The following is a 62,306-nucleotide window of genomic DNA, read 5'->3' as shown; positions in this document are numbered from 1 at the left end:
TAGGTGTGAATGTGAGTGTGCTTGGTTGTCTGTCTCTAAATGTAGCCCTGTGATAGACTGGTGACCTGTCCAGGGTGTCTATTGCCTTCGCCCTAAGTCAGCTAGGATAGGCTCCAGCCCCCGGCGACCCTAGTGAGGATTAAGCGATGTATAGAAAATGGATGGATGGATAGATAATAGATGGATGGATGGATGGATAAAATAACCTAAAATGGAATTACAGTATATGTCCAAATAGTACTGAATTATAGCTTTAATACCACACATTTAATGTGTTCAAAAATATCTGTTAACTTACAAATTCAAAGACCTGAAACACAGTTAAACAAAACAAAACAAAACCAAATGCATGATTTCCACTATTTCTCAAAAACCAAAATGAGGCTGAGGTGCCAAAGAGACACAGCTGAATCTGTTTGACGGAGATCAGTCCTAATCCTCTGCAGTAGAGATGGTTCGGCTTTGCAAGTGTCAATATTGTAAGTTCTTTGGATGTGAGAGGATGGTGAAGATGACCTGAGTTATGTGCTGGAATCAAAGAAGAGGCGAATGAATATACAATAAAGCGAGAGCTGCGATTGGAACACAACACAGTGTATGACAGTGAGGAAATGTGTGGGCGTCGTCTGTGACCTCAGCCTATTTCTGACAGCTGCTAGGTCGCAGTGTTTGTTCAAACAACACACTGTTCATGCTATTCACATGTAAAAACACTGAATACTGCTAACAATTGGATATTGATTATGTGTCTTTGGTTATACAAGGCTGTGCGCATTCAGTCCCACTCATTGACAATATCTGCAATATGCAGCAATTTCTTGTTTATTCAGAGTGTACAAATAAAAAATGTTTACTCTTCGATTATGTGTGTGATGACACATTGTAGCAAGAGCCTCATTTATTTTACTCCCGTTAAGTCACCCACCTGGATGCTCTAAAAACTGTAGCTCACATAAGTAGCCCAGGGATCTATTTCAAAGCCCCTTTTTGGCAGGTAAAATGGTCCATCTGCCGTGTGAACCAGTTTGCAGAGTTTCCAAAATATGAGCTCATTTGGAACTGTCTCCTCTCAAAGTAATGGTTTATTAAGCAGCAATATAAAGACTCACAGTGGGCTCAAAAGGCTTAAAAGCAGCCAGATCACACTGAGTGCAGCTGAAGTGGTTGATAAAGAGGTTGATGGCAGAAGTACTACCATTCATCTGATTGAAGAGCACAGTTTAAAATTAGCTTGATCAGTAGTAAAGCTGTGTCATACCAACAGATAAGTAGTGTTAAAAAAAATGGCACGCCTCCTTCCACTCACACACAGCATCAGCAGTAAAGATACAGCAGAAATTGAATCACTGAATTTAAAATCAAAGCATCATATTGAGTTATTCGTTGAACTTATCAATATTTTGACAGACTTCCTTTAATTTTGTTGCACTGTATTACACTGATTACACTGTAAAAAAGTGAGCATTTTATTTAACAGTCTTTAACTGTCATTTTGTTTGTACAATTTACTGTTATTTCACAGATTTTCTCTTTTTTGTTAAGTTACAAAAAATAACTAGTAAAATTACAGTAAAAGTCTTCATTTACAGGTTAACCCTAAAAAACGAAGCAAAATGACAGTTATCTAATGCAAACACAAAAAAGGAATTCATTTGCATGTTAATTGTAAAAACAAACGAACAAACAAACAAAAAAAACGTCCACATCAAAAATATGTATGTAAATCAATTTTAAAACTCAAATTTTGCAATTATTTCTTGTTATTTTCAGTCTATTTACAGTTTCTTGTAATATTACAGTATTTTTTTCTGGCACCACCATTTTAGAGTCCAGATCAGAGAACAATTTTCCAATCTTTAAGAAAAGTGAGATTAAATACCTTCCAAAGTGGACACAAGCGGCAAGGTTCATTCTTGAGTTCGTGTTTTGTTACATTACCGAACATCCTCTCATTTCTGTCTCCTAAACATTACCTTCTTATCAAGCTAAACTGAATTCTCAGTGTGGAAATGTAATTTCTGTCAGATAAGTTTTCATTGTGAAATGTCACAAACGCATTTCGAGTCAGCGTATCTTTGTCATCATTTAACTCTACTACGTTACTGTTACTGATTTTCAGCCATCCAGTCACATATTAGATGGGTTGTTTCTTTCGACACCAGGATGATGATGCACGTTAGCTGTATAAGAACATAATTTTTAAAGGACCAGATGGGTGTACTATGAACCAAGTTTGAGATAACGAGGCTGTTTTTTTGTGTAACTTGGCCTAACAAAAACTAAAAACCCAAATCTGAGCCTGCTTTATCCACTCTCTTTGTTAACCAGGGTTTCTAGTTCAGATTCTGTGTGTTCACATAAAAGGCATCATTTGACTCTTCTTCCACATCAAACGGACCGATTGAGTACTGTCTAGTTCAGTCAAGAGGAACAGGCTGTTATAATGAAGAACCCTAAAGAATAAAAACATTCATTCTGGGAAAAAGTGCTGCTAGAGAGGAATGCTGGTAGAAAACTGGTAATAGTGTGTTAATATATTCATGTCACCACTCTGCGACTCTCAGTGCAGCTGCTTATTTCCAGCATGACGGCAGCACCTTCGATGTCGGAAACTTTCATTTAACTCATTCAACATGGTTATGAAGAAGCACATTTATGCTGTTTTTGACCAAATCGAAGTAAAATTAATGGTATTGATTGAACATTCTCTTTAATAAATATCAATACATCAATCAATTTTCTAATCTGTGCTCTATTAGTTGCAGTACCAACAGTGTAAAATGGACTTGGCAGCAAATATGACCGAGTCTAAAAACATTTTCTGCATCAGTAACTGAATACGTGTAGGTTTCCATGGCAACACAATGCATAAAGTGAGCTATACTGTAGCTGCACTGATTCATTCCTCGCAGGCGCGATTACTAATGTACAGCTCAACAGGTTTCCCCTCAGCTGTGAATCTATATGGATCATAGACACTCATCAGGAAACAAACTGGTGAAAGGAAGGCACTCCTTACAGACGATTTAAATCCCAAATGCTGAACAGCACCTCCTTCGTGATCATCTAGGTTATAAAAGCCTTTATGACATTGAAAATTCTGACTTTAGGCTCAACATAGCTCATTGTCCCATTAATCTTGCTTTGTATTACATCTCTATGGTTACTGTGTAGGGCTGCAAGGTGGCACAGTTGGTAGCACTGTTGCCTCGCAGCAAGAAGGTCACTGGTTCGCGTTCTTTCTGCGTGGAGTTTGCATATTCTCCCTGTGCAGCGTAGGTTCTCTCCGGGTTCTCCGGCTTCCTCCCACACAGTCCAAAAACATGCTGAGGTTAATTGGTGATTCAAAATTGTCCGCAGGTGTGAATGTGAGTGTGCTTGGTTGTTTGTCTCTAAGTTGAGCCCTGTGATAGACTGGCAATCTGTTCAGGGTGTCCCCTACCGTCACCCTAAGTCAGCTGGGATAGGCTCCAGCCCCCCACGACCCTAGTGAGGATCAAGTGGTGTATAGATAATGGATGGATGGATGGATGGATGGTTACTGTATAACAAACTGCTTTGATCATTTTTATGCAGATGACACAGTTCTGTATTGCTTTGTTGATACTGCGCACTCAGCCACTGAAATCCCACAACAAGCCTTCAGCAAATTGCAAGAAACAAACTTAAAGTTATTCCTGAATGTGAACAAGGCCAAAGATATTGAGACAATAGTGATAAAAATCACACAGACATTACTAGAACATGACATGTTTGTAGCACTTTATTATTATCAGTTTAACATGCAAAAACACACTGGATCATAGAGGTTTGGAAGCTCAAGAGGCCTGTTTCATTACACGCTGACCGTTAAAGGAGACAGATTTTTGCAAAGAATTAAGAGGAATGCTTTCAGAGTACAGGAAACGCCCACAGATAGAAGCACCACCCCTGCTTTTTAGATTCTTTGTATGACTAAGAACGCCTTTGTCTCCTCTCACCAACGCGTTTGTTCACCAGGTAAACAGACCTCTGAAGGTGAGAAGGGGAAGTTTGCCAGTTTCCTCTTTTCCTGAGACTCTCTGATTGCATCTTCAGAAGGAAATCAATGAAGGGATCAGGGCATCTTGGTCACAATGAAGACTCCAGGCAGCAAATGGATGTAAGCTCAAAAATCCACAGTAGAGGGACGTTGCATTCACAATGAGATTGGAAAAACACTCCCTCAGAACTGCCTTCAGTGGGCACCCTGATTTTTAAATGCAAGTCACACACTGCTTCACAACGGGCAAGAAAATGAATGAAAATCAAAAGAGAAATGACTTCCACTTGACAGAAAAATGCCTCGATACACTGATTAATAGAATCCATCCACCTCTCCCATTCTGCAGCAGTAAAAGTTGTGTGCCAATTTCACGTCAGATTGAACCTGACAAGCTGTTAGGAGTGAATCAGAGCACAGGCCTTGATGAGACCCTTAGATGAGAGTTTTCTGTCATTCGGCCGCGGTGCCTGAGAACAACCTGCTCATGCTGCAGGTGACAGCTTGATTGTGTTCGAGCCCACCTGCCACCTCAGGCAGCCACTGCTTGTGTCATATACGTACAGTGCATCTTATATTAAAGAGTCTGTGCAGCATATTACAGGTTTGTAAGTACAATAAATTACAGGTTATGAATTGGAGAACCTGAGTGTTAAAAGGAGATTGTCAAAAATAAAATATACTATGAGGAAAGTTTTCTTTCTCTACTCGTACTAATGTCCGCGCTACTTTTTTATTTTGGCCTTTTTTTTTTAAATTTACTTGCCACTTAAACATTATTGTTATGATAGCTCAATTCACTGTTGTTGTTTTTTTTTTGTTGTTTTTTTACATAAACACTCCATTGCACAATCTCAGATTTTGTTTAGCTTTTGAGTTTAACTTGTATTTTATTTGGGCAACAAATTAAAAATATTATAGGTTTTCAGACTTGGTAAATTTTTGTATTTTCACCCTCAACGACAATCAAAATTCCCACATTTGAAAACATAAAATTCTGTCAGAAATATTTGACATAACTCATTTTTGATTCCCCAACAACAAATGCGTAAACTCTTAAAATCTGAGACTGTGGAGCAACATTTTCATTCAATCTGTATAAACTGATATAAACTGACCAACTCTTTTTGTTTTTGTTTTATTTGTAATTGCACCTATAAACCTGAAGAGAAAATCTGAAGATTGTGACAGATCAGAAAACACCTGTGTGCCTCAAAAAATCTGGAAACTAGCAGTACTGGTCCCAGTCTGCACAGGTGTACATTTTGGAGGGGAAAGCAGAGGGTATGTCCCCTTTATTACTTGGAATGCATGCAATTGCTTCACCCAATAAAAATGTAAAAGAAGCAAAGGCCTTATTATACAGATGCATGATGAAGCAATGATTCTGTTGTTTCTTTCCAGCGATGGGTTGCATTTTACTTGCAAAATATGAACATGAATTGTGAGCTCATGCAACCATTGACTCTTTTGTGACAAACATAATTATACCCAACTCCTACAAGCATCCCTTCTGGCAAGGTACACATGCAAAATCCCTAAACACTGATGTGTTTTGAATGTGGAGAAGGTTTTTAACATGAGCTATTATTATTTATTCTAAGAATTTCATTTATCATTGACACACAAAGGTGCCACATGCACATTTACCAAGATTACTTCCCCAAACGAAAGAAGACAAAAAAAGTATACCTTGTCTATGTGTGTGCGCGTATGTTGACTCAGCAGGGAAAACATTAAATGAGAAAGGCTGATCTGAAGGAGGACAAATATTTGAAAGCAAGAATGCCTGCGAGCTTCACTGCATTTTATTCCTTTGTACTTTGAACTGTCACCTGGTGCCTGCATTTTGTGTTTTTCTTGACATGAAGGCATTTCTGTCTGCCGACTCCCTCCTTGAGGAGCTCAAGTGAAACCTATGCCCATTCCACTGTGGATTATAAACTCACATTTCAGTCGGAAACATTATTTGAATATATTTACTTTGAATCCAGTGTCAGAATGTGGAAATGATCACTACAAAAATTACACATTAACTGACTTTCAATCATTGCAGTTCATTCCTTCTGTAGTCATGCAGAAGTAAAATCAGGGTGTAAAGATTGGTATTAAGTTACTATAAAAACACTTTTTGAAAACACACAGTTTTGCTGTCATCAGCAGGTGAGAATATTCAAACATTGCAGCAGAAAGCTGCAAATTGACAGAATCAAGGAGGGGGAAACACAAGCACTTAAAATTCAGCAAAAACAAAAGAACAAAAGAACAAAATCACGTGTTAGGAAATAATTAGTGCTTCATAGTTTAAAGAACTGAGCGTGTCATTATAATATGACCTCTTTCTGTGTGTTTTGTGCTCCTTCATGAATAATGTACGGTTCAAATTTATTCAAAAGTCTTTGACTGATGTGACACTGAAAGAATCTGTATGAATGCACCATTAGAGAGAGACAGCTGTTGATGACAGAAAGCAATTTTACCACTGCCTCACATTAAACAAAGCAGTCAGCATGATAATATCAGTATCTGTAGCTTCACGTGTTCACATGTCAGGAGTTCACATGACTTGATACCAAAAATAGCAAGAGGTCTTAGCTGTGCAAACAGGGGTTTCAGGATGATGACTGCTGCTGCAACAGAACAATTATTTCTGATTTTATCACTGTGTTGTTAGATAGTTATATCCATGGAAAAAAGTGTTTCCTGTCCTCTTTGTTTCATCTCTAGAAACTGTATGTTTAGTTTGACCTGCATGACTTCACTCTTCATTCCCATTGCAGGCTAATCTTAGTACTTACTGTAGAGGGCTTCAGAAGCATGCAGTACCATTAGCAGACATTTTACCAATACTATTTTCTAACAATTGTATCATGTGGAAATGTTGACACCCTGAATTACAGAGTTGTTAAAGATAATAATGGTAATCAGCAGCTACAGTGCCTATTAAAAAAAAAAAAAAAAAAGTATTCATGCCCTTGGAAGTTTTTGCCTTTTATTGGTTTTCAATATTGAATCATTGTCAATTTAGTCTGGCTTTGGCTTTTGGTTTTCTGGCAATTACTCTGCACAGCCCTTTTCAAGTCAAGCCAGGAATTCTGAATTGGATTGAGGTCTGACTCGGCCGCTCCACAACATTCACCTTGTGGCTCTGAAAACATTTCTGTGTAGCTTTGGCTGTGTGCTTCAGGTCATTGTCTCGCCGGAAAACAAAATCTTCTGCCAAGTCACAATTCTCCTGCAGACTGCATTAGGCTGTCCTCAAGGATTTCCCTATATTTTGCTGTGTTAATTTTGTCCTCTTCCTTAACAAGCCTTCCAGGACCTGCTGTTGAGAAATATGTCCACATCATGGTGCTGCCACCACTGTGCTTCACCAGGGGGATGGTGTTTTTGTCATAATGTGGAGTTTTTGGTGTCCGCCAAACACAGCATCTCGTCTGATGTCTCATCAGACCAAAGAACTTTCTTCAAGTTGATTTCAGGTGTCTCTGGTGAACTCTAGCCAAAATTTAAGGTAAGATTTATTTCAACAGTGGTTTTCTCTTTACCACTTGCCACGAAATCTTAGATTGGTGAAGAATCGCCAATAGCTGTTGTCATGCAAAATCTCTCTCAGCCACTGAAGCTTGTAACTCCTTCATAGGTGTCTTGGTGGCCTCCCTCACTTATCTCTTTCTTGCACAGTCACTCAGTTTTTAAGGATGGCCTGCTCTAGACACATTTACACTTTACCATTGTGCCATATTCCTTCCGTTTCTTAATGACAGACTTAACTGTACTCCAAGGAATATTAAGCAACCTGGACATTTTCTTGTTTCCATTCCTAATTTATGCCTTTCAATAATCTTTTCACAGAGTTGCTTGGAGTGTTCTTCTGTCTTCATGGTGTAGTCATAGCCAGAAGTAATGATTCACCGGTGACTGGACCTTCCAGATACAAATCTCTCTATATGACAATCCTTTGTAATCGCTGTACTCAGATATTGTGTGATGTCTAGCACCAATTGCCAGCACCTATGTTGAATTAGGTGAGTCACATTAAAGGGGCTGAATCACTTATTTGGTCATGAATCAGTGATTGTATTGCTGGATCTGTACAATCACTTATTTTATTTTTTAGAGTTTTAATTAACTGACATTACTTTGCAAAAATCTGTGAAATGAAATAGTCGTTTTTTTGTAAATTCTTGTCGGAAAAGCCAAATTCAATTGACAATGATTCAACATTGAAAGGCTATAGAAAGGGAAAATTTTAAATACTTTTTCTTAAAGGGACTGTATTGGACAACTGGAAAAACTATACAAAACTATGGGGAAATTACAAATTGTTTCATCTATGATTAGGAAATTTAAACTAAAAAATGAAGTGGTATGAAGGTTTTGAATATGGAGTGAGATTCAGTTTTATAAGACGCTTTAAATCTCTTATTCTCTGCTTGAGCACAGGATGCCAGCTCTGTAGACGTTTTCAAATAGACATTTTGACTTGTCACAGTATGAATATCCCAACTGGAAGTAATTGAACCATGTGGCCACACAATCGCGTAGCCTGTCAGAAGTAACGGGATTTAAATGTTGTCATCTGCATCTGGGCTTTTCCTGCTGTGCCATGTCATAAAAAGGTCTATTAGTGTGTTAGCATCAACAAAGGGCAGTGAGCTTTTATGCTTTCAGCTTCACTTCATTCAAACCTTGAAGTGGTCTGCTTCATTATCATGTATGTACTCCCATTCTTTTAACTTTATCTCATCATTTCTTTGTTCCACGGTGTCCATATGGGTGCGTTTATATAACACGTACAAACTGGAACTGCTCACAGACCCACCTTGCACTTTTCATATACACAATTTAAGCTGAAATGTTGCTCCGAGCTTTCTGTCTGTGAGACCGTTTCATCTGCAGGAGCTACTCTTTTAAAGCTTTAGCCCTTTATTGATTGGCTGCTCCTGAAAAGCAAAATCATACTCAAATCACACAGTAAAATTTAATGCTGTGCACAGACTCTATATCATCACGTGTTGCTAATTCTGCAGCCACCAAGGCTCTAAGTCACAAAGTGTTGCCAATAAATAATAAGACTAATACTGATTCCAACTTTCAGGGGTTGTTTACGTTTGACAACTGCTGTACTACGTAGTTTGCACTGGCACACTGTGGTTCAACTCACATAAGCCCAGTTTCATTAGTTAAAGCTGGGGTAGGCAACTTTTTGGGGGCATTGTCAAGCAAAAATTCCATGATAACCTTTGAGTATATTGTAATTTAAAACATTTGAGAGGAAACTAGACATCTGCACCTCCCCTTGGCTTCTGTTTTCAGGTTTTAGAAAATCCAGGTCATAACCAGAGATTTCAGCCAATCACAGGACTTTTCATGGAGATCAGGTGAGATCACAAAAACAGCAACAAAGACAAAGACGTGGTGGCACAATGGCATAAACGGAGAACTCTAAATCATGAGAGAGAGATCAGAATCTCATCAGAAGCCACAAAGGAAAGTTGATTCATTTTCATGGTTTGTAAGAATCAAAAAAAATAAAAATAAAAACACTTCTTGTATCTTTTCCTAAACACTTCTCCTTGACCTTGATGGAAAATACTACGAGGTCAAGTCAAGATGTGAAGGAGAATTCATATGAATGTAGGTAAAAACAACTGCAGCACTAAGAGAATCGTACTGTACTTTAAGCCAGTTCGTGCATTTTTAGACTCTCCCTCAAAAACCTAAAAGTCAGGTTAAAAATCTAGGGGTAATAATGGACTCGGACCTGAACTTTAAAAGCCACATTAAGTCAATAACATCAGCAGCTTTTTGCCATCTAAAAAACATTGCCAAAATCAAAGGTATACTGTCTAAGTCAGACTTAGAGAGAATAATCCATGCGTTTGTTTCCAGCAGGTTAGACTGCTGTAACGGCCTGCTCACTGGCCTCTCTAAACGAGCTGTAAGACGGATGCAGTTTATCCAGAACGCCGCTGCTTGAGTCCTGACTAGAAGCAGGAAGTACGACCAGATTAGTCCAGTGCTCAAGTCTCTGCACTGGCTTATGGATTAATTTTATTTGCCTCTTTGTTTTTGATCTAATTTATTCAGAATTGTCTTTGTGTTTTGTGAATTGATTTTATCTGTCTTCTTATAGTTTACTGTGAAGCACTTTGAATTACCTCGGGTACGAATTGTGTTATACAAATAAACCTGTCTTGCCTTGCCTTGCCTTAACATAGGAGTGTACACAAGGGTATGTGTGACATCAATTTCGTCATTCGCCTATGTCTGTCAGGGTCCAAGAGGATTCCTCTATGGACGCTTGCATGCAGCTCAAAATGTGACACTGTCCAGACTATGTGCACTGGAATCACGCTGACTGCACATGCGCCTGGAAAACAAATGGCAAATTAGAGATTCTTTGTCTTCCACATCTTTAGAATTCATCATTTAAAGATGCACAATTAAAGAAATGGCTTTAGAGGCTCTTCCTGTTGAAGATTCTCTCCATCAATGGGGACAGTTGGAAGTTTTACATTCTCCAGACATCCTGTGCTTTGTCTGCACAAGGTGCCCGTCAGACCTGTGGAAAAATCACACTGACACGGTGCTGCAGCCCAATCTGTAACCAGCTGCGATATCCTGTAAAAAGTGCAAAGCAATAGCCTTGACAGAAACATCCATAGGACTCTATGTGTTCAATATCAGGGGCAACACAACCAGAAACGCGTGTGTCCACTGTCCGCCTTCAAAACCAACACTGGTCTGCACACATGGAAGCGGAAAGTATAAATTGATCCCGACAGTAATCATACACTGTTGGGTCTGCAGCAGCACGTCACTTTGAATGTTGCTGTTGCAACTCAGAGTAGAGGGGTATTGTCTCCTTTCCTTTTATGAAGGATGAACCAGTTCATTCTATGCTACAGGTGACAATAAAGGAAGCAATGAAGGCATACAGAGAATTCGACCAGCACTCATGTCGGCTGCCACTAAGATATACTTCTGGGGCGTTTAACTCGGTTGGAAACATTCCTAATCAAAAAAGACAATTAAAGTGGAACTCTGCTTTCACAATGCTATTCAGCTCAGACTGGTGTACAACATTTGGCTAATTCAAGCCACATCAAGTGTGTGTCAGTGGTTTGTTTTGTTCTGTCACAGTAAGCAGGTTGCTCTTGTGATTGCCTTTTAAGACTAACACTGACCAAGACTTTTGGGTCATCTAAGTTTTAACTACATCAAAAAGCTTTTTTGTTTTGTTTCGTAAATGCTGTTGTATTTCTAAGTAATGTCCACAAATGAAGTCATACATTACCACAGAAGTTGAGGTCAAGCAAATTTAAAAACAAAAAACAGAACAGAAGAACAGAACAATGGGCAGAAAAGTGAACAACATTTTTGCAGGCATCATTATAATGAATCAGCATAACATTTTGAGACTGCTGAGGACAGCAGCAGTATAATTATGGTTTCTGAATCTAGGGATGCATTCCCTCAACTATTTTTGTGCAAGTTCACGTATCGGTAACCATCATCTCTGGTTTTCATTGTTCCACTGGAAGTGGAACTGTTACTTCAATTCTGCTTTTCTCTTCATGATGCCTTCTGCTCTCAGACTGAAGGTACAACAGTAATTCTGTAACAGTAACAGCATTAATTTAATCTGTTAAAAATCACATTATTGTATAAAATATAGGTAAAATAATGTCCACTATAATAAACACAATCCATGTAATCCTGTCAGGCAAGAAGTGGCAATTAGTTTGCAAATATTTATCAATGCTTCCGTTTTATCATGCAAGAAGTGAGTTAATAATGGCATTTGACAGAGGAATCCTTTATTGCTAAGATATCAGAGATGCATCAGGTCTGATTTCATGCATTACTCCTCAGCAAAAATTACTTTGGTGTTGAGACATCACTTTGGTGGGATAGTGAGAATTCCAACTGTGCATTTGGTTTTTATGGCTCTCACCCTGTTGGCGGTGAGCAGCTGATGACCTTTGGCTTTGTGGACAGCAGCAAGACTGTCATCCGATCACTGGGGGAGTTGAGAAAATGAGAAACACGAACTGTACATCCTCTTGAAAATGGCGTGATAGGTCACTCTGGTGAGGGAGACTCAGTGTATTTAGAAATATACCTGGAAAGCTTCTTTTAAACCAGCTATTTGAAGACACATTCGGTAAAATGCAGCACCAAGTGCACTTCTCCACCTCTATCAGCTGTGAGAGGCATATTGAGGTGTAATGTGTCAGAATTTAGGTATTTTTAGAAAAACACATACAGATACTGAATTAGCAGACCTTGTTTTGATGCAGTTATGAAAATATTGGTTATTTGCAACATCAGTGGAGAGCCTCCCCAATCTGATACTGATTAGAACAGCAGTAGGACTTGGAGCCCTGCTGACCTTCATTCTAACCATCGAATAAAAGAGCATATAATTATCAAAGCAGCTGCATAAAAAACAGCTGCCTCCTGAATCCTGATGATCGGAGTTGAAGACGACAGGGTTGCAGGAACCTCATTTATTCAGGCTTCAGGGATTAATATGGCCGACTGCAAGTCTAGTGAAGAATGCACTCCCAGTCAAGCTACTTATTTATTTATCATTCTTCAGAAATAAAATAGATTTTTCAGCTTCCTTGTCCGGATCATGTTCTTAACATGTTTAAAGGGATGTAAATTTTAACCTTTGCAATTTGCTGTGACCCTAGTGAGGATTAAGTGGTGTATAGATAATGGATGGATGGATGGATGGTGTCACAGAAGCTCAAAGGGTTCAACTGACCCGATCTGGAGTTTTAATATGACGGTTGAATAATTCAAAAAGAACATCTGAGAGCACGAGACAGAACCTCAAAAAGTCCAAAGACAAAGAATTAGCTTGACAAAATTAACTGTTGCTATTCAGAGAATTCTGGTCGCCAAAGAGGCGATATAAATATCCCTCATTTTAAGTTTAATTCAGTTGCTATGGATACCACATTGTTGCTATGTGACAGAAAGGAAACATGGGCTGGAGAGTGTATGTGATATGCAAAGACATGTACGCACACAATATATATGTATGTGTATGTGTGTCTGTGTGTGTGTATATACATACACAGACACACATCTATTTAGCCTGGAGGGAACAATATAAACACTTTAAAAATGTTAATTTTTTTCCAGAATTTTGTCAAAGTAGTCATCTGGATGCTCCTTTACATTCATTTACCTGTTCGTCACTTCAGTGATATATTATTGCTTAAATACAACTGTATGTGCTTTTTACAACACATATTCTACACATTAGAAATGACTTCCAATTAGACTAAAGTCAATGTTGAGGATCAACCATTCCCTCCAGGCTGAACACTGAATATGACGAAGGGCTTAGATGAACTGAATACCTAATTAGCCAGGGTTCATTAATTCAGTGAGGCTGGTTCCTCTTGTTTTCAGCGTTGTGTGAAGCTTATTTGTTTTTGTGATTAGGTTTCACAGAATCAGAAAGTGATTTTTAAAAAAACAACTCGAATTTCAGGGTAGAAAATGCAAATATGCCAAAAGTATTTTCTCACTCATGCGCTCTCCATTTCTTTCCTTCTGTTCTGCCTCTCTGCTAGTCTACTTCAAGTGTGAGAAGTCAACGTCTGCTGTCAGTGTTAAGGGGATGTCAGCTTATAACTCAGCAGGTCTGTTGATCGCTAAGGCTTTGATTATAGCTGTGCAAAATAACAGCTCCCCTCTCAGAGCAATCTGTGCAGCCAATCTATCTGATCTGCTGTGTGCCATTTAATGGGGTCCTGCGTTTCTCTTATTATGGTTATTATTAGGAAAGTCTTACTGTTTTAATCATGTCCCTGATTGCTGTCTGCTTTATTTGTAGAAAAATCTTCTTAAAAGTATTTAAGTTTCAGATCCTTCAGAATCTTCTAGCACTGGATAAATGATACTAACAAATTGCTTCTTATCACCTTATTACCATCCTCGTCACTCTTGAATGCCTACAAACCTGTCAAAATAACCCTGGAAAAGGATAAAATGCACGGCTGACTTTGTTTAATCACTGACTTACTTTAAATTTGAACTTTTCCTAAGCTTCTAAGCTGTACAACGACATCTCTCGTGAGGAGTTAGAATGCACATTTCAAACTCAAGAGGTTCTGGCCTTCATTAAACTGAACTATTTCTTCATGTACGATGTTTCTCACACCAATTTGACTCACTCATTCATGCTATCAGACACTGTCTCTGATGCATGCAAATTGGGTCTTGGACTCAGTGTATCAGTCAGATGGATTAACAGGATGTATTTGGTGTCAGTTAGAAAGTATTTTTTTTACCCCTCTCTGCAAGTTTTTTTTCTCCCCACTTCAAAGACCTTAATATTCATGTAAGACAATTTCATGATTAGACAAAAGATCAAAATATGACAGATTCATGGTTGAAACAAAATGCGCAAATAAATACTCAGTTTATTTTGTTAAATAATCAGTACATTCTAATTTTTAGAGAAGTCTTAGTGATTAAATGCTATGAAAACTACTATTTCTGTCTTGTGAAGGGATTTCAATGGAAGCACAGCGAACAACAAACATGAGCCTTAATTTAGCTTCTAGATTGTATTGTTCAAGGTTAGGCCAAACACCGTTATGTTCAAATATAGTCAGTTAGTTTTTATTCAGTCAGACTTGTATTTCCTTGGTGAAAAAGGCAAACACAATAACAAATCTTTCCAAACCGTGGCACTGCTTACATTAAAATCATGTCCTATAGTTAGACAATTAAAAAGATGCTTATGTGTAGCAACTTGTGGTTTCTTCAGGGCATCGTGTAATGAGCTGAGGAAGGTTAATCAATCAGGCAGGCGCACAGGTTCTATTGTCAGTCAGACAACACTAGACTCTTGTATATAAAGAATATATATAGTATTCACTGACCTATCCATTAGTTTAACATTGCATCTCTGCTTGGCATCAAGGCTAAACATACGTTTGTAAAGGCCATGTGCAGGAGGTAGATGTATAAACCGCTTTCGCTACTTCATTTGAGCATCCAGCTTATGGTTAAAGATGTCCAGACTCTGCCTACTTAGCGCGCCACAAGTCTCTACTGCTGTTGTAATGATGCAGATCTGCTATCACACCCTAGTAGAAGATGGGATCTAGTGTTGTTGATGCAGCTGTGGCTTGACTGATAATAGGCATCCTTTCTCCAGTCTGATTGATTAAAAGGTACCATATGGTGACTTTCTGAAGCTGCTTCTGCTAACGCTAAAATGTCTCAGTCATGAATAAAGCGCAGCAAATGTTCTGATGTTGGCTGCAAGAGTGAACACAACATTCTTCATGCACTACCAGCATGTGAAGAACTGAAAACCCCAGCGAATTATTATTGAAGACAGCTTCCACAAAAATAGGAAAATCTTTCGTGCAACTATTGTGGCTAACATTACTGTTGCTTTGATTGTTACTCAGAGGTCACAGCTCTGTGGACACTGCAATGCTGAGTGACATTCGGAGACAGTGGAAACTTCTATTTGAAACCAATAAACAAGAACTGATTGTGGGTTACTGTATGTTCATGTTGTGCTTCAGTGCAACCCGTTTACATTTGTTTGTTTCTCTCCTGCTCTCCGTGCTCATAGATAATGTTTTTTAATACAGTCAAATTCCCAAATAAGCTGTTTCGACAACCGCAATATTGTCTGACAAACAAGTTAAAAAGAGCTGTAAATTTGCCAATATTTTCATGTAAATAGAGATAAAGTTAGAAGTGTTCAAGTGTTCTGGTGTCTCACAGTCAACTTTTTTGCTGTCAACCAGACGCAGAGAGAGTCTTGTTCCTGAAGAAGGCGTGCAAAACAGCAGCTCACCTGCATTTAAAGTTACAGACACTAAAACAGTCCATTTATAACAAGGCTAAAGCCAGAGGGTACACAGTGATGGTGAAATTAACATTTCTTTTGCAGGACGTTTACTTGAGCACATAGAATATACCTTCCTCAGGTCATTTGCAGAATCCGCCAAAGAATGCATTTGTCCAGCTTGGAAATGTCAATAAAATCCTATATTTTTCTCTTCTTCTCTGCTGAGTTTTTCCTTTGACACTAAAGAATATCCCACCTAAACAAAATTTAGAATTACAACTTTTTAATGCAGCGAACGCCTACAATTATCATCCTGTTTGCCAAGTTTGTTTGCTGCAGATTTTCTACTTTCTAAGTACAGCTGAGGCTGAAGCAATGACAGCTTTGGTCTAACTATTCAAGCCACACTTATTTTTGCTATCAATTTATCTGCCAAGCATTTTCTCAACTGATTATTTGTTTTTTATTTTAAAAAAAACTAAAAAATGCCCATCACGCTATCACAGCAATCTAAGTTGACATCAGTCGAACTCTTCTATATACTTGGTTACAATGACACAACAAAGAAAAGCAGCAAAATCTCATAAATAAGAAGCTAGAAAAGAGAATGTTTTGGCACTTTTGGCTGAATTAACTGATTGTTAAAAAAAATCCCAGATTGATTTCAAACTGACAAATCAATTCACTGACTTAACAGGAATACCCAAAATGTTAGACAGGCTTAAATTAAAGCGAGTTGATCAGTGAAACAGAGAAGTAATTACAGTTCAAGTGGACGGAGAATTACAGAACATGATGGAGAAAGCAAAACACTTTCAACCATTTACACTGAGTCCTCTTGAAATACGCTTGTATATGTTGTATAATAATGTGTGGCGACTGTTTAAGAGGCTGAGAGAGATTTCAGAGACCACTGTTGGTGTGCTAAGAGCAGAAAGTGGCTGGTAAATGGTTGGATTTCTACGATGAAACTATTATTGCCACTTTCATTTTCCACTGAGACGTGTCTGCCACTGAATGGATGTGAAATGCGAGAGGCCGGCAGGACTGAGGTCCATGTAATTTGACTTACTGGCAGCACTTCATGCTGTACCACTAAAAACACTTTGTCACAATTGGACAGTAATCCAAGATGCATAAAAGCCCACCAAGGCCTTAACACCATCAACCTGGTACAGCTTCTATGATAGCAGGAACAAACTGCCGAGTTGTAAACAAACAAATGATACGGCGACTGCAGATACGATATAATACTGAGCATATGACTGCATTATGTCATATGATGCTTCTGTGTAGAATGGTGTAACTATTTTTAACATAGTAGTGCATTTAAAAAAGAAAAGAAAAGAAAAAAAGGAATCGAGGAAGGGAAATTGAATTAGTTATTCTGTGCTCCAGATGTCACCCTTTCCCATCCCACAACAATTACTGTTGAAGTATGTTTATGCATGTCGTTTAACCTCCAGCTGACCCTGGAAAGCTCTGACGCACACTGTGCTTGGCAGATTTAATCAGCATATTCAGTAACAACAAGATAAAGACACAGCATCATTAGGGAAATTCCACTACGTACTTTTATATCATCGGTGTAATGTGTGCATCAAGTATTTATTGAACTGTCTTGCCAATCTATTTATCAGTGCATCTATAAAAAATTGAAAAAGGTGAAAAAGTTGAATATATTTCATCAGTTACTTAAGAAAGAAAGAAAGAAAGAAAGAAAGAAAGAAAGAAAGAAAGAAAGGATTATGTTCTAGACACTACTCGTAAAGTGAAATATTGAATGACTTTTTTTCGTTTTTGATGATTACAGCTTATAGCTCATGAAAAACGGAAACCCAGTGTGAAGGAAAAATTACTTTGCTCTCTTTATAGTTAAGCCTCTGTTAGAATGATACTGACCTTTTGGCGCTTTGAATTTCCCTTGACCTCCTCCCCAAAAGTGTGTGTGACACGTAGGACATCAGTCTATGAAACCTACTGTATATCTGATATATACACCTGTCTCTAAATTCGCTGCTATAGGACCTTGACCCCATGTAAATGTATGGTAGGAGGACAAGGCTGGATTCCGCTAGGCGCCAAGCTATCTTCTTGTTTTCCTTTTGTCTTCAGTCTAGATACAGTCTCCCACCAAAGGACAGTATAAAGTTTAGGGTGCACGAGAATCCTTAGAATTGATACTGGCATTGTTTGCATGAACTGCTACTCTGTTGGTGTCAGTTCTCCTGATATCCTTATTTCAACCTAAGTCATCTGAGTCTCTGTGTCGGCCTCATCATCCTCTCTCAACGTCATTGACTTTCCACAACACCCAGTATCTCAAATTATTAAAGTACTTCATTTCAGTTTGAGGGCTGCAAGGTGGCTTGGTGGTTAGCACTGTTGCCTCGCAGAAAGAAAGTGTGTGGTAGGAAAAGGTGCACAAGCATCAGGGATGGTGCAGCCTTGAGAGGATTGTCAAGAAAAGTGGGTTCAAGAACTTGGGAGAGCTTCAGAAGGACTGAGGCTGGTGTCAGTCCATCAGGAGTAAAGGAGCTACAACTTTCTAATATCAAGATACTCCTGAACCAGAGACACATCAGAAGGTCTTACCTGGACAGAGGAGAAAAACAACTTCACTGTTGCTATTTTCAGATGAAAGTACATTTTGCATTTTACTTGGAAATCAAGTCCCAGAGTCTGGAGGAAGAATAGAGAGGCACACAATCCAAGGTGTTTAAAGTCCAGTGTGAAGTTTCTGCAGTCTGTGATGCTTTCAGGTGTCATGTCATCTGCTGGTATTCGTCTCCAGTGTTTTATCAAGTCCATCTACCATCTACCACTTCTTGCTTACAACGACTGACAAGTTTTATGGAGATGTTGATTTCCTCAATATCTCAGGAACTATTGGAGATGAAAAACCTGAAATTTGAACTGTTATTTCTTGTAATGCCATTGATTCCGAATCTGTAGTATTTTACAAGTAGACAAAATAATTTCTGATTATGAATGAATTGAAATATGAAAAAAAATCCCAACTTTGATCACACATTGTAAAAAAAAAAGGTGCTACTGTAGAAGTAAACCAGTGATATTTGCTGAACCATACAGTATGTAGCTGCCTATCACAATAATACAAACCAAAACATACAGAATACTTTTTAGTATAAAACAACTGGTCACAAAATTTTAACAAGTGTTATTTTCGGTAAACTTTCATAACTGGTTGGGCAGGGAAGACATTTTTTTGGCATCATATTTTTCAATTTTGATCCCACTTTGTAGGCTGCAGAAACAGAGTAAACTGTTGCCTTACTTATCACATTTATTGTAATAATAGGTAACTATCGTAATCATTCCTGAGATATTGTCATTCAAACACATATTTCAGCCAGAACCAGAGTAGCTGACTAAATGACTCACTGTCAGACTTTGCCAACACTCGTGCCAAGTTATTACCATGGCAAAAAAAAAAAGAAGCATCCTCTGATTAACTTCAAACTTTAACAATGAAATACAGAAACCCATCATATAACAAGTTGAGGAGCGGATTTCTGCACCAGTGATGCAATGCAAACCATAGGTTACTGTGTGTTTTAGGAAATGGGTCCGAGCTGTCATCATAAATACGACACTGTCCACACACTAGATGAGTACTTCTCCTGCACCCACACATGTATCCACCTTTGACTGAAAGCAACAAATTCACACCTACTAGCAGGGGAAACACAAGAAAATACACTGTAAAGTGAAGAAGCAATATAAAGCATGTTTAGGAGAACTAGTTTGTACATCAAAAGAAAGAAACAACTTCTAGAATAACTCTTGGAAGGTGGATTTATGATAGCTGAATCCAAACACCACACTGTTGGATCAATTGCTGAAAACGTTGCCAATGCAGCAGTTTAACAAATTCCTTTGAAGTGGTGCCTTTTTACATAAATCCACAGATTTTTCTATGAATATCCTTCCAATTACTCCCCTGTCAGGAGTGGACTGCAGAGAGAAGAAGGCATTATGTAAACGCAGGACCCTTGACACTGGTGCCGGTGGAGGGAACTATAGAAATGAACTACGGAGCAGTTTGTTGCTTGTGTTGTTGGTGGTGGGCGGCAGCTGTATTTACCAGTGGAGCCTGTTTCCTCTGATTTAATGAGCATCAGGGGCACTTCAGGGCTGATGTCACTGTTCACCTCTGAGCAAGAGTGGGATTTCACCACCTGGTGATAAAAGATAATAAACCATTACAACAGTTTGGACGGCTTATTTTGCTCTCTACACTTTCTGCTTTTGTTTTGTCCTCGTAAAATCGTAAAATAAAGTGTGCTCTGCATGAGTTATGTTCTGCATTCCACACTGAATCCCTATTTGGGGATGTAGTTTGACATGTAGCTGATTGTCAAATTAACAATTTATGTAACTATGTGGAATTAATGGTTAAATTGAGATTCAGGGACTTTTATAAGTTAGTGTGTGGTAACTGGCACATATAAGAGGCAGCCTGTATTTATTTATTTTTTTACTTTATTTGTAGAACAGTTTGAACATCCATCCATCCATCCATCCATTATCTATACACCGCGTAATCCTCATTAGAGTTCGGGGGGGGGGCTGGAGCCTATCCCAGTTGACCTTGGGTGAAGGCAGGGGACACCCTATCACAGGGCTATCCTTAGAGACAGACAACCTAGCACTTTAAAAAAATAATTATTATTTTGTAGAAAATCAAGGTGCTTCTGCAGCTTGGTAAAAAGAGTGGTCTTTAGCTCAGAGCTTGTTTAGCCAGGTTTGCCACCCGTTTAAGGTTCTGTCTCACATGGGCCAAGACAATCTTACAACAAATAAGAGGAAACCTCAAAGCATTTTCAGCACCAACACCGATCAACAAACATCACAGAGAGACACAGCCTTTCATGTATGTTGGGTATTGCCTCACTTCCCTTGCTCTACAATTACACATGCAAACAATAATGTGGTTTTGATTTAAAGTGAACAGAAAATGAAGTTTAGTTTGTAGAGGTTTTTACTCTGAGCCTATTGTAAATCTGAGGCATCCAACAGTAGCAGACTCCATGTGGGAGTCTCCAACGCGAGGGAGCTGTACGCATTTACTCACGTGGAACAACAGTTGTAGCTTCCTTAATTATTTCTAAATTACAAATTATCCCAAACATGTAAACAGGATCATTCAGGACCTATCAGTAAATGACACTGTGCATTTCTCTTCCCATCAGAGTGACTATTCGTGCGCTACAGTTCAATTATTGGTAAATTGAGAGCTGTCAGGATATTATTTTACTGTAAAACTTAGATCAGTTTAATAAGTTCAAAATATTTTTCTATTATGTCTTTGTACAGAAATTTCTTGGTTCACAGTCTCACAGCAGGATATTTGCAGTTGCAGCTTATTCCTGTTCACATGGACACTTCCCAAAACAAACCAGGAAACTGCTATTCATACCAAGCTATGGCAACAGGTAACTGGAATCATATTTATGCTACCATTAGTGGCTGCAGTTAGAACAGTCATTAGAGGAACACCACTTTTAGTGTTTGGAAAACCTGAGGCCTAAATAAACTATGGAAGTCATGCCTGTATGTGGGTGAACTTTCTACCCTCAAATACTCTGCAGCACTTTGTCTTCCTAGGCTATTTTTAATGCATCTTCTCCTCAGCTGGTAACTGAAAGTTGGCAACTCTGCAACAGAACTAATCACATCTGCGAGTTATTCCATTTTTGCAAATGTACAGTTATTTACATGTCAACCCGTCCGAGGCCCTGAACAATGCAAAGACCAGGCCTGATAGGCAGAAGGGCTGCTTTGGCCAGTCCACAAGATGCAAGACTGACCCCAGGAACACAGTTAAAGGCCAAGATGAAACAGCCAAAGCTGTGAACAACAAACCATAGGGTGAGTGTGCTCAGACCCAGGATGTGACGGGTTCACCTGGGAAACACACATTTCCTGAATGGTGTCCCCAATCCAGCAAGACAGCCAAGACTTCAACATGGGACAACCCAATTTGCTGAAGTCAAAGCAGACAAAGAGCTGGTCAGTTTTCATGACAGACTGTCTGCACAGGATATGCTCTGCCAAAGCCCAGACAAGACACGGCTCAAACTGGTGCTGGTCCTTCCGGTCTACTCCAGAAGAGGCAAGTGACTACAGCTCAACTTACTGAGACAGGTGGAATGCAGAACAAGCCTGCAGCAGGAGCGCCAGGTTGGGATGAAGGACCACACCTGACCCCTCTGACTTCCACTGCCGTGTTCAGAGTTTTCAGCACAAGTGTGACTGAGTAAGCAGACGAGAGGGTGAACCCTCTACCACAGTGTGGGAGCCAGCCTGCCTATTAATAGGTGCTGCACTCATTGTGCTGTCTTTCCTGGCAATGATGTGGTGACCTTACAACCTTGGCAGGAACTGCCTGAGAACAAGGAGGTCTACGCTGCAGATGTTACACATGGGGTCACCTAACAACAAATCCAGAGCCTGCTGACCCCAGAGACAGTACAGACCATGCTTTGGCCCACTGTGGAGGCATCTGTGAAGACCAGTCAGCAGTGGACCACAGGTCCTAGAACCCGTTGCTCTGTGTTGGCTGGATCCCTCCACCAGCAGAAGAGTAGGAAATCCCCCAAAACCCACTCCTGTGGTCTAGAGAGACACCTGTAGACAAAGCCCTAAGTTCAGCAGAAATCATTGGACAGGCTGCATGCACAGGAGGGGGAGAAAGCTGTTCTGCATCATGGCCGACATTACACCCTTGTGCAAAGCCAGAAACCCAAGTTGGCTACGGATGTAGCCAGAAGAAAATAAGGCAGGATTAGGAGGTCTGCCCCCTTTTTGGAGCCAGGAAACCAACTGCCCCCAGAAAGTCCTGAACCAAGCTCAGAAATTTTGACACCTGGTGTTGCCACAGACCAAACTATATCATCTCAAGCTGCTGCCCCGACCCTTGCACATGTTCCAAGAGGATAGCCACATGACAGGCCGTAAGATGACTGGAAGGTCTGCATTCAGTAAGGGTGCCACAAAATGTGTTAGCTCCATGAGCAATACACTAGAATAGGAAAACAGAGCTGCAACAGCTGGCTTTTTCAGAGATGCCAACATGACCAGAAGAAAGTGTCCTCAACTGCTATGTCGCCGACAGGGAAGTCTGCACTTAGCAGGGATCCCACCAAACATACTAGCTTGTCACACCGTGAGCAATGCACTGAAAGGTGTCACCGTAATAGTGAATGCCTTTCTCCAAATCTGCATTTAAAACTGACTACTACTGAGCGCGGTAGCGGACTACCACAGCAATATGCGTCAAAAGCATTCAGGTGTCAGCACAGATTTCAGCATGGCTGGAGGAAAGTTTCCTCCCCTGCTGTTCAGCTGACCGAGAAGTCTGCATTCGGCAAAGACCCCACCTAGCGCGTTTAGCTTACAAACTCGCAAGCAATATGCCAGTAAAGAATCACAGTCAAATGAATGCCTTTCTTCTTGAAGGTATGTCGGCTCTACCCAGCTGGAACAGGGATATTATTCTTTTCCTGCATAAAGTCTGCGTCAAGCATGAGCTCCACTGAGCATGTTAGCTCACAAACCTGTAAGCAATATGCTGGAATAAGAAACCACAGTCACAGGAGCTGGAGAGTCTGCCAGTCACGTTCTGGGGATTGTCGGGCAAGAGGAGGCCGCTTTGAGGACCCCTGGGCCTTCGTAGCTGCTCTACCTCCTCTAACTCATTGGCGATCATCACACCTCTAAAAAGGCTCCAGGCAAGGCCTCTAGCGAGCCACCAGATACCTCTGATGCACGGAAACAACGTTTCTGGCTGGAATAGCCAAAGGTGGCGTCTAGCAACCCAAAAACATGCTAATGCTCTGTCTGCACTTTAATAATGGGGGAGAGACGTATAGAAACATGCAAAGTTCATCCACCATGCTCAAACTCCCAGAGCCTTCCAGCACCTGACGATACAGGTGATGAAGGCGGAGGGACACAATGGCCTCCAGTGATAGTCAATTGGCCTGCATAGCCATAGCTCTGTTTCGCTCTGGAAGCAGGCCATCCATAACCCTACAATTCCTGTTTGATCAAGTGGCTGTGCCCAGAATGGAGCTGCTGGTGCATTAAATTGTTTACAATCCAAGTCTCAGGAGAAACACCTGCACTGGTGTAGAGTTTTTTTTGCTTTTCGTGGCCTACATCTCTTTTCAGGTTTTTGCTCTGTGAAGTACAGAAAAATGGTGGAACCTGTGCATTTTACTCCAAAAACTGCGCTTCTCTGGCATGTATAGGCATCATAAAGCAGTCCATACAAGACTGTGGGCAGTCTCTGGATAAAGTGTAAGTTGGTGACCCAAACACACCTGTCATGGTCGTCTTTCAAATCACGGAAACTCCACAACCCACACAAGAATGTCTCTGGTGGCTTGCCTTAGTTGAAAAACCACACTATCACACAGGCTGTGTCCGAAACCACTCACTATACCCTATATAGTGCACTATAGCGATATATGGTGTTCACCATTTTGTAGTACTGTCTGAATGTTTAGTTACAAATGCTACACCCTATATAGTGCACTCAAACTATCTCACAATGCACCATGAAAAGTATTGATGGTTACTAACCAAGCAGTATGGACCATCATGCATTGCGTGGATGGGACAAACAAGAGCACAAAAATTGTCATTAAAATGTAAGTAATTTACCGTTTAGGTTGTACAGTTGAAATTGAATTGACCCACTTCTTAGCTATGTAATAAACTGCGAATTTGATGTGTTTGCACTACGCTGCTACAGCACTAATCATGGCCAGTGAGCGCCCCAACTAATAGCCCAAGTAGTGTCCGAAATATTACTTTGCCGAGGTGTTCCCTACATAATTCATTATATTGTGGCCTCTAGATAAGGAGTAGGGAGTGAGTGGATGAATTTGGACACAGCCAAAGTTACACCATGTCAGGGGGCGGGGCCTGGCAACAATACGGAAGTGTACACTTCCTTGTTTACAACCAACCATGTGGAATTCAGTTAGCTTCATGCTAAGCTAACTTTGTGGCGTGAGAGGCCAAAGTCAAGGAAGTGAAATGTGACTCTGAGAGCCGAGATCGTATGGACCTGTTACATGGAGAGACAGCAAGAGAGGAGACAGTGAAAGTCTGCGCTCAACACCGGCTACAGCTGAGCGCGTCACCGCAGCGATGCGCTTCAGCGGCGCCCAGCGTCGGCGGAGAGACACGACCGGAGGACAGTTCTCTCACCTGCTGTTTAGCCGGTCGAAAAGTTGGCGCTCAGCAGGGACTCCACGGAGCGCAGCAGCTGCACCACAGCAGTACATCGGCACAGTCGCCGGCTCCACGGGGCTGGAACTGAGGTTCTTCCTGCTGTTCGGGACCCACCGAGCGCGTTAGCGGCACCGCAGCAATGCACTGGTGTCGGGTTTATAGCCACAGGAGCCGGAGAGACAAAGGGATAAATCCAACCTGAACAGGGAAATTAGCAATCCAGGGGGTCAGGCAGAAACCACAACCGGTAAACGGATATATGCTGTAACTTACACACACATACAGAATATTTGTAATGTTGTACAGATTGTCACATTGCACCTGGCTGAGAGGAAATCACACAATCAGTGAATTCACGGAGTACAGGTGTTTTATAGGTAACCTGTGGGGCGTGACCAAGCAAACCAGTGTGTCTTTAACCTCTTAAGACCCGAGCTCTTGTTTGATATGCTTTTTAAAAATTCTCTTTGCTATTTTATCAGATCAAATAGCAAAGAGAAAAACAACAATATCTAAAATAAAAATATATTGTAAAAAAATTCTCAAAAATGTTCATAATAAAGAAATACATTATATATATATTTGTTGTTGTTGTTGTTGTTGTTGTTGTTGTAGTAGTTGTTGTTGTTGTTGTTGTTGTTGTTTTTCCCCTCAGAAAAACTGCTGTGGTAATATAACCCAAAATGCCATCACGCATGTGGAGGTTAGATAAGTATCCAACTACTCTGACTAGAAGCGGGTCATTCCCCTACATATGAAATATGTAACTGGGTGGAGAGACAATCTGGAGACAATAGGGAACTGCATATCCAACCATTTCTCCTGCTTTACAAAACCATCAAACTCAGTTTCACATTGATGCAATAACTGGCCAACTGTGAAGCAACACTGTGAATATGGAACTTCTTATGGACAGATTTGCAGCAAGACATCTTCAACTAAATACATCTTAATTTTTAGATGTATCAGTGACTTTAGCTTGCCAGGTTGTGTAGTTTGTGCATAACTGACCACCCCCACTTTCCTATTCTCCATCTCCAAACTAGAATATCTGGTCAATGTTTAAATAGCTTCCCTGCTATGTATCAAGCAACTTTATTTTTCTAGCACCTTATCGTACACAGAGGTTATTCACAGGACTTTGCAGAAATTTTTTTAAAAATACAACACAGAGTAGGTTACAGCAGAAAAAAATGAACTGAATTAGATAAAGACGGAACAATAGACAAGTTGAATAAAGTGCACAGGTTTTGTAGAATAATTAAAAGTGATTAAATCTGAAACAGCTGAAAACAAACGGAAGATAGGAAAACAAAAGCACAGAAAAGATAAAGTATGCAATAAAATAGTTTTTTTTTTTTTTTTTTTTTTAAAAGAAAGAATTAAAATCAAGTGAAGAAAAGTGCAGAAAAACATGGAGGCGGTTAAGACCAGGCTTTACAGTAAAGCTGATTAATTAATACTCTGGACACCACAGACTCACCAGTCACTGCAGGTGTGAGAGATCTTACAGGTCAGTATTCAGCAAACATATCTCTGATATACTGTGGGCCCACACAGTTCAGACACGTTGCAACAATTAGTAAGGCCCATGGTGAATTTCTAACCTATCACAATCATTGAATTACTCGGACAATAAATAATTGTCACACATTTGAAAAAAGGGAAAAGCAGCAGAATCGATCATCTTCAGTCCACCTGCAGATTAATTGCACATCATGGTCTGCAATAAACCAAGCTGTTCTCAAGGTCAGGGCAGCATTTTAACCTAAATACAGTTCTTTACCCTGTTTACTGTGAATATCCTCTGATTGTATGTCATGAGCCATGTGAGCAGCTATGGAGGCCCCATTTTCAGAATATAGTGCAGAAACCAACATCAGGGATTCTATTAACATCCTATGAATATGACTTTTTTCCTTCACCAGCTTTATCATAAAACTCCACAAGCTTGCCTACAGTCTTATTTGCCAGCAGCTACTTCCATAAAGCTCGCTGACATCAAATCAATGCTCTGTGTGAGTGTTATCTTGTGTGGTTATTGATGTTTTGTATCAGAGTAATCTGTCCTGATTGTACAACACATTAGCTTTGTGATGCGTACAAAGCTTAGGGAAGACTTTATGCTGTTAATATGGCATGTTCTAGTGTTTCACTTTCAGTACAACACAAACTGCTTCTGACAGCGAAAAAAGTCATTTTTGGAAAGCATCACTCGAGCTATTCGTGACCAGTGACCTTTTTGTTTTAATTAAAATATTTAGTTACTTTCCTGAGAGCTTTAATTTGAAGCAACTTTTTGGCTCTTGAAAACGTTTCACCTCTTAGCCAAGAGGCTTCTTTAGTTCAAAGAGAAGCCCAGCTGCTTTTTACTGATGCTCTTAGATTACCCTTACCTGGGTGACTGAGAATACACACAGATATTTACTTTTTTTTTTTTTTCTTCCTCTTGCATTCTTTTACATTTGGCCCTTGAATTGTCCTGGTGAAGGTTCTGCATGTAAAGTTTTCCCACTGAAATCAAACACGGTGTTGCTATTTGTGTGATTTTTATTTTATTTTTTTTTAAAGAAATGTAGTTGCCATTTATGACCTTATGATTCAGAGACATGAATGAGTGCAGACAGCTAGTTTGTGTTTAATAGAAATTTTTTACTTGATTAGTAAATAATAACTGTGTAGAACTGGCAGGCTGTACTCTTTTTGTTTGGCCTCAAAGGCATGTCCTGCATCCCTTCCGCTGCAAATACTTTAATTTACCACAGCATGAGTTATGTAAACCACTGCTACTGATATGCAGCCTTGCAGCTTTAAAGAGGATCGATCACAGCAGCCAGGCCCTTTCTGATGGAACATAAAATGTTGCAAAGTAAAACTGTAAGTTCTTTACAGTCTGTACAACATACAGTCAACATCCAAAGCTAACTCTCTCATGTGACTGGCCTCCACACATTTTTCATGTAAAAAACACACAGATATCTGCGCTACACTCCAAAAGTAATTCAAGGGAGCTATTCACATCGCCTAAATGCATGGTTGCAAGATAAAGAAAAATGTAATTTACAATTTAAGTTGCAAACATCATTTTGATAGGTTGGGCTGACATAATGATGTTGGTAATTGCATCAACCTAATGTTGTGTTAGTATTTGATTTAAAAGTAAATTCAATTTGAGAAAACTTAATGAAATTGGCTTGATAATGTAATTTTTCTTCACCTTGAGGTCAGAATTTCCTAATGTAACAGACCAAATTGAGGTGGTTAAAGCTGGTCATTCAAAATACCCTTGACTGTCGGGGAAAAGCTAATTCACCTAACTCACTGTAGTTTGTTGTTTGAACAAAATTTCAGTAGAAGCTGTTGTAACTCAAAAAGATTGATGCAAACTGTTGCTTTTATTGTTTTCCAGACTTACCAGTTTACAATAAAGGGCTTTGCAGTGTTTGTCAAATCTATTTTGCCAATCTGCCACTTTGATATCATTTTGAAGCTTTTTTCTGATCCAAAAAAACAAAACAAAAACCCCCCCCCAAAAATAGTTTTTCTGTTGAGGCAGTAAAATTATTATTTTTAAATCAAGGTGCACCTAATGCATCTCCTTTTACCAGATGATTTGTGTGCGTGCTTAAAGAAAATCTATTTTAGAATTCCTTCACGTCTTACGAAATGCTGCACCATTTTAAGCAGCAGCTAAATTTGCTAAAATCTTAAAATGTCCCTGAAAAGCTAAATAAAGCACGCAGCTGTTTTGTCAAAGAAGCTTTTGTAAGCTTCTAATTTGTAATTCAGGAGCGACTGGATCTGCCAGTTCAGTGGCAAAAAAATAAAAAAATACCCCGTGTTGAAGTATTCCTGTTTTTCCACAGAGGGAGCACTTGTGTTGTGTACAGTCTCTCAGTCACTCTGATTCCCTCCATCTGCTGTTGAACTGCTCCTTGTGCTTCTGAATTACATTCACATGTTGTTGTCTCCCTCTGCAGGGCGTCAGCAGAGCTCAGCACTGTGCCTTAGTTTCCTCTTGTCACACTATCCATCCATTCATTATCTATACACCGCTTAATCCTCAGGGTCGCGGGGGGGCTGGAGCCTATCCCAGCTGACTTAGGGTGAAGACAGGGGACACCCTGGACAGGTCACCAGTCCATCGCAGGGCCACACTTAGAGACAGACAACCAAGCACACTCACATTCACACCTACGGACAATTTAGGCAACGATGCTAACCATCGAGCCACCTTGCAGCTCACACACAGTTATCAATATAATACAGAGTATAAATAAACATTAGCATGACTGAGCATACAGTATTTGCATGCTTTGTTTTTCATCATTCATATACAGTCATATGCAATAATCAGATTCCATCCTGTATGTCACTTCTAAACTAATTTTCCAGGCTAGGTTTCTCATGTGTCAAATTCTGTTGAAAACTTTAATTTTGAGTTCTACTAAATGGAAAGGAACTGGTGGAGTTTTTTTAAAAAATTTTTTTTATAAGGAAGACAGCACATTGGCATCATTCATCTCTAAGATTGGCAGAGTTAATTATTGGCTTTATTTGGATGTTTTGATGCTCCACCTAGTCAGTTCAATTGCCACTTTAGCATTCAGAGGAGCATTTATACACCTGAAGCACAGGAAACTGACTCATGTCTCTGAGAAAATGATGTTTAGTTTTCTGAAAACGGACAGTATCATCTTTATTCCTCACAAACAGCCTGTTATACTGTTGCTCTACAGCTGACCTTGTAGCTTCTTTTTTTTTTAAAAAGGGGAAAAAAAGTTATATTTTAACACCAAATCAACTCACCTAGATGTGAATGTGCAATTTAAAAATCTGGATTTTAGTATGTGTGAGATTTAATAATTGTGTAATGTGGTGGCCAGTTCAGCATGATGTCTTTTGTGTCAGGATGAGCTCAGCCCTTCTTCTTTTTTCGTTTTTTTTGTCGAAAAAGCACAAAAGTGAGCTGAATGAAATGCCAAGCTCATCATGTATTTCATTCTTATCCAATTTCACACAGCAAATCTGTATGCACTCCAAACTCATTACGCCATAGAGTACTAAAGGGCGCATGAGTCATCAAGGCATATCTGTATGAGTGGGCTGCAGACGGCTCATGCAGAGGAGCCCACGTGCTGCTTTTTCAGCCTTGGTGATGTCATAACCAGAGACTTCCTGAACACAAGGTTCATTCACCGAGCCCTCCTCCCGACACGGGGACAGAGCACCAAACAAGCCATCTCCATGGCAACTGCAGCCTCCGGGCATGTGAGTCCCCTTCTTGTTGTTTGTTATTTGAGGGAGGATTTGAGTTTGAAACTGTGTGTGTACTGTCCACAATCACGTGTGCCCGTGTAAACAGCACACAACATTCCTAGGTTCAAGTTCTGAATATTTTTATGTTGTATATAAACAAACAAGCTGGGTCTCCCATGAGTCCATCTGCTCCTGGCTCAAAGCAGGAGGAGAGCACTTGATGAGTCACTGTCTACTGTGGGTCCACTAATATTCAATTTTCCTCGTATGACCGGCACTGTAGAGAGTGAAGAGACACCTTTGAGCTGTCTCTACTCTGCACATGAGAGATTAAACTCAACTTTAAGTGAAAGTCTTTTTTATTTTTTTCTTACCTCATTGACATGTCCATGTGATGTTTTTATACACTGGAACACATGCGGTTATGGTCACGCCATAAAATTTTTTTTTTAAAACCCATTCAGTGCTTCCTACCTGAACCCCTCAGAATCAGCTGATTCTTTCGTAAGTTCTTTCAAAGGTGCAGTCCCTTCAAGTACATGAGGGTGGGTTTGAAATGTCATGCTTTTTAATTTGAGCTATTTTGTCCAGCATTTTTGAGCCCTCTTCACATGTAAAAGTGATGGACATGAACTTTTTTGGGGCTAAAAAAAACCACATTGAGCTCTGCTAAGAACTGCAACCAACTCAATTGCACATCCACTCCAGGTCGCACAAACTAAAGCCAAAATCTCATTTTTGTTCCTCGTGTTTTTCTCTCCAACCAAATTTGAGCATCTGTGTCAATGGATATGGAGTTACTTTTAAAAGTTTAAAAGTATAACAGATCACACATTCAGACTACCCATACTTCTTTCTGTTCTTTCTATTTCTCTTTTTTGATAGACATTAAACTGGTGCAGTTTTGAAAATATGATCATATTCCAAGATATTGATGCTCAAAGTTGATTATAGAGGAAAAATTGGCTGAACACAAACATGAGTCTGTCTTGAGATTGTGATGTCTAGAAATGATGTAAAATTGATTTAGTTGCAGCTTTTAACAGAGCTGCATCTTCCCTGAAGATTTCATGTGTCTGTCTCCTGTACATATAAAGCTATGAAGGCTCACAAATGCTGGAAAAAATAACACAAACTAAAAAGTACAATTTTGAAACACCCCTGTGTACTTCAATGGCCGGTAACTTGGAAAATATTAATAGTATGAAGGTGAAAATTTACATAACCTCATTAAATATACTAAAGTTATTGTAGCTGAGTCTGTGGAGGTCAGGTAGGAAGCACTGACTTATTTTCATGAAAATGAAAATTGAACTATGATCATTTTTTTCGGGGTTTAATCAATGCTAAGACTTAAAGGTTCTGGGACAAGAACTCATTCATGGTAATGTGTTTATGAGAGAAACAGGAGAAATGACACATTAAAGCAAGGACAGTCATGTTGTATATGGTTATTATTTATTGCTTCTTTTAGGGATACAAAAATAGCATGAATAGACATTTTTAAAGAGGCACAAAGACTCAAAATGAAACATGTACATGACAACTATCAACACATAAAATAAAATAAGACAGTATTAAAACCTTCCCAAAGATATCTTAAAAGACTATAAAATAATAACAACAAACACATTAACAAAAATATATAGCTATTAAGGATAAGTGTATCATAATTCCCTACAGAAGGAGTTTTACATGGTAATAAAACAGAAGATATAATGATGACTATAACATTGTGTAGTTTTACACAACATGACAGATAACGATACACAACAAAAAAACAAAAACAAATTGCTTCTACTTTAGACTCGTCCGACTTTATTGGAACACTTTGTATCTGATATTTACACAAAAGGGGAAAAACTATTAATATTTATTACATTCAAGAAATGTCAAATGCACTTGTGCTGTACTGGCTCAATGAGAAGTATCCTTTTTAAAAAAAATCAACATTAGTCTTGCTAATATTACAAAATATAATCCTTTTTTTTTTCTCTATCAAATAGGTCCATATCAAATGTTAAACATTGTGATTCAGTCTTATGTTTTACGTGTTTTTACAGTTTTATACTCAACAGTTTTCTCTTTACAATCACCTGGCACTTTTATTGTACTCCAATTCCTTCAGTGAAATATAATATCACAAAAACATTTTTAAACTAGTGCTTTCCTCATCAAAGCAAGCTATATTAGCATATCAGTAACTCTTACTGTATACCTTATTGTGCTTGATGGGGGTTACAGAACATTAAAATTATGCGCTTTACACCTGCAAGCATGAAGGTTCTGCATAGGCAGCTTTTAGTATGATGATTGTCATTATGAATACAACTGTACACAAGAACATACACACAGTTTAAGCTTTGGATATTTTGTTTAAGACTGTGGAAACACCCACAGACGTTATTACAATCAATACATTAAAAAAAAAAAGAAAACAGGCACAAAATGATTAAAAAACCAAGGAGACCACCTTCAAATCCAAGTGTGTAAATTGTCTCGCTACAGCTTGCATGAGCTGGAATACATTTTTAAATGATTTTCAATGCAAATGTCGAAAACAAACACATGGGCAGAGAATCATTTTTAAAAATGTAGGCCCATGCTATCGCTGTGAAGCTAGTTTGGCACCTGAATATAATTGAATATATATTTAAATGAATGTAAAATGGTACATTATTCACATGACTCAAATATTAAAAAGGAATAACATTGCCCCCCATTATTAAAAACAGTGCATATCAGGAGGTGTCACAATAGTTCATTGGTATATGGTTAAGGCTGTGTGCGCTTCACTTCAATTAGAAAACTGCACTTAAAATGAGATGATTAGAATGTAAGCTTTGGACAATTCTTTCATGTAAAACTACATACAAAGGTACACAGACAAAAACACTCTTTGTGCAAGAAGAATTGAAAAATATGGGGGGAAAAAGTTTTTGGCCACAAGAAATGTCTAAAGATTGTATTTGGGAGGACTTTTTGGTGTCACACTAATACCCTGCTGGAAATTTCTGCGTGCTACGTAACATTATCCACTATTATGAGGCAAACAGGTGGGAGTTTTAGAGGGACTTTATTTATTTTCCCCCCATTTTACTTAGATTGTATGTAAAAGATGGATGTAGTGACTTGCTTTGTGGATTGATATTTCAAAGCTGTGAGTTTGCTTCCTGGGTCTTCTGAGTTTTTGGAGGAAGAAGTGATCATATTCAGAAGAGAGGTTGGATCTGGACAGGAGCGAGGGACGGGACTAGCTGAATGTCCGAGAACACTCTGCCTATACTGACCGGACTAATGTTCCACTGTGTAAATTTTGTGATCACTCCTGACCAGAAATGTCAGTCGAGCCAGCCACCCCTCTGAAAGTCACGCACTTTGAGGCCTTATGGAATCATTTTCACATAGACTGCCAAAACCCTGCTCAGAAAGGGGAAATTCAGCAAAAAAAAAATCTTGCAGAGAAAATGTATTTTGGCATCAACACCTAGGGGTGCTCACTGGTGTTGCACTTTAAGGCACTTGTGCATTGACGTCACGTTTCAGAAGTTGCCACGTCCATCATTTATATACAGCCTGTGCCATTTTATCTCTCTTTGTTTGTTTCTGAGCTTCAGCCTTGGAAACCTGTTGAGTGTTGGTAGCAGACGCTGTGGGTCAATGAAATCTTCTGTTTGCCGAATGTTTATTGCAGAAAAACATCCAAAGCAAACACAGCAACCAGGAGCTGAAATCTTTATCTCTGTGGGTAAAGAAAATGAGGAAGAGAAGGTCTGATTGTTGGTGGAAGTGCGTCACCTCAGTGGAAGGTTGAAGTCTCTGTGTGTTTGCGTGTCTGTCTGCGTGAACTGGATATGTTGTCATTTCCCGGTCAGGTCCCTCCTCTATGTCTGCCCCCTGGCTTGAACGCCCGTCAGATCCTTTCTTATGATCTCATTCACTGTAAAGCAAATAAAGAGAGGCATATTAGAACGCAACAGGATCAACGTAAGAGATTTTACAATCAAACCTCAAAATGGTGACAAAACAGAACCCTGTTGACAGAAGTGTCATCGATCATATTCCCAAAAGACTGTTGATGGATACATTGACATTTCTGCGTAGGGCTTTGATGGAAGGCAGACAAATGCTGCATTAATGTCTTGCCACCTCTAGAGGTAGCAAGCAATCACTTGCAGTTGCTCAGCAGTTACAAGTGTGTGTCTACACACATCAACAGAAGAGGAAGAGGGTTGAAATGGAAACTTTCAAGGTGTCATAGTTCTAAAAATAGGAGCTCAATGTGCGAGGGGACATAATACGTCAAAATCAAACTAACTTATTTCAAGATTGAATAAGTGAAATTCTTCAGCCAGGATAAAACACACAGGTTCTGATTGTTTTCGAGCTTTGTTGCACTTGTCTTCTGATAAAATAACCCCTGATAGTAAAGCGAAGAGGAAGTAACTACCTGTGACACAGATGTAGTTTCACCTCCCACTGGCTCAGTCAGAACTACCTGAGCCAGAACGCCTGCTCAGGTAGTTCTGCACTGAGCAGGAAGGAATGACGAGAATGTGTAACATGTCATCCCTCCAGATATGCCACACCGAGCTCAATGCTCTGGAGTTTGTCAGAGAGCTCAGGCCTGCAGGACTACTGTGTGTCTGTCTGTGTACACTGGCACTCCGAGACATTATAGGCTGGTGCCACTGCTTCCACTCTGCCTCAGGGAGCTCATTAGGGCCGATGAGTAATCTAAGTATTTTAGATTCGTCCAAAAAACCTTTTTGCCTGTGACCAAGTCATTACAGAGCATATCGTGTCTGTGATTGTGTAACCATGGCAATGGCCTTCATTGGGGAACGGGGCTATTAAAGTGTTTCATGTTAAAATGTGAATATCAGTGTGAGTAGTCCTTTTAGTAGTCTGTTTAGGAGTTTTTGGCATATCGTGTTAGTTTGCCATAGTGTTTGTTGTGTAATGCCCTTAAGAGGGTTCCTCTGTTCCTGTTTTGGCTTGTCACAATTAGATCGGCTAAAGAATGGAAGTTTGCTTACGAGCTTGGTCAAAAAGTGAATCTGTATTTAAAACAACCCACTATATAGTACTGAGAAACATAATATGCAGTATGAACCTCATAGTACTATGCAGTAGGGAACTGTTAAATCATATTATTTTGCAGCATGCTAGGGCAGGCTTAACCGTTTTATGGTTTTCGAAAGCTAAAGGTGAGCTGTGAAAGAAAATTAATCGAACAGAAAAATAATAATTATACCTTGGCCTGCAATAAAACAGTATACAGCTCAAGTCAGCCAGGAATTCCTCTGATGGCAAAGTCTATATAGAAGTATAATGTTGGCAAAGTTGTTTTGAAGTCCTAAAGTTGCATACTACAAAGTACATTTTGGCCAAATCAGCACCAACTGCTAGCATAGTCAGAGGTTTCAAACACAGCCTTAGTCTTGCATAGCCGGACCATTCAGTTGTGCTGACACAACGCTGTGTAGAATGGTCTGACCGCACCTCATTATCTTTCTGCTTTAGGAAAACAACAAAACCCTGAAACCCTTGCTTGTTTGTATTCTTGAAACCAATCACAATCCTCTTGTGGAGAGCTAACAACAGGATGTGCCAACGGTATTCACAAATCCTCAGCAAAACTTAAACTTTTCAGTGTGTAGGTTGCTGCCTGGAGGTTGCTGTTGTTTCCTGTGGTGCAGAAAAAGAAACGCACGGCTAATAACAGGCTTATACCCGCCATCTACATCCAGTGTCTCAGACAATCCAAAAGTTAAAAACATATTATGAATCTAATCATCTGCTGGCTGACTTTTAACAGACAAATATGATAAGGGCATCAATGCCATCAGTCTGAATAAACAATAATCTAAATATGTTAGACTATATTGCAATACTCCCTTCACTTCAAACTGATAAACATGAATAATGTTATGATTAGCTGATTTGCTACTGAAAGAAGCTTAAAAAACTTCTGAATGCTGCTATTTTGCACTGCCTCGTTTTAGAGGTAGAGGAACTGTTGTCAACTGACTTGTCTACATGCTATTTAAAGCCTTGATTTACATAGCAGGGTAGCAAAGGATGTAACCATTAAAACTAGTACAGCAACAAATTCAGAGACATCTCACCTACTCAAAAGCATCTCTGAGCTGATGACGGACTGTGAAGGGCAAAACAGACCTCGGCACAAAATGAACTTAACTGTTGCAAGGAGATGGCATGTTTTTATTTTGGGTTGTAAATAAAAGCAGTTTGGACTGGGATAGAAAATAGACTTTTAAGGGTTTTAACCGTTATTAGACAGAGAGTGGAGCCAGATAAGATTTGTGGGGGCGGGAAGCAGGGAAATGACATGCAGTAAAGGTCAGGGCCAGCTAGGAATCAAACCAACAATTTCCAGATCGAAGGCATGTGCACCCATGTGGCATGCAGCACTTGGCTTTGGGGCTCTCCGAAAATATTTCTAATTGAAATGATGAAATGCACGACGGCAATTAAGCGTTCATGCAATCAGACCAAAATAAAAAAAATGCTCTTCCATCCAACAAACTGATCTTTGTCTCTCTCTCTCCCTGTCGTCTCTCTATCTGATCATTTGCAGATGTGGACGAGCAGCTCAACACTGAGCACATTTTATAGCCAAAGCAGCATCTGAGCGTTCCAAAGCTGCAGGAGCAGCCAAACTGGGTGCTCTGCTGTCGTCACAACGTCAGTGTCCCTGTTTATTTTAGTCTGTAGTGGAATTCCCTCTGACACCTAATGCCTTAAAGAAACTTTCATCTCCCCAGTGGTGCCACAGGATTTTTCCTGAGCATAAAACAAGCTTAGAGAAGCAGCAGGAGTGCCACAGAGGGGCAACATACAGTAAGGCTTTACTGATTCTAATGAAGGGTTGGCACGGACCGGCTATTTGAGGCAGGCGCAGGGAACACTCAGCCTAGTCTGTTCAATAGGTGAGTGTCTGACTCCTGAGTTCTACACCAATGAGCTGCACTGTTTACCAACCAACGGTGGGAGGAGAGACACCCGGTACAGTAGCTGACTCAGTCGCAGCACACTGCCTGCTGCGAGCTGGAATGTGTGTGTTTGTGTGTCTCCAAGTATTTGCATGTTCGTACAGTGTGCGTGTTTGTGTGTAGAAGTATGTTCGTAGGTCCCACATGACTAGACCGATTCGAGTGAGGCTTATATGCGGCTGCGATGACAGCATGAAGCTAAAAACCAGAATGAGAGAAGAGAAAGTAGAGAGAGTGGACTGGAGGCGAACCACTAATCTAACCACAGATCTGATGTGTTAGTGCCTAAAGGACAAGCTCACTTTTCGTCTGTCTCGAAACAAAGCTCGCACACCCATCAGGGCAATGAAAGAGTTACTCGTCCGTGTTTTCTGTCTTTACATGCTGTGAATAAATCCATTAAAATCCAATTGCTGTGCAAAAACGCATTCCAAAGCTGGTAAAATATGGCTTCAGCTGTCAAATTTATTCAAAGCAACTCTGTATTTCTCTCGTTTTAGTAGAAAATTCCCTCTGTGTTACTGTCTTTCTAATGTACAGATAAACATTGTGTGTGGAAACACAAATAGGGGTGTGAGCACTAAAAAGATAGATGAAGAATATGCATTAACTTCAGATGGCCTGACTTTAAGGATGATAATGCTGGTTGGTTGGTGGGTCACTGCACCACTGATGTTTTTTGTCTGTTAAAAGGGATCTACAGGGTAAAGTGGCTATAATGTTTGGATGGATGGGCTTTTCCCCTTTTTTATTTAAAGACATCAACAGTTTAGATATCTGTAGTCTTGTTGCTCAGAATGACAACTGTGTATTCTGACATTCTTGTCTTACAGGGCAACTTGATCTGATTCACAGTATAGCGTAAATAAACACAATGATTCATAGCTTTCAGATTGTAGCTACACATGGACATGTATGCACTCATCACTGCAACTGCAGCGCTGCCTGAATACCACTTAAGTTGTGTATTTGACGAATCCTTTCAAATGGGATGGAAGTGAGCTGAGACTAATGCATGTCCACTGGGCTACTGCTGTGTGCTTTATCTTTCCTGCCCTGATCTCTACCTGCTGGAACAATTTCACCTGCTCCACTGCCTCCGGGCTTTATTCCACACCCACTAAATCTGTCACTCTCAGCCTCTGCTCACTATGCCAGTTGCTTTTTTTTTGTTTTGTTTTTCCGCAGACTCTGTGGCATGCGGTAGGCTCTGCCAGACATTTCTGACCTTTGTGATCTAAAGGTAGGGCAGGCCCCTACAGGCAGCTTTTGTTTAGTTGTCTAGATAAACTGAATACATAGAAACACAGTGCTCGACGTGGTCCTCTCTGAGCACCTGTGGGAGGCATGGGAACTAATGTGAGGGCTGAAGATACAGGCCCTCTGTGTGGGAGAATCTATGAGCCAAGTTTTGGTGCAAAATGAAATGCCAGACTTTCATTTGGTACTTATCACTAAGGTTGACACAATTCAGGCTCCTAAGACCTGTGACAGTTATAGACCACAACACTGAGACGATACCAGGATGTGGCATCACCCCTTTTTCAAATATGACTACAGAATCAAACACATGGCGCGATGAGTAATGTTGACAATGTCACTTAGGTGAGAATGTGTTTGATAGGCTCAGCTTAAATGATTATTCTGTGGTAGCATCACACTTTAACACCTTTAAGTCACTTTGAGAGGGGTTTTTCTGACCTTGCCTGTCTTCTCACCACCCAAAAAATGTTTTGAATATTGGGAAGTCCCCATTTTTTTCACATGAAGCAGCAATGATGATGCAAGTGGGTGGATTATCACCTGTTGGAGCGATAAGACAGGGCCAGCGCTATGCAGCTGCAACTGTTAATGCATTATGAATGAGCTCTTTGTATTCAGGCGTGCAGTGTTATAGAAGTGCATTCATTATACTTTTGTAAAATAATAACATTAATTGTAAAAGATGACTATTTAATATGAGTAACTCTAATTGTGCAAGTACTTTTTGTGAGAAAAGCTGAGAGCAGAAGTCACTGATGCAGAGGCACCTTTTCATGATAGGAGGATCAAAGAGTTTGACTTTCTCTAAAGTCCTTGTTAATTCACTAACTCACAGCCTTGTTGCTGTTTACTGTGGAGGGAAACCCTGCAAGTTCCTTCCAAAAAACACAAATTCCATTGCTAGCCTTTTTTCTTCGTTTCATTTTTTCCATCGAAACACACACATACACACAGCTCCTTCCCTTTTCCTGCAAACTACCCTCCACCCTCCTGCTATCTTACAGGGATCAGGCTGGATTTCTGGAGGACAGCAGCTGCAAATAGGAATTTCTTGTGCCAGATTGGCAGAATCTCATGGATGGAAAAAAGCTAATCCTCTGGTGGGCTCCCCCACAGAATCGAGGGGCATAAGGCCAAGGAGAGGTTCTGGCCAACTATAACAAACAAAGAGGCTTTCCCCAGTTCTCCCAGGCAGCACGTTCCACTGTTTGACAATGGTTGCCATGGAAGTTGTTTTTCACTTCATAACAGTGTCAACATGTCCAGGCGGTCAGGAGAGCGACAGTTTTTTCTCCCTCAGGCTCCGTCTTTAATGCGAGAGAGAGAAAAAAGGTCATTTCCTGATGTGTGGCGACCAGAAGAATGAACAGCAGGATGGTAACGACCCCAAACTGCCTCTAAATCTCACCTGACTGACAAAACCAAAAGGCATTTGAAAAACTTTCTGAGCCTGTCGTTTTACTGTAAGACATAATACAGTTTGGAGAACCTTTAACTCCAAAATCAGGAAGAGGTTGAACCTCCTGCCTGCTGCTTGATGTGGCCTGACATTAATTCTGTCAGAGGGTAGTGGGGTTGACAAGCATAAGTATAAACATATGACTCACAATCCTTGTTATTTCCACCTTGAATGGAACATAACTGCACCTCCTGGCTAGGATTGTTTTAACACAGTGAGCGTTTTCTGTTGGCTTTGTTCAAACGGATTCTATAGCACATAGATTGGACTGGGATATGCGAAAAGGAGATGGCGCAGATACTGTAAATATCCTTGAATTGTTCTTAGGAGAAGTCATATCTCTGTTGGTGGGTCTTATCATCCATTAATTTCACAGAAAGGACATATCCATCACTTTGTCTGCCTGCTTTTTTTTCTCTCCCCTCCACATCATTACATAACCAATTATCCCACTTACACAGAGTATAAAAGCATTAACTTACACTCACCATCATCTAGGTAGAACTGGTCCAAGTTCTCCTCCTTGACCGTCACCCGCCTCTGTCCGTCTCCTGGAGCCTCCATCTGGCCGGTCCCGGTTGGAGCTCGGCCTTTCTGCTGCCCCTTCTGTACGTAGGGCTGCTGCTGAATCACGGTGGGATAGTGCTGCGGGTGAGTCACGGCCGCCTGAGCCTGAGGGGGTGTGGGCGAGTGGGCGGCGGCGGCTGCCTGTGGGGAGTAGCCGTCGCAGTAGATGATCTGCTGGTTGTCGGGCTGAGGAGCAGTGAGGGGCTGAGGCTCTCCTGCCCGCAGCAGGTGGTGGTTGGTGGGAGAGAACTGGATGATGGATGGGTGTTGGCCTGCTGCGCTGATGGAACCTATAGACTGAGCTGGGGAGCCCGTGTGGACCAGCACTGACCGGTGGGGGTCAGGCATCACCCCACCACTCTGCCAAAGGCCGGGGCTGCCACTCAGACTCTTCCCCCCACGGGAATAGACGATGGCTGGGCTCTGCTGCTGTAAACGCGTGTCCTGGTTTGGAAGGCTGGAGCTGAGACGCTGGCAGGAAGCCAGGCCGGAGACCAGGCCGTTGTCTGGGTGGAGGACGCTGCGTGGGTTATGGTAGTAAGAATGAGGGGATAAACCCAAGATCTGAGGCATGGCAAAACCCATGTGGCCTGGTTCATACTCATCTATAGGCTCTGTCTTAATGGATGGAGCTGTATGGAAGAGACATCAAAAAAGATGGCTGTAAACATTCTGACAATAAGCTCTTGGAAAATCTATTTCAGCATCATCCAATTATTTTACATTCATAGTCCACATAATGTGATATAAGCACACCACACAGACACTGAGCAGCACTCTTACATGCCAGTGGTGTGTAGGTGAAATGCTGAGGCTGGCTGCGCTTTCTCTTGCCGTTGATGACGTAGAAGTTCACTTTGACAGAATGGCAGACTGACGTATCTCGGTAGGACGGCACCTCCACAAACAGCATGCTCTGCAAGACAGCGTTCAATCATGTAGTGAAATCAGTCTGTTTGTTTGAACTCAGACATGTTTGTTGCTTTTCACAGCACAAGACAAAGGTCTAAGGAACAGTCTGATGTGTGACACGTACAGGCTGGCTCTTGTCTTTGTCCACTGTTGCTTCCATTTCCCAGATTTGCTGCCCGTCTAGGATGAAGCAGAAACAGAAAGTGAAAACCCAACCTCAGTCATACAGTGTGGTAAATAACTCTGCAAAGTAAGCAAGATTAATTGTTTCAAGATACACAAGACATTTGGGAAATGGTGAATCCAGACCAACTGGGAAATCACCTCTCCTTCTTGGTACATTCAAAGCAATTCTTTATTTTCTTCAGTAGTTTAAATGCAGTTACACGCAACACCTTATGCTTGTAGATTATATGGCTCTTAAAATACCTACGATCATTAGATTTACCCTAAAACTCACATATATTCAGTGCCTATAAAAAGTCTTCAATTTCCTTGGAAGTTTTTTCCATGTTTTGCTTGAATCATTGTCAATTTAATTTGGCTTTCTAGACAAGAATTTACAAAAAACTGTCTTTCATGTCAAAGTGACAACAGATTTTGGATTACAGAATCAACTGTACCCCAAGAGATATTCAGTGACTTGTAATTTTCTTGTATCCATCCCTTGAGTTCTACTTTTTTAATAACCTTTTTAGAGGTTGTCTTCAAAGTGTAGTGAGATTCAGGAGTATCACAATACAATCACTGAGACACCGTCACTGCTACTCAGCTGATCTCCATTTCACTAACCATGTGACTTCTAGCACCAGCTGGCTACACCTGTGTTAAATTAGGTGATTCACGTGAAAGGCCTCGTTTACACATAGCCGAGTATTCACAAAAACGGATCTACGTTTTCAAAAATAATATTGTTTACATCAGATGGTTTTCAAAAACATCTTTGTTTACACAAACCCGCATAAATACGTTGTTAGGAGGTGATATGACCATGCCAAACTTATAGGGGGCAATGTAATGAGAAGCATAAAGCCATGCTAGCCAATCGGAATTCTGGAAAAAACACCACAACAAAAACTTCTCGTTACTTCAACGATAATGGAGCGAGGGCCATTTGTTTGGACCGACAGCGAAGTGGAGCTACTCCTAAACGTGGTGTTAGAGTACAAAACAAGTAAAATACTTCAAATATTGACTAGGAAACATGTCAGTCCAAGTATATGGAAGTAGACAAACTGCAAACATGGGTCGCACACATATGACGCTGATGATGTTTTTGTTGCATACTGTGACGCCAAACTCCGTCTCCTTCTGTCTACATGCAAACGTAAAGACGGAGTTTTTCACTAAGGAGGAATATTTGGAGCGAACGAATAGTCGGCTATTCAGGTCCAGCCCTACATAATTCAGCATTGAAATGCAATGAAAACTTCTGAGGCGTGTGAACACTTACAGGCACTGTACACTCGTGCATTAATCAGAAAGACATATGGCTGTGCAGGACACACCTGTCTGCTCTCAAATGCAGTGCTGACAGAACATCAGCACAGAAGGTAGAAACACAACATTAGCTGGGACGTGATGAGAAGTGCAGGAGTTAGCGGCTTATGTTATGGCTTATGGTATATCACACTTCATCAGATTACATCTAAGCTGTCATTTCAATGCAAAAGTTGAAAACAAAATGTGCCTGCGAAAGCAAACTCCACATGCTGGAACACATGATAGGACATGTGCTGCAGCAAATGTTTCTGTAGGTGGGAAACCCTCTGTCAAATTACAAATGAAAAACACATGGCTTAAATGAGTCAGCAGGAGGAAGGGGGATTCCACGCATGTTGCCAACTTTTTTTTTTTCTTAATTTTATTTTTATGATCAACTCTCTCCACTTCTCCTACAAAACGTGATGACTACTGCTTTCTTGGCATTCGTATTTGTTTGCGTTTTGTTGTAATTCTACTCTAAGGGATACCCCCGACTTGTTCTCCCTCTGGAGATAATTGTGTGTGGAGGTGGAAAGGAGGAGGGGAGATGGAGAGAGAGCCTGAGCAGCTTGGCTTGGCCCGGGAAGCTTTCCTTTCCCTCCGTACAACTCGCCCCGTCCAAGCACAAGAGTCAGGGGAGCTCCAGCCAGATGCAGCTGTCTCTCATTCAGAGGGATTTCACAGCCTCGCTGGTCCAAAACCTTGTGTCATACAGAAACTCTCCAAAACAATGGCAATCCCTCTTTGTAAGATTTCTTTTTCCATCTCTGTCTTACTATCCATTACTGCGGTGTGTCGTAACACAGCGGCAGGGAAACCCGGAGAAGAAGAAGAAGAAGAAGAAAAAAAAAAAAAAAAGTTGGGGCGTGCAGCTCCAAGTTTTAGTGGAGGTAGGCCGTGGAGTCCCTGCGTCTAAAAAGCCAAATGATCTGCTCTCAGGCAGCAGTGGAGCTAGTGAGTCACAGTCAGGCAAATATTTCAATGCAACTAACCATCCTAAAGAAACCTTCGAGCTGCGGCTAGATCCAAACTATAGAGAACTGAAACTACAGAAAACAGATAACAAATGCAATCCCAACTTCTATACGTTACTCTTTTTAAAGTGTGTTAAAATGACCTTACACAAGATGCACAAAGACATCTAGTCATGGCTACATCACGACCATCTTGTTATGTAAATGTCAGCAGATAAGAAGATTACAAGAGGGGGAATTACTTGATTTATTGTTCACTTACTAGCATTACATAATTGAAGGAAAAACTTGTATCTGTCATCAGGAAACATAAATCCAGTCGTCTTTTTTTTCCTGGCAGATACATTTAGGAGTGAAGCAGGGACATCAACAAATGAAACCCAACACAACCCTTCATTTGACACATAAAACCATTAATCACATAACAAAAGGCCGATTTGAGTGATAAGACATCATGGGAGTCAGTGAGAAAGAAAAGGGCAAAAGGAAGTTGGAGTGTTACCCTTTTGGATTATGCAAATAACTCAGGTGGCTTCATGGTGCCGATGAAAAGAAGCATGACAGTGATGAACTCGTTGCGCAGGCACTGAGACTTATGAGTCATTTGCGATAGCTTGTGTTGTGGTACTACCGAGACACGGTGTTGTGCAACATCAGAGCACGTAGATTTTGTAGACTCAGCTGCACATCTGGTTTCCAGGTTACTGCATGTTAACAGAAATACATAGGAAACAGCGAACTTTCCCAGAAGCTGCTGGAGCTGAAGTACCACTCACCCTGAGTTTTCTCCAGAAAAATGACTTTGGAGTCGGAGCTGAAGTTCTGCCCAGTCAGGATCATCTGCTGGCCGCCCAGGACGGAGCAGCTGTCCATGTCCTGCTTCTCCACCATGGGAAGTTCATGCGCTGAACGCTGGGCTGCAGGGACACACAGCGAAGTAGTGTGAGGATATTTGTTTTTTTGTAAACTGAAGTTATGTTTTGGTCTGCTGAATGAGCAAAACAAGACACATGAAGACTTGGAGTGTAAGCTGTTAGGACGAGCATTAGCATTTTTCTCTAAACAATGAAGGAATTTATCAAATTTCATCTGCAGGTGCATTATTAAAATAACCTTATCCTTACCAATGAAACACAGACAACACATAGCATGTCATGTGAAAGCTAAGTACTGATTTCTCACAAGTGCACACCTGCTCATTGCCAAGAAGTGACAGCGCTTTACAATAAAGATGCTGAGTCATTTAATTATCACAACCATCGCTTTCGGTTTTAATAAGCAACACTGAAAAATCGGTCAAATCGCAACTTACGAGCGGTAAATAGAAAGTTTGTACAGTAAAGCACATAACAGGAACGGACGGATGCAATATGATAAAGAAATAAACACTACCAATTATATGTGACGCTTAAGAGCTCCTGAAATCCCTCTCAGGTTATTAATTAAATCCCTAAAAACTGATCTCTGAGAATCAAAGTTACATATGGTAGAATCCTCTCCTGCCTTTAAAGTTTACAGATCTAGGAAGTCCTCTCTCTTCACTCACCGCAGCTTGAGCACACCAGCTCACCTACAACTCAAACACTGCAAAAGTACTCTGCAATACACAGCAGTAATATTGGAGTAGTTCGGCCATACATGTTGAAATCACAGACCAGATCTGAAGATACAGAACACCACGCCCTGCAAGGATTGGGTTCTTTGTCACGTATGAAACCTCAAAAGTCTGAATCCATGTTTTTTTTTGTTTGTTTTTTTTTAAACTGTCGCCAGTACACCAGTTGTGTATTTTTCTTATTATATCTCTTCTAGCTTATAAAAAACACCAGATGGACATTTTAACAAGGAAAAAGAATTTGATTTTCAACTTTTAAATCTTGTGAAATCACACAAAGTCGTGCTATCCAGTCAAGTGTTGCTGATCTTAAGGTGACTCTATTTGCATCTGAAAAACATCTCCATGAGACAGAAATGAGAAGATTTTGTTCAATATTTTGGAATATATAAAGCACTACATCTGGGGGAATGAGATGAATACAGCTTGTTAAGGAGAACTAAAGTGAAAAAGTGTAAGACAATGTAACTTCTACTTTTTTCTAGCTCTCAGTTCAGTAGATAGCTAACAAGATCCCGTCTCATCTTGTATTTTCCATGAGCATTTTACTGTTTTATTACAGTAATTATAATTTTTGTGTAATATTTCTTATTTTTTTTATGTATGTTTTGGCTTGTTTTATCTTCTATTTATCCTACTGTTATATTCAGTATATTCTGTCAAACATCTGTAAAACTGCATTTAATTTGATTGAAAAGTGCCTTATGAGTACAGTTTATTCGACTAATCAGAATCAGAAAGGATTTACTGCCAAGTAGGTTTTCACATACAAGGAATATGACTTTGTGTTTTAGTGCATACCAGGAAACAAAGAATAAAAGTGTTGCCAGTTGAATGTATTAAGTGGAACAAGATAAATAAGAAGCCGTTGTGACTTATTATCACTGGTTTGAGTCAAACTCTGCTCTCACTGAAGGGAGTCGAGGCGTTGACAACCCCGTGAACTTTGAACAGGCCGGTGCCCGCTGCTACACTGCAGGTGGATAAATCAAAGAGGACGACGCTCACTGGGGCCTGATCTCCTCAAACACACCAACACTGACACAGTCTGCTTATCGGCAGCCTGACATACACTCACTGGCCACTTTATTAGGTACACCTGTCCAACTGCTCGTTAATGCTAATTTCTAATCAGCCAATCACATGGCAACAACTCAAGGCATTTAGGCATGTAGACATAGTCAAGACGATCTGCTGCAGGTCAAACTGAGCATCAGAATGGGGAAGAAAGGCGATTTAAGTGACTTTGAACGTGGCATGGTTGTTGGTGCCAGACGGGCTGGTCTGAGTATTTCAGAAACTGCTGAGCTACTGGGATTTTCACGCAAAACCATCTCTTGGGTTTACAGAGAATGAAAGTATGAAGAATGAAAATGAAAGCATGGATCCGTCCTGCCTTGTATCAACGGTTCAGGTTGGTGGTGGCGGCTTTACGCTTGACTGGATTTCATCGATTTTTCTGAAGTTTGTTATACGACCGACGGGTGGCAAAATCCCAGTTCTCCTCTATAAGCGAGAACAGATGGGAGCAACAATTATAAAATAATATTACATCCTGCGTCATCGTGATGGGAGCATACTGCCCGCAGCCTGTGTCACACTTGATCAGGGTGTTGATCGAAGCTCGATAAAGGCCCTTCTTGTTTGAGTTTTGATTACACCAGGTGCTTTAATAACACTGTGCACACACGCACTGATGTACCCAAACACAGACTTTACTACTGAGCACATACAAACAGGTACACAGACACTAAAACGTGCAACGCCCACCTACTGGATGGAAGCCCTGCTTGTATAAAGAGGTCTTTATGCGCTAGCCTCTGGACTATCAGCCCAGCTCCAAACTCATTTGAATGTGGGTTCCTTTTTTTTTTATGATGTTTATTTTGTATAAAGTTTTGTTACCTGTTGAAAAGCAGTTTGACCTCAACGGGAAGCACACACACACAAAGCCCACACTGTATCAGGACATGAAACTAAGAAGTCTAAGATGTGTTTTAAAAAAAGCACATCACAGAAGTGTTTTACGTGTAGCCGCTTACAGCACTCAATGGGATGCGAGGCCGCTTGGAGGGAGACGTGCTGTCCGCCAGGCTGAGGTATGTGCACTCGAAACACAAGACGAACTCGGGTGTTTTTCCGCCCAACGTCCGTCTCGCCCTTCCTCAGCTCGATGTCAGCGTTCCTGAGCTTCAGGATCCCGGCACAATCAATTCTTTGAGAAGAATAGCACGTGTAAGCAAAATTGTAAACAGAAGTTGTTTGTTTTATATATATCACAAAAAAAAGAAAAAGCTTGATTGGGAACTTGCTCACATTGCTTTCATGTTGTTCTTTGGCTCCAGTGGGATCTCCAGGACTTTGGTGCCATTGATAATCTTCTCAAAGCTGGTGGTCGTAACCGTCTTGCCAGTGATGCGGTGGACTTGATAAAAGGCATGAGGCTTGAGAATGCGCTCGTCTGCTGTACCGATGAAAATCTGTAGGCCAAGTGGCTCCTTGCCTCTGTAACCATGTAGCTGCAAATACACACAGGGAGGGAAAAAAAAGAACACTCGTTTTTTATTTTTGCTTAAACCTCCAGCGATAAGGCGATGAAACAGAGTCAGTATGAAGGAAATGTTTGAGTCACGTTTAACTGGTTGTGCTTCTCCACTGCCTCTTGTTCAAACTCTGCATTTCCAGATGTTGTTCCCCTCGCAGATGGCCAATCAGCGTCAGACCCACGTGCAGGAGCATGAGTCTTCCTTCTGCAGCCTTGAACTGAAGCCAGCAGAGAGCTCAAACCCTGCAGCCCTTCACTCGTTCTTTCCTAACTGAATGTGGGCTTCAGCAGGGGTCCCGTCCTTCTCTGACAGAACCCATAACGGTCATAAACATCCAGCCTGACTGACACATTTGGCATCAGATGTACTTTAATGTCCTGCTGCAGAAAATGAAACGTAATATATGAGCGAAACTTTGAACTGACAGAGACCGAGTTGTTACTTTTAACCTGAGAGTGCCTCCTAAGGAAACCTGCAAAAACCACAACGCATCAGTTTGCATCTAAATGTTGTTTTAGTGCAAACTGTGTCGTGCATAACCTTTATGACAGAACACAACCCCACCATGAAACGTCATAAAGGAATGTACTCGAATCAACTCATCTTTTCTAGTGTACTTGAGGAAAATTATATTAAAGGTGCTTATGTCTGGTTAATGTAACTTAAAATGTCTCCTTTTAATTTCCAGACCACTTTAGAACTTAAAAACATGAGTTCTTATAACTTCAGCCATTTGGACTCAAAATAATTAGTTGAATCAATGAACAGTTGAGAACTGAGTCAACTCAATAAATTAAGTTTAAGCAGGCATCCCAGAATGCCTTGCTGGATGTAAAACTCAACTCTATTTTTGTAATTTCAGAAAATGCATATGGTGGAAACTTGATAAAGCCTCATGACAAAGGTTAGTAATTAATTTAGTTTGTTTAATTGTACAATTATAATCACCTCAGTGTGACTAGGAGCAGCCTCCAATATTGTCTTTGTACTGAATCTGGTCAAAAGTGGCTCCAGCAGCTTAAATTAAGAAGAAACTAAACTTTGAGAATGCAAAAATGAAGCGAGTCTGTCTGTATTGTCTGTGTCTCAATTGAATATCTTAAGTTTCTCAAATCCACTTAATTGAACTCAGCTACTTTTACACTCTCACAACTCACACGATGACATTGAATTACTTTATTAACTAAAGTGACCTTTGTTGAGGAACTTCTAAGCTGAATGTACTCAAAATGATTTACGCTGCGTGAACTGGATTCTGAGCAACAAAACAAACACTACAGGTAACTTTGCACAAGTGGCTAATCCATTCTAGCAGCAGAAATAGTGTTTGTTTAGTTGTTTTGCAACACATTTTCCATTCAGGAGGCTGTGGAGAGACTGCCTCTTATAACTGCGGTCAGAAAAATCAGCTTGTTCGTAGAAATTCTCGTCTCGGTGGACGCAACTGTCACACTTCACAGCAGCTGCGCAGAAACTATGGCAACGTGAACGAGCACGCCTCCCCCCACACACATCCAGGTAGGTGACACATGAAGTGAGACAGAGGAAGCCGACTGCAAACACTCAACAGGCCATGTGAGCGGTCGGCCGGTTGTCATGGCAGTGGCAGGAGCAGTGAGTCATGACAGAGAGCAGCGTAGGAAAAGTAAAGTGGAGGGTACAAGGCTCAGAGAGAGGAGGAGAAAGGAGGAAGGAAAAACCCTGAGAGAGAGAGAGCGAAGGAGGAGCAGAGGAAGGGAAAGACGAGGTGAAGGAGTGCAGCCGTGGCTAGCCAGGCCTGACCATCTGATTGGACTGGCAAACCAGGCAGAACTGACCTCAGGGTGAGGCCTTTGGGGATGGGCAGAAAATGGAAAGAGAAGCTGTATTTCCACAAAGTCTCTACTATCACCAACAAAAACAGCATTGAAATGTTGCCACGGTAACGCGAGAAAAAAAAGGGAAGTTGTGCCTATTAATGGACACAATCGCCAGCTGTATCTGTGTCACAGCTAATTTCAACACGCTGCGCCTCAACTCCATGTTATGACTGTAAGACAGAAGTAAATGTTTCTCCTGATCTGCAATTATGCTAACCACAGGCACGATTTTTCTTCTTCTTTTTTTTTTTTTTAACACATGCCTAGAGAGGCTGAGTGTTTCAACACTTTGAGTCAGCCCCTTAACACAAGAGTCAACAAAACAGTGTGTAAGCGGAAGTGAGGACGACTCGAACATAGATCTGTCTGTGTGGTTAAAACCATCAGCCAAGGGCACACAATAGCAGACTATTTTAAGTTGGAAAGCAGAAGAGAAAAAAAAAACTGTGCTGCTCACTGACCTGAACTCAGTTGTGAGGGTTGTCCTGAGTCTGCAGAGTGGTTTCAGTGTGTCATATGTCTGAGGTTAGAGTGTCTATAGTGATTTAAGAAAGTGAGAAGCTGGAATGGTGCCACAAGAGTAGCCAGACAGACTCACCAAAAGTCATTTTCGTACAGCTGGCCCTGGGCAGCAGCACCACTACCACCGAGTGCATAATGAGTAGGAAATACCATTACATGCAAGGCCTCCCATCAGGGCTGCCTGAGGCTGCTCAGCTCATTTAAACCCGACAACATGCCTTCATATGGTCGTCCGGCACATGGAATGGCAGATTGAAATGTATAACTTTCTTCTGATTTATATGATATTGAGTGATTTATCGTTTGATTATGCTTGCGGCGTACCTGCACAACAGGATGTCCTCCTGTGGGAGCTTTCACTGCACCCCTGCTCCCCTCTGTTTCATAGTGAGCCCTGTGATGTGGTTTGGGCTGCACCTCGATGTGGAGCTCATACTGGTCGGTGCGACTGGGGATCGGCCACTCCAGTGGGGGGAGAGAAGCCACAGGGATGCTGCAGAACATGAAGGACACATAAAATTAAATTAATGGTGAATCTTATGATTTAAATACTTATTGAGGAGCAACGAGTCCTTGCTTTGTTGCCAAATTTACCTGCAGATGCTGGAAACCAGTGGCTTGGGCCAGATTGGGGGGATAACAAAGAAAGGCTCTGCAGCAGGTTTGGTTTTAATGTCCTGATCGCAGGACACCAAGTAGTTCCCGTCTCCGTGGTTCTCTGGGTACAGAGTGTAAACCTGGTTGGTCGTCTTGACTATCTTAGTAGGGACCAGGCCGGGCTGACCGGCGCCAAAACCATTCATGCCATCGACGAGGCTACTGTGTGTGTAGTGGGCACCAATGTTGTGGTCTTCATGGACGCCGTGGGGGGAGGGGCTGCGGGAGCGGTGCCCAGGGATCAACCCAGGATTCCTGTACATGTCGTAGGTGCGTTTTCCCTGCGGGGAAGTGGAGCGGGAGCCTGGGCGGGGGGAGGGCGAGCGGTGGCCCAGGTAGCCGTCCTCAGCTAGGCTGGTGCGAGGAGAGGTGCCCGGGGAGGTGCGTGGGGAGCCAGTGTGGATGCTCTGCAGGCGGGGGCACAGGTCTCCGGGGTTCTGCCCACTGCTGGGGGACACACAGGGAGACGCCCAGGGGGAGTAGTTCTCTGAGTGCCAGCTGGTGGAGGAGTTGCTGCTGGCCGGACTCAGGCACTGGGGCTCACGGTAGGCGAGGTTCTCATGGCCCGGCACAGTGAGGGTGGGTCTGGGGCTGATGTTCAGGTGGTGGTTCTGCAGGGAGTCCCGGCCATGACTGTAGTGCTCACGGGAGGGGGTGATCTCGATCCGAGGGCTCAGGGCCAGGCCTGTGGGCCGGGTACTGTCCAGATAGCTCCGGGCCTCCTGGTTCTCATATCCTGACAGAACCTCAGTGTTGTGCTCACTGTAGGACGGGCTGCAGGACTTGATGCCGTATGGGGAGGCCTCTTCCAGAGGGAAAGCCTGCTCAGACTCTGGGCTGAGGACTTTGTGAGGTGCAAGGTTGGGGTCATCTGCAGGAAAGAAAACATGTACACAGAAGCAGAAATGAAGATGTGTTCCATTATAACAATTCTCAATCATTCATCCTCATCTGAACTCAATGTGTGGCACCAATCACAGCACCAGTAAACAAAGATCTTGCTTTTTAAAACGAGAGTTCATTCATTTATCAGCTGAAAGGAAAAGCCCTCAAATTTACTTCCTTGTTTTCTTTTTCGTTCACATGAATCAACTACATAAGCCGCATGTTAATGACACAACAACCAAGAGAGGGACTCAGGTTGCCAAAGAGCCTCGGACAAACCTTGATCTCCCCCCGCAAAGTCGCTGCATGGCGGTTCATACTCGAACAAGATCTCAAACTCCAAGTCCTCATCAGGACAGCTGACTCGACTAAGCTCTTCCTCCAGATCTTTGTCGTCGTAAAAGGAGGTCATCTGTCTAAATGTCTCCTGAGGAATCCCGCGGGTTCGGACGAAGCGACGGAGACGTGGCTGAGGAGCTGCGGCGCTGATGTCGATTTGGGGAAACCTGTTCCGAGTCTCAGATCGCGCATCGGTGAGCTGCAGGAGGTGAAGCGCACAAGTTTCCTGTTTCAGTTCGCCGCGGTTATTTTCAGACGGAGGCGGGTCTATTTACACTCTGAACGCAGAAGAAGTTTGGAGCTCATGGCAGTGTGATCACGCCTTCGATGATGCGTCGAACAACAAAAAGCTAAAGTGCAGGTTGGAGGTGATGAATTAGTTGTGCGCCCCCCCCACCCCTCCGTCGCGCAGAGCGGCGCTGTGCAGCCTGGTGCTGCCCCCGGGTGTCTGGCAGGACGCAGTGACACGGCGAGGAGCTGCTCGTCCCCTGAGCCACAGCTCTCCGTTCAAACCCGGCTGTTAAAGCGTCATTTCAGGTTGGTGTGGACACATATGCAGACGGATGGGTGGATTAAAATGTACATAAACATTTATTTCCCCCCTCAGTCCAACAGTTTGCCTGACTTGGATTGGATTTTTTGGCGACGCGCTCTTTTATTGTCAGCGGGAACGCACAGGTTCTCCAGAGGGTATCCCCAGATTTACGCACGACGCAAAACACATAGAAGGGAGTTCCTCCACTCAGAAGTATGTGCTCTGTCAGCAAAACGGACCGGCTGAGAGATTTTAATTTTTCTGATCTTTTTGGTGCTGTGATGTGCAAATCACCGCTTTATTAAAACACTGGCACTGGGCTCGTTAAAGCGCGCAGCGGTATTAAACCAGACCAGAATGGCTGCATCCTATATTACATAATATACACCTGAGATGATATTTAAGTTGTTCCACACAAGTTAACAGGCGTGAAAAATAAATCTCAGCATGAGTTTATCACTCTTAATTACAGCTACACCTAATATACAAAATCTGCAGGATTTTAGTGCATCCAAAATGACTAACTATTCATCCCATGTGTCTAATAGACTTCTCGTCTTCTCCTGTGACACAAAGACACGCACTGCGCACAGCAGCGTGTCCAAACATTCACATCCCAACTATTTTCGAACGTTTGACCCACATCTGACAAACGGTACGACATTCATTTGAGCCAAAAACACACTAGGACTAAAACTACAGTATCAATTAAAAATCAAATGGGTTGATTACCAGATAATCACAACACTTCAGCAGTACCTTGATCCATGGACCTCATCGTGTGGTACTGTGCCAGCCTCCAAGTCTCTCTAAACATCTGGAGAATAAAACAAAACGAAAAAAAAAAAGAAAGAAAAAAAAAGAATCAGCTGTAAATGTTATGCTCCTCTAACAACCATAGCAGAGGAAGCTCTCTTCAGTTAAAAAATTGGTGAAAGGAGACGGAACAGGAAAAAACTCTGAACACGTTCAGAAAACTTGAAGCTGTGATCCAGCGGCGGCGCGCAAAACTCCCTTTCTGTTCAAAAACATGCAGCCGCATCAGCTACAGCAGTGGTTCTGGTATGAAGTCCCCCTTCCTAGAGCTCTATAAGGATTACTTGAGTATCAAGAGCGGCTTCCTTCCCCGCTCTGGGTGTTTATAATGGTCCAATGCTGTAAAATAACGGGATTCCCTCAGTGTTTCCTCCTGTTTGTGCGCCTTTGCCATGGAAACCTGGAGCGGGTCCATGTCGGAGACTCAGGGCTTTCCTGCAAAGCCCCACACTCAGGAATCCATGACGTCTCCGGCTCTTGCGCCAAGGCATTTCTGCGGCTTCTCTCAGACAGTAGCACACAAGAACTTCATTGTGGGGATGAAGAAATTACTGTAGGACACTGTAGAGGAGAGAGAGAGAGAGAGAGAGAGAGAGAGAGAGAAAAGAAAATAGTTCTGAAGTTTGATTACAGGATACACTACATGAAATGTACCTTTACTAGACTCTTGTGTCAAGCAGTTCAGTTTGTAAATGTAACAAAAAACATGCAAATGTTTTTTCCTATAGAGTAAATTCTAGGGGCTGAGGCTAATTTTGAACATGGAATATAGAGAATTCCATTGTTTCCACTGTGGGCAGAAGCTTCTATCCATTTCCATGTCATAATGGAAATGTGCAGCATCTTCTGGTACTTGACTGGAAAAAAGCTGAACAAGACCACTACATAGCGTGACCCCAGTAGTCAGGAGCACAGTTATAGTGTATAAATTAGCACCGAAGGGGAAAAAAACAGCAACAAAAAAACAGACTATGAATATTTTAGACTTAACTGTGCTGAAGTTATGTAAAGTTGGTCAGACACCAAAAATACAGACTCACATTTTTATTTCCAAGAAACTTTAGAAGCTGCTCGTATTGTGGAGGGAGAGAACTTGAGGTCACAGAAACATGAAAGTCCACACTCCATCTTTTAACTCCCAGAATTGATCTTCTTGGAATAAATCGCATGAGAATTAATGAAAATAGTGTTTCTTGCAGCACAGTTTTCTGTCTCATACCACTTTAAATCCTGCTACTGTTGGCAAACAATCCATGAGTAAATCCTGTCTATGCAGTGAACATGTCTGACTCATGTCTCAGTTTATGTGCCGTAAAATGTATTAATAGCTTTAGTCGGGAGGGGAGGGGAAGGGGGGGCATCTATCTGCCTGCTGAGGTTCTTAATTTCTAAACTTCAGGAGGAGCGATTTTCAAGTTGTTACGTCCTAAATCGACTGACAGCAGCAGACTTTTGGTTATTTTTCATCTGGGCAGGGGAGCAAAAGTTTATTCTGGAGATCAGTGCTCCTGGTAAACTGTTACTGCTTCACAATCTTATGTAATAACCTGAGGTGCTTATCCAGAAGACATTTGCGAAGTCAAGAAAAAAGGGAACTGAAAAAGCTTATTTAACGTGAACAAGTTCACATAATAGTCAGGAAAGGAAGGTGCAGAATAAGCAACCCAGAGGAGCCAAGTCAAACTATACATTACTGCCTCGGTGCCAAGAATGGATGCTCTGTCTGGTGCTTCAGTGTAGCAATGCGCTTCTAGTATGGATTCCAAAATATACATGTGTACATATCAACGTATGGACTTACCAAAAGCCTTTCTGTTCCTGTACATTGTGTTTTGAGAAGAAGAAATGTCTGAAACTGTTTAATTGCTTCATATTTATCATACAGGAATGAAAGTGGCATCAACTGTCTCATTGAATCCTGGGTAAAAGCTTATTCCTAAAGTTGTCAAATTGTTATATAACTTATATAACGCAGTCCATTCTTAACATAACAGACATGGAATCAACATAATTCGAATCAAGACAAACTGAAAAAAACATTTGTTTTGTCTCATCCTCCCACATCTATATTTCACGTGTTAAGCCTCAGTATAACCTCAGTGGCTGATCCTGTGCTTACATCAGTCATGTCAGTCCCAAGGCCATTCATAGGAAAATGTGTGTACTTGGGAGAGAGTGGGGAGAGAGAGGAGGGGGGGTAATCAGAGGATCTGTTTTGGATTGAGACGTTGGATTAGTCTGAGTGAGGGAGCCTGTGCTAGACAGATGGGTGAACAAGGTGACTGCGATGAGTCTGTAAACCACAGCGGCCCGGAGCCTACGTTTTGGGGATAACCATTGAGCAGCCGTGTCTACCAGATGTAAATTCCTCCACTGTTACGGAACTCTTATGCAACTCAAATTATGAATGAGTAAATGAATACGGCACACGCTTAAGAAAGGAAAACTGCCTGTGTCCAGACGGCCGAGTTTGCACTTCCGTTTTTTTTTTTCTCAGAGAGCCCACTTTTTCCAAGTTCATGCAGGATTTTCCATCACTGTAAAACAGCTCACTGAGGTAGAGCTGTCTGGGTTAGAGCGGTGCCCTGTTTGACTTTTCCAAGTGTAACATGTGTGATTGAGCTTTTAAATCCAAGCAGTGGAACTTTGATATGAAAATGGTACATTGTATATTGTGTCTCATGGAAAACTTTCTGTGAAAATTCAGGGGGCGCTGAGAGGCATGGACTTTTGACTCCATTTGAGTCTTTTGATCTGCTCTCTGACTTGCCAGGCACATTAGGCTTTTATTCTTGGCATCAGCATCGTCACCTTAGTAAAGCCATTTTCTCAGGCCGCCAATCTGCCACATCATTGTTACTTTATATATTTTTCTATCTATCACTCCTCTTTTCTCTTAGTTTTCGTTATCCTTCATCATTTTGCCATTTTGTATTGCACCCCTTAAGAAACCTTCACTTAGGTGATAGTGAGGGTGACCTGGGTGCGGTACCTTTCATGACTGTAATGACTGGATTAATGCAGTGTCTTTTGTTTATATTCACTTCTGTCTACTGAAACAAGAGAACTGTTGGACCAACTTAATAAATTGCTGCATTTGGTTACACACAGTTGAATTAAGCTTATCCATATTAAGTTAACAAGTAACATTATTGCCACAAGTTTAAGTTAGATGCACTTAATTCGTTTGGTTCCTCTCAGATTAACAGTTTGAATTGTTGCAACTTCATTTTTAATGAGGTCAACTTGAAAGTTCCAGTCTTCCAACTTCAGAATTTGCTTTGTGCACAGGCACATTGAAAACATGTCATTGCACTTACACACTCTAAAATAATAATCTTTGAACAATTTGGGTTTTTTGAGTTATGAAAACTTCTAATGAAATTATGTTAAAAAAAAAATCTAAGTTTATAATCTGCAATGAAAGGTGTTTTAAACTACTGTTCATGTAATAGTTGGTAGAATAAACTAAGTTCCATATTTAAAAGTTTCTTTAAGTGTTATGTACTTATAAGCATAAGTTTTTAAGTTAGCAAATGTGAAACATGTTGGTGTTCAATTGTTTAATGGGTAAAGGAGGGAACTTGAAATCCTTAACTGAAGGTGAAAAAATGTTATCAAGTCAATTTCTTAGGAATATTTAGTTTAAACTGGGTTTCATTTTAAGTTGGTGCAACTGTCAACATTAATATGTCAATGCAACCCATCAAAATAGGATTTACAGCTTAAAATATGTATCTAAATCAGGAAATTAGATCTATATTTTTTCCTATTTGCAACCATTCATTTGACTAAATGGTAGGAATTGGTTGCTCCTTGCATTTTCTTTCATATACTACTAAGAAAATGGTGATGGAGTTGCAGCAAAAAAAAAAAAAGAAGAAACGTGGACGCCAGATGTACAAGGCTAAAGTAAACGTAAACCTAATTTTTGCTCTTTCAACAAAATTAGAAAACAGCTTTAAAGGGACAAAGTGTCATTTCAAATTGATAGAATCTAGAATAGTAGACTACCATCACCACAGCAAAAGGCAAAATGAGATTCATTTGAAAAAGTTACTTCTGTTACAGCTAAAATACAACAACATGATGCAAACCAATGCATGATGAGTCTAATGGAAAATAAATAAGAATTGTTAAACAAAATGAATAAATAAATAAAATATAGAGGAATATTACTATATCAACTAGTTTATTAGTTCAAGGAGCTGTTTAAAGACATTCAAAACAAATAAATTATTTGGGGAATACAGTTGTTGAGAATTCGATGAAAAAAAAAAACACTAACACTGTCATGTTGGTGCTCTAAATATCATGCTACAGCCAGCAGACCTGATTTAGGACAAAGATTTGTACAGCTCACAAATAAACTTGTTACATCTCTTAGAAAAATCTGGACAAACGTGTAAGTAAATGGTCACTGCAAGATTGCAAGGCAGCCCCCCAAGATTTCATAAAGCCTTCTGGTGTTGATCTCTGCATCAGCATCATTCTGCACAATAAATGTCAGTAAACACAAGACAAAATGCAGATTTTAATTTTAGCAGGAGTGGGTTGTATTCAAAACATCACATTGCAGAGGACTGTAGCATCCAAAGGTTTCAAAAAGCATCCCACACACCAACTTAAAAAATAAATAAATAAACGTGCTGGACCTTCAAAGGCCAAATGGTTCTCAGGTTTAGCCCGGATTGAGATCTTGGCTCTGACTCAACCACTTCCTCATGTTCACCTTGTTGTCTTTATATCATATCTGTGTAGATTTACACTTCAGTGTGCTGCAAAACAAATCTTCTGTCAAGTCACAGACTGCATCAGGTTGTCCTCCAGGACTTCCCTACACTTTGCTGCCTTACACTCTACCTTTACAAGCCTTTGAAGGGCCTGCTCCCGAGAAGCATCCCCACACAATGATGCTGCCACTGTCATGCTTCATAGTGGGGATAGTGTGAAAAAAAATCACACATATCTGAGGATATGAATGCTTTAAGACTACCTAGAGCCTGCATTCTAAAGAAAGAACTAGACTTACAGGTTGCCTATGCCCCTCAATTACACAACAATAAACATATCAAAGGAAAAAGGCAAATATTGATAACAAATTATCACAATAAGACAATGTATACATACGGTTGACATCTAAGGCTCCTGAGTCCAGGCAGCATTTATGTAGTATATATTACATTTTCAATGAGTTATTGAGAGTTGTCATTCAGTGGAATGTTTTGTAATTCATGCCTTCCTATAGTACATCGTAAATATGTTTATTTTTCCAAGTTAAATAGTGTACTGGAGTCTTTAAAAAAAAAAAAACAAACTTTTAGAAACACTTTTCTTTCCTGCACACCTGCCTCATGAAAAGAGAAGACTGTAGCACACAGCTCAGGAATTTGCGGACTGCCTTTTAATAATATAGCAGCCTTTTTAAAAAAAAAGAAGAAGAAGAAGAATTAGGTCGTGTTTCATAATTCTCAGTAGATGCTGGAGTGCAGTAGCTGCTGAGACCACTCCTGACAGGATTTCAGTTTGGGCAGAGCTGGCATGTCATTGTGCAATAAGGAATCTTATTTCCTTCCTGCCACAACTTGAGAACCCTGGAAAACATTTTCCATCTTTTTCCGAATTGTATAAATGAGCTAATGTGTTCCATCAACATGGAAACTACATACATCCACACTGGATGAAACCGCCTCATTATGTAACAGGATTCTGATCAATACTTGAATGTTTGTAGAAAGAATTCAAGTGTCTTAAGTCCAGTGGAAAAGTGGCAGACGAGCTCATGGGTTTTTCCCTCTTCAGCAGTGCAAGTGAAATCCCAAAAACAATATCACCCCCCCTTGTTAACATTATTTTCTGTCTTATCCAGGTTTCCAAATTGGCTCTACAGCATTTCATACCTCTGGAGCTATTATCAGCAGTATATGGATGCAAATAAGTCAATATTTGGTAGTCAAAACAAACTGGAATAATCCTATTCAGCATCTCAGCTGAAAGAAAAACTCACTCCTCCCATTTCAACTTCATTCACAACAACTGACAGAAATTCAGCCCCCATCAGTCACAATTCATCACTTGCTGCGCTTGTCTCCCTTTTACTTATACTGCAAGGAAAATTATGTATCTAATCCAGTGAGCCTTAAAGTGATTTGGGCGGTTTTGTGTAGTTGGTTTCGGAGGCATTAGCCAGTGTCATTAGAGATCATGGGGAGAGGCCGAGAAACACATATGCAGGCCTTCTTTTAACAGTCGTGGGTGCTAAGACAAATCAAAGCATTCCAGGCCTACAGAGCTATAAATAGTGCCAGAGGAGGGTGTGTGTTCATGCTTTGCAATGTTTCAGTGAGCGGCCTGTCATTGCCAAAATCCAGTGTTTACTCAGAGCAATAACAGTGAGTAGTAAACAGTTCATCTGCAGTAGCTTGTTCATTATTTGGTGTCATTCCAAATCATCCATCAAAGGTTTCTGTTATTTCAAAACAGCTTGCTGCTCCTAAGCAGACGAGCTTAATGCGTCACATTATTCTAGGAGTGCTATGCAAATTAGTGTGAGCGAGCTCACTACATGTGACCCAGAAGCATGGTTGACCCACGGCTCAAACTGTGCAGCAGCAATCTCTTCAGGAAACTGGCGACAAACCCTGTGCCCTCGCCGATGCGGTCGCCTTGGCTCAGGGTTTTGGGTATGGATCCCACATGGTTCCATGCTATCAACCGTTCTAGTCTGGAGTCAGTGACAGCTGGTGGTATATTCTGTAGCAGATTCATGATCGTCTGTCTCTCCTTCTTGTGCTGTTCCACTGGGAGCTCTGTGTAAGATGTTTCCAAGCTGGAAACAAATTCCTGTCGTGAAGTGCCAAAGATAAAATGCACCGACCTTGTGATAATTAGCCTGGATATGTTACGTAACAGCTGTTAGCTACCTTTTTTTTTTCTTCTTTTTTTTTTAAATGAATGGTCTGAATATCCAAACCTTGTAAAACGCAAAGTAAATTTCAAAATTGACTTTGATTGGATTGTGAATCTGGCAATGAACCAGTTGGGGCTCCGCTGCTGGCTTCCACAGAGGAGGAAAGGCCAAAACGTTGAGGTTAGCGGGCAGCTCTGTTGATTCTGGAGTGGAATTTCAGTTTTCATGGGGCTGATTAAGTTAAATGCTTTCTTTTAATGGTATAACTTACGCATTTGGGCAGTGGAACAAGAAAAAAAAAGTTGGACGCACGCTGTAGTTTTAATTTGAACATGCAGTGCTGAGGAGCAAAAAAAAAAAGGAAAAGGTTTTATGAGTGAGAATCTCATCCAACTCTAACCATCTCTGGGCTGAAACGCAATGAGAGCATCAACACTTTTATAACTGTAATCTACATACAAAATTAACAAGGTTTCTTTAAAAAAACAAACAAAAAAAACCTCAACCCTATTTAAGCATGCACACCGATTTAGAGGACAGGCGAGATGTTTTCCCACAAATGACATCTTTTACAAACTAGATTTTCTTTTCGTGTTATACTTTACATCTTTAACCTTTCTGATTTCTGATTATGCTGAAAGTCTGTAGGACCTTAAACATGCAGGATGTGGCCATGAGTGGAAAACACAACAGAGTCTCCAGGCATCAGAGACTCCCTCCTCTGGTGAGACAGAGCCAAACATCCAGCCTCCTCATTCTGCCTGTGTGTCCTGCGTAACTCACACCTCATCAGAAACTGAAGTGGAACACAACCAGAATAGCAGCGATTGCTTTTGCAGTGCACACAAACTGTGGCTGAATTTGGTTTCAATCCAAACTTTACTGCGATGTTAGCAAGGAATCCCCTGTGAAAACAAAGAAGGATTAGTTTCAAGGTTTTCTTTTTTACATAATATTCTTATCACAGCTCTGAGCCACATTTAGTAAATTGGTTTCACTTATATTATTCATAAAATGGCTCTAAAGCTCCATTTATTTTATTTTTGTGGCCCAGTTTTAATCATAAAACCTCATTTTGGTGTCAAACTTACATTTTATGATTGTGAATATTAAAGAATTTTGAAATATGCCTGGTGTTACTTATATAATAACAAACGGAAAACTGATTTATGTTGTGGCTCTGCGTTGTGGAGCTGCCTGTTGTCATAACGAACAAAACCACTGCTGCTGTTCAACTCAGGAGAACAACAAAGGTGTGTTAACTGGAAAACAAGAGCCTTGTTTGCTCCGGCTTGATTGACATTTTCCAGAAACTACAGATCGAACTTTTTTGTTCTAAAAATGTTTTAACAAAGTTCTAGTAATGTTTTCAGATAGATGATTTTTTTCACTTCCCAGAATGCTCTTTTAAAGGCAGGATAATGTTCTCTAAGGACGTTCCAAAAGTGTTTGGTGATAACATTGTCGGGCCATATATCCTAACATTTTTACAATGTTTTCTGAAAGTCTAATTGAAATACCCTGCCTGTTTTAAATGTTTTATCA

At 40.8% G+C, this 62,306-nt stretch overlaps 1 protein-coding gene across 3 annotated transcripts; it reads right to left on the bottom strand.

Moving 5' to 3' along the window:
* Nucleotides 1-31,834: 31,834 nt before the first annotated feature.
* On the bottom strand, nt 31,835-54,126 carry nfatc2a (nuclear factor of activated T cells 2a). 3 transcript variants are annotated; one of them, XM_008287729.1, is made up of 10 exons: nt 53,795-54,126; nt 51,214-52,147; nt 50,944-51,112; nt 48,009-48,211; nt 47,735-47,907; nt 44,854-44,994; nt 41,743-41,798; nt 41,490-41,622; nt 40,622-41,338; nt 31,835-34,338 (listed from the first exon to the last, which is right to left on the bottom strand). In XM_008287729.1, exons 1-10 carry the CDS (start codon nt 53,850-53,852, stop codon nt 34,283-34,285), a joined length of 2,640 nt encoding a protein of 879 aa, XP_008285951.1. In that variant the 5' UTR covers nt 53,853-54,126; the 3' UTR covers nt 31,835-34,282. The 3 variants fall into 3 exon arrangements, with proteins under 3 accessions (XP_008285951.1, XP_008285946.1, XP_008285950.1); XM_008287724.1 differs by lacking the exon at nt 53,795-54,126 and adding an exon at nt 52,441-52,748; XM_008287728.1 differs by lacking the exon at nt 53,795-54,126 and adding an exon at nt 52,441-52,748 and having other exon boundaries at nt 40,628-41,338.
* Nucleotides 54,127-62,306: the final 8,180 nt, after the last annotated feature.

The sequence above is a fragment of the Stegastes partitus genome, unplaced genomic scaffold (genome assembly GCF_000690725.1).
Source record: "Stegastes partitus isolate 25-593 unplaced genomic scaffold, Stegastes_partitus-1.0.2 Scaffold12, whole genome shotgun sequence".
In the NCBI taxonomy this organism is placed as follows: Eukaryota; Metazoa; Chordata; class Actinopteri; family Pomacentridae; genus Stegastes; species Stegastes partitus.
This window is presented reverse-complemented; position numbering and strand designations above follow the sequence as displayed.

What these genes read in the sequence shown, in the direction of transcription:
- nfatc2a (XM_008287724.1), bottom strand. Translation starts at nt 52,573, where the DNA reads ATGACCTCCTTTTACGACGACAAAGATCTGGAGGAAGAGCTTAGTCGA. An exon ending in GAGGACATCCTGTTGTGCAG is followed by an intron (nt 48,212 to 50,943) that starts GTACGCCGCAAG and finishes GTGTATTTGCAG; the next exon opens with CTACATGGTTACAGAGGCAA. An exon ending in CTCGCATCCCATTGAGTGCT is followed by an intron (nt 44,995 to 47,734) that starts GTAAGCGGCTAC and finishes GTGTCCCTGCAG; the next exon opens with CCCAGCGTTCAGCGCATGAA.